Source organism: Monodon monoceros, unplaced genomic scaffold (assembly GCF_005190385.1).
Source record: "Monodon monoceros isolate NGI ecotype Baffin Bay Population unplaced genomic scaffold, NGI_Narwhal_1 Super_Scaffold_18, whole genome shotgun sequence".
Classification (NCBI taxonomy): domain Eukaryota; kingdom Metazoa; phylum Chordata; class Mammalia; order Artiodactyla; family Monodontidae; genus Monodon; species Monodon monoceros.
Genome location: NW_021703774.1, coordinates 63,591,949 through 63,664,037, shown reverse-complemented (window position 1 = coordinate 63,664,037; position 72,089 = coordinate 63,591,949). Strand labels below are relative to the sequence as shown.

The following is a 72,089-nucleotide window of genomic DNA, read 5'->3' as shown; positions in this document are numbered from 1 at the left end:
TGAGCTATTTCCTCGAAAAGAATTATAGAATCAGCAAAGATAGTGATAGTCTCCTGTTAATGGGAAAACTAAACTCATGGCTGTGCTATGTAGGGAATTTGGAAACCAAACAAAATCGGGATTGTCACTTAGGACCATAAGCGAAATTTTTGTTAGCTTATCCAACATACATATGTAGCCCAGAAGAGGGGTCAAAATACTTGCATTCTTTCCCCATCAAAACACCACCAATTCAATAGAGACAGACTCAGCTAATGTTGGCTAACATTTATAAAATAACTACTTATCATGCACTATTCTAAGGAATTTACATGGGTAATTCATTTAATTCTTAAAATAACTCTTTGAATTCAAGGCTATTATCTTCCTTATTTAATAAGGTGACAGATTTAAACTTAGGCATCTAATTCCAGAGAATCTGACATTAACCACCATACCGTACTGCTTCCCAGATCAGGATATGCAAGTTGCTCTACCCTTCTGTTTCCTCCCACTTTTTCTCTTCCTAGTCTGCCCATCCCCACTCCAATCTCACGTACTAGAATCCATTTTGGAGGTGCACCATCAAGACATCAAGGTTTTAAGCAAATATCCTAGCTTCATCCTTGATGGATGACATCAGATTGATACTGTGGATCTTCAGAGGAGGCTTTTTGATCGTTAAATTCTTCAGAGCATGGTATTTACAAGACAAAATTTCTTTCTCTTTATATATTGACTCTCACTTGTTATGCTAGCCAAGTCTCCACCTTTGTTTTTTGTTTTTTTTTTTTTTTTTAAATCACATCTCCCTTTTCACAGAAATGGGCAGGGCAGAGAAAAATGAATAAGGGAGATAGAGAATTCCATCCTACTACAAGTGTAAATCAGAACAAGGAGCAAAATGAAATATATTCCCAAAAGTATATTCAATCATGTGATTGAAATATATTCAATCATAACTGAATTTAAGATGAACACATTATTCTGAAGACACTTGTAACAACAGAGCTAATGTTTTGTTTTATCTTATTTTATTTTTTGAGCTGGTAATTGTTGATTGCCAAGTCATTTAGGAACATCAGCAAGGTTGGTTTTGCTTGGAAACTATTGATTTGTTTTTTTGAAAAAAAAAATACTGCCACTACTGTTTACTATGGATGGGTTTGTAGACTGAAGTTTTTCTTTCACTTCATTTCTGATTGATTTGACAAATATTTGTTGAGCACTAAAAATACACAAGGCCCAATGCAAGGAATGAAGGGGAAACAGGACATAGAGATATGAAATATGTTTTACACATGTATATCATTTCATTTGGAGTGGCAGGACACATACAAGCATATATGTATATAACAATTAGTTAAATTCCAAATTACTCTAATGACTGCTATTATGTAGTTTAAGTAGATCATTACTTACCTGTGGCTGCTGGCAGGAAACACAATCCATACTTCCCTTTAAAACAATTCTCAAATTTTTGTGATAGAAGCACACAATTGAGAGGATGGCCAGTTGTGTGTTTCCCTTGTCCCTACTCTGAAATCCAAACACTATGTTTCACAAGAATTATTAAGCCAATGGCATGTTCTCCTTTTTCTTGGGGTAGGTACTGGAGGGATGCAAAAAGGAGCTATACAGTATAAACTCTTGAAACCATACGATCTAAGTGGACAGTGCAGCTGTACAGCATTGGAAGAACAAATTATCCTCTTCCATCAGAGAAGTGAGTTCTCTTTGAGCAACACCTCAGTGTTTCAAATGCCAGTCTTTCTTCCTTTGTAGCTTTTAAATACTGGGAGGAAATGGCTGTAGAGAAGCTAAGTAGAGAATAGCAACCAACATTTCTCCCTTCTTTTTGCATGTCTTTCCAAAACTTGGAGGGCTTCTGAAATAATAATACCAGCAGAGGTTTATTATTATAATAAACAATTAAGGACCACATGTGAAAATGCCTTGAAAAGCTAGAAGCATATTATATGTACAAGGTACTATTCTTTGTTGACGGAGAATCTAAAATAAACACTGGGATGTTTTCTCATGGAAGGAAACTATCTACAGATCACTGAGATGTGAAAATTTTTGAGAAATAATGATTTGGATTCTGTTTCCTAGAGGCCAGTGTTACAGCTTCTGAGTAAACATCATTGCTGTATGATTTTGATCTAGTAGGGTTATTCTTTCCTAACTGAAAGACAGGAAAAGAGTCTTCTACCAATGGTGTTTCCATTGTTTTAAATTACAATTTTGCTCTGTCATTGTTTTGGGAATACAGGCTTATCTCATTTTATTGTGCTTCCTTTATTGTGCTTCACAGATACTGTTTTTTTTTTTTTACAAATTGAAGGTTTGTGGCAACCCTACACTGTCAAAAGATGGTTAGCATTTTTTAGCAATACAGTATTTTTTAGTAAAGGTATGTACATTGTTTTTTTAGACATAATGCTATTGCACACTTAATAGACTACAGTATAGTGTAAACATAACTTTATATGCACTGAGAAACTAAAAAATTCGTGTGACTCTTTTTATTGCAATAGTCACTTTATCCTGGTGGTCTGGAACCCAAACTGCAATATCTTGAAGTTATGCCTATATTTGGAGAGGTGGCAGAAACTAACCTTTCTAAAATGACTCATACATGTTTTGTTTTAAAAAAAAAAGAACAACACATTACTCCAGAGTATCAAGTCCCACTTTCAACTTTATAGCATGTAATGCTGGTTTCAACCACCATTTATATTTACCATGTTTAACTTTCATGTTTCCCAAGGTAAGCAGTAAAATTGTCCCTTTCCTAGAGAGGCAGAAAGACAAGTAGAAAGGAGGTTTTCACTCAGCTATCTCACTACCAAAGTGAGTGACTGACTTTAGTGAGCCCCAGGGAGATTAAGACTTGGAGAATAGATGGGATGGAGGCCAATGGTCTTGCAGTCAGCCTCACCCACATAAGAGAGTGTTCTCTTGTACAGGGAGACAAATGAGAGCTAAGTTCTAAAGCAGCCTGATCTCAGTGTTCCCAGACATTGAATATGATTGGTCCTAATTCTATGCTCTGTGATTAAGCTTTCTTCAGTTTCTGCATCTAAATTTAAATTCAGAATGTCAAGCACTAACCAGGTTTTCAAGTCCTAACCCAAATAATTTGATGAAAATGTGGTGTGATGTGCCTGACCATCTTGTTCTTCCTTCGTGTCACAGTCTTATTTTCATGTCGGCTATTTTAAGACTGAAGGTGCTCTAGCAGTTAACTAAGGACGGCCGTGATAGGCCTCAACAGGATTCATGAGTCTCACGGGAGATTCAGCTTGGAGAAGGGGAAGGTCACCTTTATGTAATTGGAAATAAATTTGAGTCTCACAAACACGAACCCAGAACGTTATTAGAAACAAGGCAGAGGCACTGCCAAAAATGTCACCCAAGCAAATCACCCAGGGGCTGGTCTTCTGGGACTGATAACCACCTCTGTGTGTTTAAAGTCTGTAGGAATCCTACTGTGTCACAGCTGTGCACTTACTGAGTTTATTGACCCCGAATACAAAGTGTGAGAATGAACCTAAGACACAGCTCACGTTGTGCTGTGCATAGGAATAAGCTTGAGAGCAAACTGTAGGCCTGATGGGGAAAGACAAGGGAACAGGTAGTTTTTCTTCAGCTGCAAATCTATTTTGGATACTGAGCAATGGGGACCGGAATGAGGTCGAGGAGAAAAGATATGAATAAAGGTAGCTACTGAGGAGAATTCATTTTTGGAAGAAAAATGCCCAAATGGGGAGGCATTATCTGTAAACACACAATTCAGCAATGGTGGCTATTTCAGACCATGACAGGGCACTTTGGGTAACCATTCCTCTAGGTGCTATTCTCAGAGAACAAATTTATCATCAGTCTTTGTGGCCCATTTTACACAAACAACTGAGAATTCTAGGGGAAAAAAACAGAAACCAGAATAATAATCTAGAATGAATCTTTACAAGGGATAAACTGTCCTATTATTCCTCAAGTCTCCCCTTACCTCTGGCTCTCATAGGCGACACACACTGTTACTCCAACAAGCACAGAGCATCCCTGAGACTCCCTGGTTCACCAGTTGAGGTATAACTTTCACATTGTTTGGTTAGGCCATAGATAAGTAAGTAGAAATGTCTGCTTTCACTTAATAATTACCCAGAGACACTCAAGCTCTTCCCAGGATACCCATTCTACCCACGCAATATTTAAGTTAGGAAGGAAACCTAGTTTTTTTTTGTTTTTGTTTTTTTACATCGAGGAACCAATTTAAAGCAAATATTTGGCCCCGATATTCCAAATATTCGCTACTTGGTTCTTCCTGTTTTTTTCAGTTCAGATGGGTATGCTGTTCTTTATTTTAAAATATTTAATTCTTTATAAAGAGAAAAAATAAATATTTTGAAAGGAAGTTTTCTATTTACTGATAGCATCTTCACCTGTTACAAGAAAATAAACTCTGGAAGCTAGAGAGGAATAAGTATTTAGTAAGCAAAATAATAAAGCAGTAATTAGTATCTGGTGAGCTCCTACTGTGTTCCAGGTACATGTTGGTACCTACTCACAACATCTAAGCATTAACAAGAGCATTGTTAATCCTGTTTTACAGTTAGGGAAACCACACTTCAGAGACAGAAACTAGCTTAAGGTCAGAGGGGAAATGCAGATTTGAACTCGAAATGTTTTCACAACAAAGCTTGTGGTTTTCCCACTTTACCACATGTCCTCTCCACTTAGTGATATTTTAAGATATGTTTTTTCTTTTGTGGACAAAGACGACACTAATGGGCTATGTTTTCTTGGAGATGATTGGTTTGGGATGATTCGCCATACTCTCCTTGTCTCTTTGGTGTGCAGTGTCACCCTGGATCACAAACCTTTAAGCATCAAGTCAAACTCCTTGGCCTATTCAGACTTCTAGCCTCCATCCCTCATATCTCTGTCTAGGCTCTCTTTGGCCCAAACTCACCTTTCAGAACTTCAGATCTTCTCTGCTATTATTTCTCTTCATTAATCAGGCTGCAGTCAAACTGAGTGACTAGCGGACCTCTCTCACTCTCTGCTGTCCCTCCAAGACTTTACTGAAGCCATGAACTCTACCAGGAATGCCTTCTCTCTCTCCCCTACCACATTCATGTGCCTTCATCCTGCCATCTTTCTCAGCTCAGCTCAGAGGCTTCCCTTTCTTCTCAAGCCTGGAAGTAATCTCTCCCTCTTGCCAACTTTTATAGCCTTCTCACTGTATGTTTCTGATAAATTTAACACTTTTTGCTTTGTAATATGGTTTTTCCATTTGAATCTCTTTTGACTCAAGGGCAGGAGTCACTGTTTCATCTTCCCTGGAGCCTAGGTTTTAATAAGAAGAATGCAAGATTTAGAAAAAAAAATTTTTAAGATACCTAGTTAAATTTGTTTCAATTAAAGATTAATTTTAAGCCTAATATTTGAATATTTAAATATTACTTGGAGCATACTTATAAAAAGTCATTTTTCCTTATTTGAAATTCAGATTTAACTAGATATCCTATAATTTATCTGGCAACCTTACTAATAGATGCTCTTACCAAATAATTTTTAACTGAATGAATTTCACCTTAGTGCTCCAAATCTGACTATGATATCATTAGCACTGATTGAACTAGCCTCAAATACTCGTAAATTACAGATAGCCTTGGAAAGGATCATAGTGGTAATTTAGTCCAACCTTCTAGTATTAGGATAATTTTTAAAAATGGGATCTCTCGGGCTTCCCTGGTGGCACAATGGTTGAGAGTCCGCCTGCCGATGCAGGGGACGCGGGTTCGTGCCCATGTCGCAGAGCGGCTGGGCCTGTGAGCCATGGTCTCTGAGCCTACACATCCGGAGCCTGTGCTCTGCAGCGGGAGAGGCCACAACAGTGAGAGGCCCATGTACCACAAAAAAAAAAAAAAAAAAAAAAAGGGATCTCTCTGCGACTTGCTCCAAATCACACAATCAGCCAATGTCTTAGCATACACCTCCTTGAAACTGGAACTTTTAAAAACATAAAGTAGATCATCAAAGCTTTAGAGGGCTATAAGGATGAAGAGAACTTCAACTCTACTTCTGTATGTGTTCACTTCCTCATTCTGAGGTGAGCATTTGCACCTAGGTCAGCTCTTGTTTTATTGCTCTATGTGTCTATACGTCTGCACACACTTTTTCAAATTGGGAAGCCTTAAGAGTCAGTGACTGTCCTATCTGGTCACTGATTGATTCTGAAATACATCAATAGAACAAGGACAGACCCAAGTAAATTGATCCAGGCTACAGCTTTGGTTCCCCCTACTTCTGGCAGAGCTTCTCTTCCTGGTATCCCTGCTACTCCCCTGGGGAGGTTCAGGGAGCCCTGCTTTCCAGGCCTCCCTCCTGTAGGGCCTTCTCTCTCTGGCACTCCTTCCTCCCATCAGAACTTTCCTGCCCTGCTCTCATCGAACTGCCAGGTGGAAAAACAACCTTATAAACTAATCTGAGCAAGGTATTAAAGGTTGACATGGATTTCAGTCTTAGTATGCACCTACTCCAAGAACCAGCTTCATGTCTTGCTTTCTGTGAAGCGTCTATTGATTTCCCCAGGAGGTCAACTGCTTCCTTCTGAGAGTTACTCTACACTTCTCTCCACCCTCTAGTAGGTCTAGTAGTTCTATGGTTGAGGTATAATTAGCTGTTTATAAACACACACACAATGACCTAAAGGACAGGACAATACTTTCTTTGTATTTATAATGCCAACACCTAATATGGTTTCTAATAATAGGTCGCCAATATGTATTTGTTAAATAAATATTTTTTGTTAAGTTTATTCAAACAGGGATTCCTAGATATACAACAATCAAATAGTGACTCTTTGATGATTAGAGGGTCAACCACTGAGAATAGCCAGAAAGGAAGGCTTTTTTAAAAAAGCCCTGTGGTCTAACAGCAGTCTTCAATTATGCCTAGCATGTCAGCCCTGAAGATCCTTCTGGGACTAGGACTATGTCTGATTCAAGAATGTTTACAATGTAAATATTATAAACCTTAAACTGTTTTGTTTCTTCTAATTATTACCTCCAACTAGGCTATCTTAAATCTTTCATTTCTTTAATAGTGTCTTGAGACAGATTCCATCGCTTTTTGGTCACTTTTAATTACTAAACACAGACTTATCAGTTTAAAATGGGAGGGGAGCAAGTGAAGCATGGCATCACTTCCACTGCTCCCCTCCCCTCTTGGGTCTATTTTTTCTGAAGTTGGGGGCAGGGACAGGAGAATCAGAGGTCATTTTACAAAACCATCCATATAATAGATCAAGGTGTAAGGCACTTCTAGACTCTCCCAGGCTTGGAATGGCTCTATACTGTGTCGGTGGCTTCAACTGATATGATGGTCTCTGTAAGGATGGAGTGCTTACTTCTTGAAGAGGTGTTCAGTTGTCCTAATCCTAGTCTCCCTCCAACCCTGCTGAAATATTTTTTTCTGGATGGGGGCTCCCTCCCTTGGTCCTGTGGCTGTCTGAGCTGCTTTAGAGATCTTGTCCCCCACCCAACCACAATATCCTTTCCCATGCAATCTCATAATCCATGGGTTCTCTTACAAAGTATTCTTTACTTTGGTGCCTTTAAGCCCTACCGGGACAGGCTACACTAATATGCTTTGTGTTTTCAGAATATCTAAATAAGTAATAGGCACTTTCTTCCATGTTTACAAACAATATCTTCCTCTGAATTCCTTGTCAAGCTTTCCTAAGAATTCTCTCACCACACTCCACTGTGTTCCAGTGGGAACTCTCAAGCAGGGCTGTAGTTTCTACAGATGAACACGGAACAAGAGAACAAGCTCTCCCTTTTGTTGGCATATCTACCTCTACTTGTGATTCTCTTGTACCATGCCTCCCTTACTTTATCCCCTTAGCCAGATTTTCTTAAGTAGGGTCACTGGTCTGCAGTTGATCAGCTGTGGGTGACGCTACAAAACTGTGGTACAGGGTGCCCCCCCCCCGATGCTGATATATAACTACCTTCAGAATAATATGGATGTAACGTGGTCATTGAAAGCTGACTACACACATTAAAACAAACTTTTTCACTATTAGCAAACTACCACGTTATCAGCAGTCTGGAGTTTGGGCTTATTTGTAAAGTTGTTTCTAAACTGATACATGCTCACTCTGTTATGTTCCTTTCAACTTTATCTTTGTGTATTCACTAAGTGCACAGTTTTAGAATTCATAGACCCTGCCAGTCCTCAGTAAATTAGGATAGCCCCCTACGATCTGTTGAATGAAACCTACTTTCCTCTATGATGACTCAAAGTGTCACCAATTCAATTACCTTTGTTTGTTCTCTTTGAAGATATTCAGACAGTGCTTTTTAAGAGTTCTGTTTCTAAGAAAAATAAAATGAACCACATGTACTGAGCATGTTGCACTCAAAGGACATTAGTAAATATAAAAAATAAGTAATTAGTATTCAATTTAAAAAGGAGATATAAAAAGGGATTGTATTCTGCTCTGAGGGGAGCTGGCACATTTGTCCTCGTTTGAACCCTCAGGCCATTCATAGATCCTGTTCAGAAAGGCTTTTGTTTCACGGTGGTGTGAATCATGTTTTTATGGATTGAATTATGTCCTGCCAAAGACCTATGTTGAAATCTTAAGCCCCCAAATCTCTGAATGTGACCTTATTTGGAAACAGGGTCTCTATAGAAGTAATCAAGTTAAAATGAGGTCATTAGGGTAATGCTTAATCCAATATGACTGGTGTCCTTATGAGAAATTTGGACACAGATACACAAATAGGGAGAATGTCATGTGAAGATGAAGGCAGAGATTGGGTGGTACATCTGCAAACCAAGGAACACCAAAAATTGCTATCAAACCACCAGAAGCTAGGGGAGAGGCATGGAACAGAGTTTTCCTCAGAGCCCTCAGAAGGAACCAACTCTGTTGACACCTTAATCTGAAACTGAGTCCCCCCAAAACTGAGTTACTCTGCCGAGTTTATGATTAACCTCTCTATCTGAAATTGTATTGCCTTTCTGATCCCAATCCTGTTCCCCTCAAGATTGAGGTGTATCAAATAAAAGGGGGGATTGAAACCACATACAAGCCCCTATGTCCCTGTCCTTTGAAGTAAAAGGCTTTGCTTTAGTCTCCCAGGTCTCCCCAGAGTCTCAACAGCCTGTCTCAAGAGTTAATGATTAGGAAATGTGAAGATGTAAAAATAAAGAATAGTTGTTGCGTTGGAAACTAGTAACAATTTAGACTATAAACCAGCCACATAGCAGAGTCACTGAACTCCCAGTTCCCTGAAAGATATAGATAAAGGCCTGACACACATTCTTAAGTTGTTTTTACAGGGAGCAGACCTCCACCAGATGAAAACTGCTGACCACAAGCATGTACACTCCAAATTGGTTGAAACCAGAAGACTGGTGATGCTCGAAACTTCACCTGGATTTCTTCACCAACCAATCTGAGAATTGTGCACAAGCTGATCATGTACCCTGCAGCTCCCTCCCTCACACTGCCTTCAAAACCTTTTGTCTCCAGCCTGCAACTTAAAGATGGTCTTAGGACCTTAGTCCACCATCTTCCCAGGTTGCTAGCCTCCTGAGTAAAGCAAGTTTTCCTTTCCACTTTTCAAACACTGGCCTTTCAAGTGGTGAGTAGCTGAACTTAGGGTCAGTACCAGCCTTGTTCAGTTACAAATCTTGTACTTCTAGTCTCCAGAACTATGACAAAATGAGTTTCTGGTTGCCAAAGACACCAAGTTTGAGGTACTTGTTACAGTAGCCCTAGCAAATGAACACATAATGCCTTTTTTCTAATCTCTTAATTTCTGAATTCATATACAAAAGAACTCATCCCACATTTGCAAGCAACTCCTATAAGGGGTAAGGCTAAAACAGAGGAAAGAGCTACTGGGATTTTGATATCACCAGGCTACTCAAAGTGTGGTTTTCCCACCCTTATCTCTCTAGCCCCTGCTATCTCTCCTTACCTCATCCCCTTTCAGAGCCAAAGAGATATCATCATTCAGTAAAAACTAACTCTAGTATATCCTTTACTTATTATTTTTCCTGAAATAAAATAGTTTTCTCCAATATAAATCTAGAATTCTACATTGGAAAAGTGATAAATAGTTGGAGAACTTAATGAAGTCTTCTCAATTTTTATTTATGACATGAAAATGAGAAAATTTTTGTCTTTTTTTTTTTTAAGCAGGAAGAACCTATCAAATTATCTAGAAAAAGTTCCTATTTTATTGAGTAGGAAACTGAAATAATAGATGCAATATATTGGTCTTTGCCCTTGCTTCCTGGAACAGAGCTCTTAACACCCTTGTAAGTTAAGGGTTTCCTAAGTGATGAGAGCACTAGGAGCATCTTTTGTTCTAGTAATTGGTCTTTGACCCTGTTCCCTGACACAGAGCCCCTAAGTCCCTTGGAATTTCCTGGGTGATAATAAGGTTTTCCTGGGTGATAATAAGGTTTTCCCAGCACCACTTATTGAAGAGACTGTCTTTTCTCCATTGTATATCCTTACCTCCTTTGTCATAGATTAGTTGACCATAGGTGTGTGGGTTTACCTCTGGGCTTTCTATCTTGTTCCATTGATCTATGTTTCTGTTTTTGTGCCAGTACCATATTGTCTTGGTTACTGTAGCTTTGTAGTATAGTCTGAAGTCAGGGAGTCTGATTCCTCTAGCTCTGTTTTTTCCCTCAAGACTGCTTTGGGTATTCAGGGTCTTTTGTGTCTCCAAACAAATTTTAAGATTTTTTGTTCTAGTTCCATAAAAAATGCCACTGGGAATTTGATAGGGATTGCATTGAATCTGTAGATTGCTTTGGGTAGTATAGTCATTTTCACAATATTTATTTTTCCAATCCAAGAACATGGTATATCTCTCCATCTGTTGGTATCATCTTTAATTTCTTTCATCAGTGTCTTATAGTTTTCTGCATACAGATCTTTTGTCTCCCTAGGTAGGTTTATTCCTAGGTATTTTATTATTTTTGTTGCAGTGGTAAATGGGAGTGTTTCCTTAATTTCACTTTCAGATTTTTCATCATTAGTGTATAGGAATGTAAGAGATTTCTGTGCATTAATTTTGTATCCTGCAACTTTACCAAATTCATTGAATAGCTCTAGTAGTTTTCTGGTGGCATCTTTAGGATTCTCTATGTATAGTATCATGCCATTTGCAAACAGTGACAGTTTTACTTCTTTTTCAATTTGGATTACTTTTCTTTCTTTTTCTTCTCTGATTGCTGCAGCTAAAACTTCCAAAACTATGTTGAGTAATAGTGGTGAGAGTGGGCAACATTGTCTTGTTCCTGATGTTAGTGGAAATGGTTTCAGTTTTTCATTACTGAGAACAATGTTGACTGTGGGTTTGTCATATATGGCCTTTATTAGGTTGACGTAAGTTCCCTCTATGCCTACTTTCTGGAGGATTTTTATCGTAAATGGGTGTTGGCTTTTGTTTGTTGGAAGAATTTTAATCACAGTCTCAATTTCAGTGCTTGTGATTGGTCTGTTTACATTTTCTATTTCTTCCTGGTTCAGTCTCAGAAGGTTGTGCTTTTCTAGGAATTTGTCCATTTCTTCCAGGTTGTCCATTTAATCAGCATATAGTTGCTTGTAGTAATCTCTCACGGTCCTTTGTATTTCTGCAGTGTCAGTTGTTACTTCTTTTTCGTTTCTAATTCTGTGGGTCTGAGTCTTCTCCGTTTTTTTCTTGATGAGTCTGGCTAATGGTTTGTCAATTTTGTTGATCTCCTCAAAGAATCAGCTTTTAGTTTTATTGATCTTTGCTATTGTTTTCTTCATTTCTTTTTCATTTATTTCTAGTCTGATTTTTATGATTTCTTTCCTCTGCTGACTTTGGGGATTTTTTGTTCTTCTTTCTCTAACTGCTTTAGGTGTAAGGTTAGGTTGTTTATTTGAGATGTTTCTTATTTCTTGAGGTAGGACTGTATTGCTATAAACTTCCCTCTTAGAACTGCTTTTGCTGCATCCCATAGGTTTTGGGTCATCATGTTTTCACTGTCATTTGTTTCTAGGTATTTTTTGATTTGTTCAGTGATCTCTTGGTTATTAAGTACTGTATTGTTTAGCGTCCATGTGTTAGTATTTTTTTACAGATTTTTTCCTGTAATTGATATCTAGTCTCAGAGCGTTGTTGTCAGAAAAGATAACTGATACAATTTCAATTTTCTTAAATTTACCAAGGCTTGATTTGTGGCCCAAGATATGATCTATCCTCGAGAATGTTCCATGAGCACTTGAGAAGAAAGTGTATTCTGTTGTTTTTGGATGCAATGTCCTATAAATATCAATTAAGTCCATCTTGTTTAATGTATAATTTAAAGCTTGTGTTTCCTTATTTATTTTCATTTTGGATGATCTGTCCATTGGTGAAAGTGGGGTATTAAAGTCCCCTACTATGATTGTGTTACTGTCGATTTCCCCTTTTATGGCTATTAGCATTTGCCTTATGTATTGAGTTGCTCCTATGTTGGATGCATAAATATTTACAATTGTTATATCTTCTTCTTGGATTGATCCCTTGATCATTATGTAGTGTCCTTCTCTGTCTCCTGTAATAGTCTTTACTTTAAAGTCTATTTTGTCTGATATGATAATGCTACTCCAGCTTTCTTTTGATTTCCATGGAATATCTTTTTCCCTCCCCTCGCTTTCAGTCTGTATGTGTCCCTAGGTCTGAAGTGGGTCTCTTGTAGACAGCATATATACAGGTCTTATTTTTGTGTCCATTCAGCCAGCCTATGTCTTTTGGTTGGAGCATTTAATCCATTTACATTTAAGGTAATTATTGATATGTATGTTCCTATTACCATTTTCTTAATTGTTTTGGTTTGTTATTGTAGGTCTTTTCCTTCTCTTGTGTTTCCTGCCTAGAGACGTTCCTTTAGCAATTGTTATAAACCTGGTTTTGTGGTGCTGAATTCTCTTAGCTTTTGCTTTTCTGTAAAGGTTTTAATTTCTCTGTCGAATCTGAATGAGATCCTTTCTGGGTAGAGTAATCTTGGTTATAGGTCTTTCCGTTTCATCACTTTAGATATGTCCTGCCACTCCCTTCTGGCTTGCAGAGTTTGTGCTGAAAGATCAGCTGTTAACATTATGGGGATTCCCTTGTATGTTATTTGTTGCTTTTCCCTTGCTGCTCTTAATATTTTTTTGTTGTATTTAATTTTTGATAGTTTGATTAATATGTGTCTTGGCATGTTTTTCCTTGGATTTATCCTGTATGGGACTCTCTGCCCTTCCTGGACTTATTTTCTTTCCCATATTAGGGAAGTTTTCAACTATAATCTCTTCAAATATTTTCTCAGTCTCTTTCTTCTTCTGGGACCCCTATAATTCGAATGTTGGTGCATGCAATTTTGTCCCAGAGGTCTCTGAAACTGTCCTCAATTCTTTTTATTCTTTTTTCTTTATTCTGCTCTGTGGTAGTTATTTCCATTATTTTATCTTCCAGGTCACTTATCCGTTCTTCTGCCTCAGTTATTCTGCTATTGATTCCTTCTAGAGAATTTTTAATTTCATTTATTGTGTTGTTCATTGTTTGTTTGCTCATTAATTCTTCTACGTCCTTGTTAAATGTTTCTTGTATTTTCTCCATTCTATTTCCAAGATTTTATCTTTACTATCATTACTCTGAATTCTTTTTCAGGTAGACTGCCTATTTCCTCTTCATTTGTTTGGTCTGGTGGGTTTTTACCTTGCTCCATCATCTGCTGTGTATTTGTCTGTCTTCTCATTTTGCTTAACTTACTGTATTTGGGGTCTCCTATTCGCAGGCTGAAGGTTCGTAGTTCCCATTGTTTTTGGTGTCTGCCCCCAGTGGTTCAGGTTGGTGCATTGGGTTGTGTAGGCTTCCTGGTGGAGGGGACTGGTGCCTGTGTTCTGGTGGCTGAGGCTGGATCTTGTCTTTCTGGTGGGTAGGACCGCATCCAGTGGTTTGTTTGGGGGTGTCTGTGACCTTATTAAGATTTTAGGTCTCTGCTAATGGGTGGGGTTGTGTTCCTGTCTTGCTAGTTGTTTGGCATGGGATGTCCAGCACTGGAGCTTGCTGGTCATTGAATGGAACTGGGTCTTAGCATTGAGATGGAGCTCTCTGGGTTAGCTCTTGCTGATGGATATTACATGGGGCTGGGAGATCTCTGGTTGTCCAATGTCCTGAACTCGGCTCTCCCACCTCAGAGGCTCAGGCCTGACACCCGGCCGGAGCACCAAGACCCTCTCAGCCACACATCTTACATGTAAATGGGTTATATTCTCGAATCCAAAGGCACAGGGTGGCTGGCCGTCTGCGCTCCGCTCAGTCCTCCAGCCGGGCCTTGTCCTCTGGGGCCCGTTGATATGGATAGCCTGCTTTGGATCCAGGTCCAGCTGCATTCCCTAGCATCTAGAAGAAGCAGCTGATGCCCCCCATCCTCCCCTATCCCTGCTGCAAGTCATTACAGTCCTGGAGTGCCCAGAGGGTATGTTTTAAAAAGTAGTAGAAGACAGAAACAGACTCACAGGCAAAGAGAACAGACCTGTGGTTGCCAAGGGGGAGGTGGGATGGAGGAGGGATGGACTGGGAGTTTGGGGTTAGTAGATGCAAACTATTACATATAGAATGGATGGACAACAAGGTCCTACTGTACAGCATAGGTAACTATATTTGAAGTCTTGGGATAAACCATAATGGACAATAATATAAAAAAGAAAGTGTGTGTGTGTATATATATATATATATATATATATATATGTAACTGAGTCACTTTCCTGTACAGCAGAAATTAACACAACATTGTAAATCAACTATACTTCAACAACAAAAAAAATGTAGTGGAAGATTAAGTTGGATAAGAAAAGTGGATTGGATGATGTGAGAAATAGACTAGTACCAGAATAAGGAGTCTAAATTTGAGCAGATAAAAGGGCATTGCGGTTTCTCACTGTGATATTGTGATATAATAGGACATATATATTTGGTCTTAGTCCCTGGCTCCTGGCTAGAGCTACTAAAAAACCTACTAAAAAACTGATAAAGGTGCTAGGAGCATCCTCTGTTCTAATAATTGGTCTTTGACCCTAGTTCCTAACACAGAGCTCCTAAATACCTTGGGTAATAGGAGCATCTTTTGTTCTGAGGCAATTTTTGGTGAGTTCCTGGATAACTTCAGGATGAGGGCTGATCACCAGAAAGACCAAGCCATGATTAGAAGCTTGGAACTCGCAGCCCTGATCCCCATTCTCTGGAGAGAGGAGAGGGGAGAGGGGAGAGGGGCTGGAGACTGAGTTAATAATCAATCATGTCTATGGGATGTAACCTCCATAAAAATCCCTGAAGTATAGGGTTGTGAACACATCAATGTGCCAGGAGTATGGGGCACCCCACCTCCATGGATACACAAGCTCCTGTGCTCAGGACCCTTCCACACCTCACCCTATGTATCTCACATCTGGCTGTTCCTCTTTATCCTTTATTATATAACTAACCGGTAGACACAAGTGTTTTCCTGAGTTCTGTGAGCCATTCTAGCAAATTACTGAACCTGAGGAGGGGGCCGTGGGAATTCCAATTTTTAGTCCATCAGTCAGAAGTACAGGTGACAACCTGGGACTTGCAATTGGCTTCTGAAGTGGTAGCAGTCTTGTGGGACTGAGCCCTTAACTGGTGGGCTCTGACAATAACTCCAGCTATCAACAGATAGTGTCAGAACTGATGCTGGTATCAGAGAATTGGCCGTATGGGAAAAACCCCACACATTTGGTGACCATAAGTGAAACAGTGTTGAGAGTGGAAACAGAGTTTTTCCTTTTCACTCACCTAGAGAAGAATACAAAGTTAAAACGTTATTTTGCACTTGTAGGCAATCTGTCCTAATTTTGGGTTCTGAAAGTAGAGTGTCTGACACATACAAATATTCAATGAATTCCTGTTGATGGTATCATGGCCGTTATCTCTACAATTTAGACAAAATCTTTGCAATCTTGTCAATTCTGATTAACCTAGGGGTTAGAATCTTAGTTTAAATTTCTATTCCCTACTAAACTACCACCCTACGTGGTTTGCCACTCTGCTTTCTGTCTCCAAGTCTAAAATGAAAACATAACACAGTGAAATAAAATGTCCTCACCCTTCCCCCCAAACAACCACACCCCCTGTGGTTAGGGAAGAAATAAAGTGATTTTGAGATAATTCATTGTCACTCAAGTTGGGAATGATCTGCTAGCATAATATAGTCTGGTTTATTCCTAAGAAATAAGTCAAAATTATGTTAATACTGTGATTATGAATTTCTCATGTAGAGCAAATAGTTGTTTTCCTAAGGAAATTAATCGTTGGGGTGGAGTAAATGCATTAAATGTGTTGTTTTAGTTAATATTAACTCCACGAAAAAGCTTTTGGTGGAGCCCGCATCAATGAGCAGAACCAGAAGCAAATGACAACCAACAAATGGCTATAGCTGTGAAATTTCCTGTTAAGACAAAGGCAGAAACAGAAAGCCTGGAACTTTATTCTTTTTCTTTGGAATGATCATAGGTCCCAGGGAAATAAGGGCTGGGAGAGACCCTGGAAGCTGCCAAATTGTGGGAAAAGAGGGTCAGAAATGTGAGAATACCTACATAGGACATCTCTGAAGGCCTGGAATGTCCTTGTGAGGCAGGCTGCCAGTCTACCCAAAAGCCTACAAGGGGACATAATCCCTAGAACACAAGGGAAAAGTAGATCAAAGAATCCAATCAACTAAATCCCACCCCAAAGAACTGCTCAAGGCTTCATAGGTATTTTGTGAGTATTGTAGGGGGGTGGTAAAGGGTGGAAGGTATCTAGGGATACAATCTTTCCTAGAAGGACCCAGGGATACAACCTGAGGAACATAAAAAGAAGGGGTCTACTGCTCACAAAAATGAACACTGTCCCTACCAGTTACAGGGTTCAAGATTAGGTAGCACAGTATAGCAGATAAAGACAGAGCTTTCTCCAATTAGATTACGTGGGTTCAAATTTTGGCTCCATTTTTCTAGATATATGACTATAAGCAAATTGTTTTCTTTAGTGAGTTAAGTTTTGGTTTTTCATCTGAAAAATGGGAATGGAAACTGCTTCATGCAGTTGTGAGAATTAATGAAATAATACATGGAGAGGACCTAGCACCTAGAATATCTTCTATGAATGTGAATTATTATTTAAGTACTGTAGGCAAAAGGTATATAAATGGAAATCATCGTAATGGGTTATCTTAGGAGCAATATTCAGGTATCAATTTTGAATTTATATGGTCAACCTGTTTATCAGGTTGCCTGCTTAATAAATAGTCAGTGAAAACTGAAGGGTAATTTTTTCAAATACTAATGATGAAATTAGATACTCTTACTTGGTACTTAACGTAGAAATGTTTTGATAAAACACTCAGATACAGTCTCCTTTTTGAGAGAAAACAGGATTAGGGGCTATGAAAAGATGTTGAGAACTCGAAGTTATTTCCTTCTAAGGGTTCATTAAATAAAGTCCATACTAGAAGATTTACTCTAGATAATAGAAATCACTAGTAAAAAAGAATCTATAGGAATGACAACATGACACTAACACTCTGATAAAAAAAAAAAACTAGTTATCTCCAGAGTTTTCTGATTTGTGATACTCTGTCATTATTGGTTCTGTTTTTAACTTCCTTTTCCAAAATTTGTTATAAATGATTAATTTTAACATAAGCGTTCATTAACACTTTCCCCCATGAGAATCTTTTAAACTGCTTTGAAATAACTGGAAACACCACAGAATATTATGATACCAAAATTGGTCATACCCAGGGAATAAAAATTGCATTTAAAAAAGTCACGTCGGACAAATATTTTTATCAATATCCAACTTTTTGGGCTATTAATTCCTAAGGCTCTCCATACTGTGTTAAAATAATATAGGTTGATGTGAAAGCTGGGGATAGGATACTAGGAGGTTAGAGTATAACGTACCAAATTTTTGCTTCCTTAAATCTGCTTTAGAGTTCATCGCAAATTAACAAAAGATATATATTTTATGGTTTCAAACTGAAAATTGCATCTGAATCCAAAACAAAGATACTGTTTACAGTACCTCAAACATATAGCTCAGTTTCCAAATCTACTAACAAAGATGAACACAGCTGAGGAATGAAGTAGATTAACAGGTCTGGAATGATTAAAAGGTAATGAAAAGCAGACAGCTACTGTGAATTCAATGCTGCTTGTCTTCTTAAGCCTGAACTCTAAACATGTATCTTAAAGCCAATAAATTCAGAATCTAATTTTTTCCACCTAGAACATTGTGTTCAATGTTTATCACTCTAATTCTATTTACTTATGTAAAGGAAAATGAAACAGAACTTCCAAATTGTGTAAGGTTAACATTAATACAATAGCGCCACCCAGTGAATATGCTGTGCAAACAAAAATGTTACTAGAATTTACCACTTTAAATATTAGTGCATCTTCAGTATACCTATAACCCCAACCTTTTAAATAAAATTATACACTAAAATGTCAATTCACAAATATATAAAAGCATTTTTACCTATTCATTCATAATTAACTACAGTTAAGATGTGTAAAGGATATTCCAACACTTGTAAATAAAGGTTTTGCATATTAGATACTACTTGTAATGTTGGCAAGCAATAAATGTTAGCTGCCAGGTCAAAGAGGCATGCTGTTTCTTCTCACATGAATTGTTAGGCAGATGTAAAACTATGACACTCAGTTGCTTTAGTAGGTTTTACCTATCCCTCACGATACATCGTTTCAAAGATTTTTTGATGCCCTTAATATAAAGTATGTGTTCATAATTTCACTTTAGCCTGCTACTCATGGTTAGTCATTATTTTTAAGACATGAATAAATATTAATTATTTGCGTAAGTGAATTGAACAATGGCATCAATGATGGTCATCAAATTTGTAAACCAATTGATAATGTGATGTCGTCAAAAAATGCTAGTATGACCTTAGATATCATTACTATTCTACTCTATACCAATCAGATCATAGTTGGAGTAGTTTTCAGTATAAAGTTCATACAAATAGAACACTTCTTTCTCATCTTTTTATTTTTCATAGGAAATATAAGCACATGGGGGAAAAGTATAAAGAACCAAAGTATATTCAATAAAAAGAAAATCTTTTCACTCTGAGCCCCAGTCTCCCTCCTCAGAGGCTACTACTATTACTAATTTCTCCTGTTAGATGGACCATGTTTAAAAAGGAGTAGTTCAATTCAATAAAAAACATTGACTGGGTACCCAGTTTGTGCTAGACACAAGTGTTAGGTGCTAGGGAATCAAGTCATTTAGCATCAGCCCTGTGCAATAGTGGAGACAGACACAAAACTGATCATTTCAATAAAGTATAAACTTTTATTTTTTTCAGTGTACAAAGAATACACGTGAGATCTCTCCCAATCGCATTGTATCTATCATTTTCATGTGTATCTCCCACAGGCATCTTGAGCTATACATGTCCAAAACTCAATCATCAGTCACCTCCCAAAATGAGTTCACCTCTGTATTTCCTAAATCAGAGAAGAGCATCCCACTTATCTAGGGGCTCAAGCCAGAAAACTCTCACTCAGCAGATATTTGTCAAGCATCTACAATGTCTAACGATGTCTAGGCCATGAACATATGATAGCAAATAGGGTCCTCACTAAAACTTGTTTATGGAACTCTATCCTTGATTTCTCTCACCTCTGCCCTCCCAATTCAGTCACCAAGTCCTGCCACTTCTACTTCCTGAATTCCATCCATGCTGGCAATACCCTAGTATAGGCTGCCGTCTTCTTTCCCCTGGATTACTACAATGAGGTCGTAACTGGTTTTCCTTCCTTCAGTCTTGCCACTCTTCAATTTTATTTTCTCATAGCAGCCAGTCATCACCTAAATACAAACCTAATCTTGTTGAAGCCCTTCAAACTTCCTATTACTTTTAAGAAGTCCAAATGCCTTAACATGACTAGTAATACTCTTCATGATCTGGTGCCTCTTTACCTCCCCAGCCCTGTGTCTAGAATCCCTGTTCCTAGGCTGTGCTCTCCTCTTATGTCTGGGCCTTCCCAGTTGTTACCTCTTTCTTGCCCTCCACCCTTTAACCTGGCCAATTCCTAGCTATTCTCCTGCATGGAGCCACTCAGACTAAACCACAATTTTTCTTTTAATTACTTTTCTCCCTTCCCTATGAGAATATAAGATCTATTAGGTCAATTATTAGATTGATTATTATCACATTTGCTTGTTCATTATTATACTTCCAGTACCTAGCTTAGTGTCTGGCATAAAATAAGAGGATCAATAAATATTTTTGAATGAATAAATCTATACCTAGAAAGTCAGAAGGAAAGTCAACTAGTTCAGACTGTGGGTTAGGGAAAGGCTTCTTAGAAGACATCTGAAAAGTAAGTAAAGAAAGTAGGGATCAGGCAAAGAAAATCAAGACAGTCCAGACGGAGTCAACAAGAATAAGAAAAGGTCTCAAAGTATAAAACAGCCTCATGAATGGGAAATGGGTGTGATGGGAGATAACAGTGGAAACATAAACAGTGGCAAGATCATGGAGGTCCCAGGGTGCAGGCTATGGAGTTGGACTTTGTCTTGGAGGTGATGGTGGGAGGGGTTGTAGAAGTTTAACCAGACCAGTGAAATAGTCAGATTTACATTTAAGACTGATCATTACAACAGCTACTTAGAAGACAAAGTGGGGGATGCAGGTAAGGGTTGTAAGGCTGGAGACCACAGTGAGATAGATTGGGCAGTTGAAAAAAAGAAAGGGATAAATTAGGATTTGAATGGCTCACGAGCCCTCCCAAATGCATCTATCTAGTAGGCAAGAAAATAAAAATCTGAATCTCAAGGAGGAAGTCAGAGATAGCAGTAGTTTTTGGATCCTTGAGCAAATAGATTAAAACAATGAGAATGGATGGTACTCTGAAGGAGAAGATTTATGCAAAAAAAAAAAAAAAAAGAAAACTCAAGGTTGAAACTTACACTGTATAAAGGGCAGGCAGAGAAAGAGCCCCCTAAGAAGCACGAGATAGGCAGAAGATACAGGAGAGAAGCAAAGGGACTTAGGTTTCAAGGAGGGTCTGATTAATGGTGTCAAATGTAGCAGAGAGGTCTAGAAAGAGGCACTGATCAATAGCACAGGAGAAGTAGGCACTATTCATCTTCCGAGATCAATAAGAGAGAGGCAGATAAATGTGGTGGTAAGGGAAATGGGTGGGCAGGAAGTTAAGGAATATGTTGCATGATGGCTTGAATTTTCTCAATTAACCGGGAACGAGGTTGCTGGAAATGTCTGTGGCCCCTGGGAAATCTCTATATTCAAATAAGTGGGTTCTTGATGGCAAGGAGGGTGTAGGACCCAGTCTGAGTATTTTATCTATTCCTGCCACACTAGACTAAGTGAATCAACTGTTCATCCTCACTGACCCACTTAAAACAAAGCAGAAACAACAATCTGGAATTCTTGTCACTTAAAAAAGAGATTTAAAAAATTTTAACCCAAAGCACTAGCTACCACAGGACCGCCACCTGAATTAAAGATAAAGTCCTAGTTGCAGGTTGCCATGGTCTCACTGAGCATCCCATCTTGTCAGTCAAAGGTCTGCTCAGTCCTTACAGGTCTGTCATCCAGGATCTAAAGTGCAATCTAGAAAAGGAACATGGAATTAAAATTAGAAAAGAAACTGGCATAAAGGTCGCAGATGCATGTGAATGTGTTAAGTGCTTGAAAAATATCTTTTACACTACTCTAGTCACCTTCGAATAAAAAGAGAAGTTGAAACTGAGGACGAAGGTAGTTATGAGAAATCACTGCAAGTTATAAGACAGGGAACTGAAAAATGATAAAGGAGTGTCAAGAATTGGGGGTGAGCTGAAGCTGCAGACCAAGAACCTGTTGTACATCACTTTGTGTGATTTTCTCCAGGGTGCCCAGCTGGGGATTTATGGGACAGATTCAGGGCGGGGATTTATGGGACAGATTCAGGGTTAGGATTTTGACAGGCACTGGGGTCAGAGGCAAGGGATGCAGGGAGTTTGGATGTTGATAAGCCATGCAGTCTAGGCTGGGAAGGGAGGTAATGGCAGGAGAGCTGACAGGGAAAATGAAATATAAGAGCAGATATAGAGCATGTGAGGGTATATAGGTCCGGGGGAAAAAAGATGCTACAGCCATAAAGAGTACTGGAATCTAATTTTCTGCTGTAGTTAATGTCTTTATGGATAATGACAAAACTCTAGAAAGTTTAGGCTGGGATTTCTGGATTTCTGCCCTCTAATTCACAATGACCAGTAACAGACAACTGAATTTTGAAAAATCAAATCTACCCTTATAATCGAGACAATCTGAATAAATACCCATTCGTTTTTTCTTAATTTTACTTCTAATATAACTATCAATTTGCCATATCTACAGTAAAATTATCCACCAAAGAAACAATTATTTTATTGTAAATACAGTCATCCTGCTCTTCCTTCACCTCATTTTTCTCTCTCCATATGGTTCATTCTATTCTTGGTTTACATATAGGTCACACTTTCCTTTTCTGGACTCTTAACAATGGTTCAGGCATTTGTCGAGCACTTACCATTTGCAAGATATTTTACTAGGACAATGTATAAATAATAATAGTCAAAATAACAGGTAATACTTATCGAGTGCTTACAATTCTGCCAGACACTTTACATGAATGAATCCATTTAATCTTCATGACACCCTATAAATAAGATATTATCGCTACCTTAAAGATGCAGAAACCAGTTTAGTTAGGTTAAACAACTTGCCTGAGTCCATACAGATAGTAAGCAGTGTGATGAGAGATTTTTTTATATTTTTTTGGCTGCATTGGGTCTTCGTTGCTGCGAGCGGGCTTTCTCTAGTTGCAGTGAACAGGGGCTACTCTTCGCTGCGGTGCGTGGGCTTCTCATTGTGGTGGCTTCTCTTGCTGGGGAGCACAGGCTCTAGGTGCGCGGACTTCAGCAGTTGTGGCACGCGGGCTCGGTAGTCATGGCTCGCGGGCTCTAGAGCGCAGGCTCAGTAGCTGTGGCGCACGGGCTTAGTTGCTCTGCGGTATGTGGGATATTCCTGGACCAGGGCTCGAACCAGTGTCCCCTGGGTTGGGAGGCGGATTCTTAACCACTGCGTCACCAGGGATGCCCCGTGATGAGGGATTTAAACCCAGCTCTTTCTGACTCAAGAGCTGAGCTCTCAGTCATTATGCTAGCTATGGTCCTTTACCCTGCCTCTAAGAAGATACTGCCTAGTGGAGTATGTGCATGCACAAGTAATCGGTTTGATTTGTTAAGTGCCAATGAGAAAGGTCTTTTTTTTCTCCTCTCCTCGCTCCAAGTATTTTTTAAAAAATCTATTTTCTAACTCACTTTTGAGTTTTACTAGATTCTGACTTTTGAGAATTACATCAGTAATTGGACATAGAAAAGGGAAAAGGAAGCCCTAAACTAATGAATATGAAATGTATTTTTATTTCAAATCGGTATAAATTTCTATATCAACAGGTATAGCCTCCACCACCCCCCTACAACAAAGCACCAGAATTTGTGTACTTTCAATAGTCTTTCCAGTATATTTTTCACTTGATTCAGTGCAGACTTCCCATCCAATACACCACCCTCACTAGATAATACTTTACACTGCAGTCAGAAGCAAGTCCTACTACGGCTTCTACGGCTCCAAGCCATAATAAAACTAAATGGTTTCCCCCCGCTGACAATTAGGCCAGTCGTATCTTCTGCTGCAAGGCCCAGACTTTTGATCATGTATGAAGTGCCACGCATCATTTGAAGAATCCAACTCACTCGCGGATGTGCAAATTTGGGGAAGAGTTCAATGTTGTTAGCACCGGGAGTGCCTTGCTCCTGTAGAGGGATGAATGAAGGGAGGGAGAACAAAGGACACGGGTTCTACACTAGATAGTGCCACTTACTATACAAGTGGAAACAAATCACTTCTGAGCCCCAGGTTTCTTGCCTGTAAATGTGAAAGGATTTGACCAGATGAACTGTTAAGGCTGCTCCCACCTCTTGAAGTTGGGCTCACCAACGCAGAATCAGATGATCTGTGTCCAAATCCTGGTTATGCTACTTGTGAACTACTGCACACTGCTTTGGGCCAGTTGCACAATATCCCTAATTTAATCCCTCATTTGATGATAGTATCTATTAGCCCCCTTTCCCTTTTTAATGAAGCCTAAATGAGATAATGCCTATAAGCATCCAACACAGAACCTGGCGTCTCAATCAACGCTCAAAAAATATCGGTGTTATTACTCTGAGACTCTATGACTTACCCGGCCCCACTGCCCCACGTCCTCCTTCCATTGTCATCTTGAGTTTAGCTCGTCTCCAGAAACCCTCTATTCACTTCCGCTCTTCACCTCGGACGCCAAAACCGTTGAAAGGTCTCACGGAACTTCGTATTAGCCTCGGACTCCTCCCCCAAACCGCGGCGCTCCCATTTCCTGCTGAATTTAGATCCGACTAGACTCCAACTCCGCGAAAAATAGTTCCGCTCGGAGCCCGGCGTCCTCTCTCGCAACTCCAGCACCAGCCGTCTCGTGTGTATTGAGCCCAACCGGCACCCGGCGCGGCGGAGCGCAGGAAGTGGGCGGGGCGGAACGGGGCGGGAGTTCCAGTAGGAGGTGGCAGGTTTGAAAAGTGACAACGGTCGGTGTTTGCTGATTTTTGAGTTCGTCTGTAGCTGCTCCGCGGACTCGCAGCCTTCCTGTGGGCGGCTGGTGCGGTAGGTGAGCGCAGACACTCGCGGACAGAGGACGCGAGACTGAGTGTGCCCTCTCGCTCCGGAGCAGGGACGCGGAGCCTGGCAGTATTTTCGTTACGCGCAGAGCTGGGGAGGAGGCTGGAGAAGCCAGCCCCTGGGAGGTGGGGGAAAGCTCATAGATCGTGTTTATTGGATTTTAGTCCCCCAAACAACCTGAGCCCAGTTCCTACGAAACGAATGGGTGTTTGCTGGTACAACATAGACTACGGGAAAAGAAACTTGAGGTGCAGCTGATCAGTTAAATCTTGTATGTGTATGTTTTTAACCCAGTTATTTAGAAGATCATGGGGTTGCAGATGCTGATCCACTGTCTTTGTAGATAAGTCTCCGTTGCTCAAACATCGCTTAACCAAAGTCAAACCCAAAAATCAAAAGGCAAAAATATCATACTTAATCCAAAAGTCAGAGGAAGAGAGGGGTGTATGCATGGCGCTTTGCATGCGTGGCACGATCATTTTCCCTGATGAGTTCAGGAAACTGTTTACTTAATTTTTTGATGTTGGGAGTCTTTGAGTCTTTTATCTTTGTTTTTGTTTAGCCTCTGCTTCCTGGGATTTTGATTTCCACGATCTAGTTTATTTTAGAAAAATGAAGTGTCTGAAATTTAATCAGTATTCTTTCAATACCTACTGTGTACAGGATCACGGTGTTGCAAATAAATGAGGAACGGAGGGGTAATTAGTAGTAAATGCCTGCTACTTGGTAGGCGATCTGAGGGTCACTTTACATATACTAGGTCATTTATATACTTTATCCCACCAGAGCTCAAACTGTATTGAAAGGCCTCTCTCTCCCTCTCTTCCCTCTGTCCTTTTCTCTCCCTCTCCTCTGTCCGGCACTCCCTCCCTCTCTACACACACACGTGAATGAATTGGAACTGAAGTTGCACTATCAAAGAAAGATAGAATTTGGATATGGGAGGTGGTTCCAAAAGGAAACATTGGAAGTTTGGGAAACGTCTTGAAGGAGACTAACTTGTAACAGAAAATTCATTAGGTTATTTGATGTGGTAGGTAGGATGAGTAATTAAAGTATTTTTGTAAAGATGTTACATGATGCATTTGGTGTTCTATACAGATTCATCTGATAGCACAGTGCAAGACTTTAGAAGAGAGGGATGTGCGATAATAATTAATGAAGATATTTTAGACCTCTTTCTCTATTGTGATCATCTCTGATCCAGATATAGTTTGTTTTGGAAAGTTGACTTTTTCTGCAGACTTTGGGCAATTGATGATTTTTAAATCTATGACTTAGGTGAAAACATAGAATGCATATTTATGTTGAAAAGGACATATATGAGGTGTCAGAATCTGGATCCAAAAAGATTCTGGCTGTAGAAGGAAAGCTTGGAATTATGAAATTCAATAATAGGAAATAGGAATAATAGGAAATTCAATGTTAGGAAATGCAAATTACAAAATTCAATAATAGGAAATAGGAATAATGGGAAATTCAATAATAGGAAATGCAAATCCTTGCTTAAGGTTCAAATAATCAATTATGTAAAAAGAACATGGAGAAGTCCTGGCTTGTTGGCTATGAAGTGATGTAAGAATTCATGGAGAAGCGGGCTATGTTGAAGAAGTTCTGGGAGTTTCAGTCAATCACACACACATATATATATTTGTCAGTAAGTGTTATAGTAGTACAAGATCAGCAGTGACCATCACCAACTGTGTTGATATTCTGCCCTAAGCAGACCATATCTGGAGTATTGTGTTCAATTTAAGCATTACACTTTAAGAAGACATTGACAAAACAGTTTTAGAGGAAAGTGAGTAGAATGGTAAACTTTCTAAAACAAAGTCATAAAAGGAGTGGCTATTCTTAAATTATACTTACCTTAGACAAGACAGGGCTAAGCAGAGATATGATAGCTTTTTTCATGTTTTTGAAAGTGGAGTCATAAAAACAAGGATTATTATATTCTTTGTAGTTGCAATGACTAGAAGTAGGACCAGAAGGTAAGAGTTACAACAAACATATTTCTACACAGTATGAGAGAGAGTTATCTGATTATTAGAGACATACTAAGGTAGACAGAAAGTTTCCTTGAGACAGTGAATTCTGTGATGTTTGCAAGTGTTTAAGCAGAACTGAGAAGTTATTTGTTAATCATCTTTTAGAATGGCTTCCTGCATTTGTCAGTGGTTAAAGTTGACAAGGCTGCCTTTTAACCCTGACATTCGGAAAAACATTAGGAGCCTAAAGAAATAGATTTCCAGAATTGTGGGTCATTTCAGTTTGTTTGCAAAAGTGAGTGTATTCACTGTATCTCTGGGATCACACTGCTTCCCTAGAGAGTAGGAGATCCATAAGTAATGAACCAAGTATTGTTAACTGAGTGGCGGAGAAAGTGGCTTCTGTTGCTGCTGCTTCTACTACTACTGTTACTATTGCTTTTCTGTTAGGCATAGCTAGAGATATGGAGAAAATGAAAGTGTCTTAGCTTATTGTTGGCTCACAGTGCAGTGCCAGAGTTCTATAAACATTATCACAATACACTGTGGCAAGTATTATAACAGAGTTCAGTGCTAGCTGTAGGGTAGGATTTCTTAACCTCAGCATTATTGACATTTTGAACTGAGTACTTCTTCGCTGTTGATTGGCCCCCTTATGCATTGCAGGATGTTTAGCAACATTCTGGGCCTGCTACCCACCAGATTCCAGTAGCATCCTCACTGTAGTCCTGACAACCAAAAGTGTCTCCAAAGTTGTGAGAACTACTGCTCTAGGAGAACACAGGTGGGAATATTTTACTATCTAAGGACATTAGGGGAAATGTTTTTTTGTTTTATTTTATTTTTCAAGTTCTCACTCTAGTGATTGGAATTCCTGCCAATTACAGTTGTTTTTTTTTTCTCTCTCTTCCTACTTACATCTCAAACCTTATTAATCATCTCACTGTGTGTACATTGAATAGAATGTTAAATCAGAGTACAGTTTTATTATTTATGCTGTTTTGCTGTTGTTTGTGTATAGATTCTGCTGATAGTGTTGCCTGTATATCTTGCTTTGAGGATTAATTCTCCGGATAGATCTTATTAAACTCTGTGCCCCCCAGATTTAAAGAAGTTTCTCATCTGTCTGTTCAACCTGTCTTCTTTCCCATATGAAAGAAAACAGCATTAGGAAAACTAGAAAATGACTGTGTTGCTTTAGAATAAAAGTTATTTTAGGAGATATATATATATATATATATATATATATATTTGTCTTTAATGTTATCTTACTAGGATGTTTGATGATTTGGTGGTAGTTAACACTACTATCAACCTTGGGTTGTTAATTTTGTCCTTATATTTATCATCTTCTAGATAATGAAAACTGCTAGTTGTGCCATGTTTCTGATCTTTGTTTTCAATTCCTTCAGACTAACAGGAGACTCCCAAGATGGAAACTTTGTCTTTCCCCAGATATAATGTAGCTGAAATTGTGGTTCATATTCGAAACAAAATCTTAACAGGAGCTGATGGTAAAAACCTCTCCAAGAATGATCTTTCTCCAAATCCCAAGGTAAAATGTGGTTGTGTTTGCATGTGGTTAATGTTATTTGAAAAGAAATTAAACTACTAGGTCTATAGAATGTGGAGAAAGACATGTATATTACTATTTGATATAGGCTAGTCATCTTAATCCAGAGAAACTCTCTCACCTAGTGTAGTTTTAAAATAACATTAAGTTTATATGTGGGGCAACTTCTACATTCCCATTAGGAATTCAAATCTTTAATATGGTCGTTTTCTCCCCCCGCCCTGAAAAAAAAAGCTTCTAAACCATAGGCATATTAAAGTATATTAAACTTTTCATTATCGGAGTAGTGGTCTGAGGGTATCATTTATTGGTAAAGCTTGAAGGAACTTAACTCCACAAGTGGTTTCCAATCAGAAAAAGTGCTTAGAAACAGTCTTCTTTGGAAGCTTACAGATTAATTTTCTTGCATTATGTCCCAAGGGGGAATTGACTTGTTTTGACAGACACTGTTCTTTATATCTTTAGTTATTAAATGCAAAAAAGAACTATTCACATGTCACAGAAAATCCCAAAGTCTCCTTCCAGTTTCCTGTGTTCATCTTGAAGTGATAACATAATAAAACCTGGTTTAATGATGTAGAACTTAAACTTTTTGATATTGATGCCTCTTTAATTCTTTAAAATAGAACAAATAATCTCAGAATAAATGAACTTGTATATGGATGAGAACAGGTTGTATAGGCCAGCATTTGGGAACCACTGATTTAGAAGATAAAAGTTAAAAATCCCATACTATCCTATTAAATTTATACCTCCTGGATCATAGTAGTCACTTTAACAGCTAAGGCACCTTAGCCTTAACATCTGAGGCATCAAACAAGGTTTCCCATGTTCTTTTTAAAAAAATACACCCTCATTATTTTTGTCATATGTCTGACAACCTGTTTTGAAAGACTAACCCATCTTCCATTCCCTAATGTGGATAGATTGCCTGGACTGGATTTGAATATACTTGCTAACATTCTGTATATAAGCTTAAACAACTGATCTTATTGACACTTATCACATGTGAGCAAACTGGTAAGTATATAAGGTGTTTTAAAATTTGGAAAAATTAAGAAATATTTCAAGGGGAATGGAGTAATGTTATCACTCTTTTCTTCTTTGTATCCATTTACGATAATATTGGACAGTAATGGTGATAGTGGTGCAACAGAGTATTAAAAGTTATTTTTCTATTGTAGCCTGAAGTCTTGCATATGATCTACATGAGAGCTTTACAGATAGTATATGGAATTCGACTGGAGCATTTTTACATGGTGGGTTTAAGATGAGGCAAAATTATGTTTTTTGCTGCATTTCTCGTGCTCACATTGAGTACTGGTTTTCCGGGCAGGAAGTTATTGACTTTATTTTTAACAAAATCAAGGCTTATTTAAAATTAATGTCACTTACACGGGAATCTTAGGCATAATAATGGCCTATACTGATAGCTTTAGTAAGATGAAAACTATTACTAAAGACCTAAATGACACAAGTTATTGATGCTATGCAGTTATTGACAGATTTACAGTTTGTCTTCAGAGACTATAGTAAGCAACAACGAAGTCTTTACAGATGCTGTTCTCTTCTCAGTAAGGACTCCCAAATTAGAGTAGGAGATACACACTAAGATTGAAAACAATTGAAATAAGGCAATTGAGCTTTTAGCAAATTAGGTATTTCTAGTAGGAAGATTATTTTTCTTAATCTTTTTTTGCTGTTGTTGTTAAATCATCAGGGCATCATCTGAAGATGTACAAAAATGTAATATCTGTAGAGTCTCACCAATATTATATATTATTTAAAAATCAGAGGGTTTGTCACTTATTTGCTATGAAACCTTGCTAAAGCTTAGTTTCTTTGTCTATAAAATAGGGATAGTACTCTGTCCTACTGTGGTTATAAAAATTAAGAAAGAATATATTGAAAATGCTTAGCATAGTACCTGATATTTAGTAAATGCTAACCATTAGCCCTTTATTTATTTATTTTTAACATCTTTATTGGAGTATAACCCCTTTATTTTTTAATTCATTTAAAAAGTCTTTATTGAGCACTGACTGTGAACCTAGCATTATTAACATTAATGACAACTCTAGTTTTGTGCCAGGATCTGTATTGTTTGCTTGTTTGTTTTAAATTAATGATAATAAGTTAATATATTTTGATTGTAATCTATGACTAAGATTTCTTGAGGTTGAAGATTTTTCTCATTTTGTCTAATCAATGTGTAACTTAGATTTTCTGGTTTATTACATTTAGATGCCAGTGAACTCTGAAGTCATGTATCCACATATAATGGAAGGCTTCTTACCAGTCAGCAATCTGTTTATTAATTTGTGAGTAAAGAGTCATTATTTTCTTAGTCCACATTCGTATTTACATTACATTCAGCTTTCTTAAAGACATGATTTTCTTTGGGAGGGAATTTCTACTATTTTTCTTTCCACTCCATCCCATAAATATCCAAGATTGTACACTTTCAGCAAACACAGCTAACTGCCTCCACCTGTGGTACCTTCAGTTCATTCAACTGATGTATTAAGATATTGTGAGTCTAAAATTGTTGGAGGGTTTTGCATTCTTAGAGAGTCCTAGTACCTCAAAGAGTGTGGGTTGTTTATTAGAATCTATAACGATACCTTGGTATTACGTGAATATTTGTGTAATATACAGAAAAAGTAGATTTCAGTGCTGTAGGATTATATATTGTAGTAGACTTCTGACTTGGTCCTTTGACACTGAGAAATATATCCAGAAATCTTTTTGAAAATAAGATGTTTATGCCCTTTGGCTTAGTATGTAATTCACAGTACACTTTTCAATATGTTTGCTCCACTTTATCTTCAAGGGACTCATTTCTGCCCATCTGTCGGGTGAATGACTTCGAGATTGCTGATATTCTATATCCAAGTAAGTGAGAATTTAAAACAATTTTTAACGTTTGGCTTCAATCTAACATTTTACCTTTCCGTCAATAAATGTGAAAAAAAAAGAGAAAAGACTTCAAGGAACTTGGATTTAGAAAGTATATCTGATTCTCAAGGATGAATTTCTTCATATCCTATTATTGGAAATTTTTCCTTTGTAAAGCCACAGAAAAGCTGTTTTTCTGGTTAGTTTTTCTTAACTCCTTACATTTGAAAAATGTCCTGTAAATTTTAGAATATGAATACAAATAATATGCAAGCTATGATGTTGCATAGTGGGTTAATTATACCAGTTTTATCAAATGTAGTAATTACTTTTTACCATGAAGAAAGTACCTTTTAGCACTGATAATAGTCATGATATTATATTAAACTGTAAAATTCTCCTAACTTTGTGTCTGTTTATTCATTTGACCCTTTTGTATTTATATATCAGGTTATCTTATGTTGGAAGATATTTGGTGTGCTATTTAAAAATTTGCTTTTTATCCTCTTTTGGATCTCTTCCTTTTTTTGTTGTTGTTTATTGACATATAATTTACATAAAAGTTCACCAATTTTAAATGCATAATTGAATAAATCTTAACAAATATATACAGTTATATAACCAGTGCCACAATCATGACCCCCCCAGAGTTCCCTGACATCTTTGAAAAGATGTCTTTTCAAAGCAAAATATATTTCAATTTTGAATATTCTAATTGATCATTGTTTTCCTTTTGTCATTCATAAAACTATTTTTTGTGTTCTACCAAGAAATCTTGGCCTCAAGGATTTATTTGGCTAAATTTTATCCTATATTTTGCTGTAAGTGTATTGTAGTTTCAGCTATTATTGTTTAATGCCTGAATTTTTGTATATCATCTGAGGCAAAGGTCAAGGTTCGTTTTTTTTCCTTTATGCATATGGTTATAAAATTATTCTAGCACCACTCATTGAAAAGATTATCCACTCCCCATTGAATTACCCTGGCACTTTGGTCAAAAGTAATTGATTAACCACTGTACATCTATTAGAATGGCAAAAATCGAAAACACTGACAATACCAAATGCTCATGAGGATATGGAGCAACAGGAACTCTCATTCACTGCTTGTGGGAATGCAAAGTGGTATAGTGACCTTGGAAGACACTTTTCAGTTTCTTACAAGACTAAATGTATTGTTACTGTATGATCCAGTAGTCATGCTCCTTGGTATTTACCCAAATACCAAGTGTTGAAAGCTCATGTCCACACAAAAACCTGCAAACAGATACTTGTTGCAGCTTTATTCATAATTGCCAAAATTTAGAAGCATCCAAGATGTCCTTCAGTAGGTGAATGGATGAACTAGTACATCAAGACAGGGGAATATATTCAGTGCTATAAATAAATGAGCTATCAGGCAATGAAAAGACATGCAGGAACCTTAAATGCATATTACTAAGTGTAAGAAATCAATCTGCAAAGGCTATTTACAGTACCATTCCAATTATGACAGTCTGGAAAAGGCAAAACTTATGAAGATACTAGAAAGATCATTGTTTGCCAGGGACTGGGGGGAGGGAAGAATGGATAGCCAGGGCACAGAGGATTTTTAGGACAGTGAAACTATTGTGTATGATACTGTTGTGTGTCATTATACATTTGTCAAAACCCATAGAATGTGCAACTCCAAGAGTGAACCCTAATGTGAACTATGGTCTTTGGCTGATAATGATGTGTCAGTGTAGGATCATCTTTTGTAACAGATATACCACTCAGGTGGGGGATGTTGATAGTGGAGTAAGCTGTGCGTGTACAGGGACATAGCGTATATGGAAACTACTTTCTGCTCAATTTTTCTGTGAACTAAAGTGCTCTAAGAATTCTGTTTTAAAAAGTCAATGATTTTATATATATATATATATATATATATATATATGTATATATATATATATAAGTATATTTCTGGCTTCACTCTTTGCTGCATTGATCTATATGTCTGTCTTTACACCAAGCATACTACCTTGATTACTTTAGCTCTATAGTAAGTCTTGAAATCAGGCAGTGGAAGTCCTGCAACTTTGTTCACTTTTTCAAAATTGTTTGTTATTCTGGTCTTTTGTATTTCCATATAAATTTTAGACTCAGCCTGTCACTTTCAACCCCCCTCCACTCCCCATAGCCTACTGTAATTTTGACTGAGATTACTTTGAATGTATAGTTCATTTGGGGGATAATTGACAACTTGATAATATTGGGTCTTCTAATCCATGTGTATATCCCTCCATTTATTTAGGTTGTCTTTGATTTTTCACAACAATGTTTTATAATTTTCAGAGTACAGGCCATATACATTTTGATAAATTTATCCCTAAGTACTTCAATTTTAAGGGATATTGTAAACTTCTTGTAGTTTAAATTTCTGATTGATTGGTCATTGCTAGTGTAGAGAAACAATCGATTTTTATATATTGACCTTATTTCTAGTAGATTCTTTAAAATAGATTCCTTAGGGTTTTCTACACGGACAATCATACTGTTTGAGAACAAAGGCAGTTTTACTTCTTTTCCAGTCTAGATGTATTTTACTTATTTTTCTTGCCTTCTGCAGTGGCTAGGACTTCTAGCGTAATGTTGAATTAAAATGGTGAGAGCAGGCATCATTGTCTTGTTCCTGATCTTAAGGGGAAAGCATTTAGGCTTTCACCAGTAAGTATAATGTTAGTTTTAGGATTTTCTTAGATTGCCTTTATCAGGGTAAGCAACTTCTATTCCTAGTTTGTTTCGTGAATGGGTGTTGACTTGTTTTAAATTGCTTTTCTGCATCTAGTGAGAAAGTCAAGTGGTTTCTCTTTTTCAGTCTAGTGGATTACATTGTTTGATTTTTGAATGTTAAACCAACTTTGTATTCAGGATGAACCCCATTTGATTATGATACATTATGTTTTTTAATATATTGCTGGATTTGATTTGCTAATATTTTGTTGTGTTTTTGTGATAATGTTCATAAGGGCTACTGGTCTGTAATTCTTTTGTAATTTTACTGCACTGACAGACTTTGGATATCAGGGTATTGCTGGCCTCTTAGGATGAGTTTAGAAAGATTCCCTCTTTCATTTCCAGGAATAATTTTGTAAAATTTGTGTTATTTCTTCCTTAAATGTTTGGTAGAATTCACCAGTAAATCCATCTGGGACTGGAGTTTTCTCTGTGAGAAGGTTTTAAATTAATTAATAATCCAATTTTTTTTTTTTAATAAATAAAGGGCTATGTTGTTTGTTTATTCCCAAAGCTACTGAATGAGCTTTTGTAGGCTACCTTTTTCAGCAAGTTTATCCATTTCATTTAAATGGGCAAATTTATTAACGTAAAGTTGCTCCTAATTTTCCCGTATCATTTTAATAGTCTTTGGGGTTAGTAGTGATGTCCCATCTCTCATTTTGACATGAGTAATCTGTTTTTTCACTCTTTTGTTTTCCCCTGATCAGTCTGGCTAGAGGTTTATCAATTTTGTTGAGCTTTTAAAAGAACTAGATTTTTGTCTCACTGATTTTTATTATTTTATTTCTGTTTTCTGTTTTCTTGGTTTTTGTGCTATTGTTATTCCTTCTTTTTTCATGCTTGCTTTGGGTTTGCTCTTCTTTTTTTTTTTCTCCTAGTTTTTTAAAGGTTAGAAGCTGAGACCATCAGTTTGAGATCTTTCTTCTTTCCTAAATAGGTATTTAGTGCTAATAAATTTCACTTTAGCCCTGCTTTAGCTGTGCCCCACAGACTGATTATAGACGGTTTCGTGTGTGTGTGCGAACGCGCGTGTGTACACACACACGTGCATTTTGGATTATAAATTTAAGCTCATCTTCAGCAGGATAGTCCTGTGCTTCTTTGGCTTCTGGGGTTGAGGCCATATCCCTCCTGAGATATCTTTTGCTTTTGGAAGTTATTCCAGGATTATCATTGGCTAAAGACCACTTTTTATCTTAATTCCTGATTTCGATAGTTCTTGGGTCAAATATATAGTTTAATTTAAACCAAAAACCCATATGGCAATGGGCCCAAGGTTTAGAATTCTCAGAGGAGACTATTTCCTTACTAGAGACAAGGCTGAGCCACTAGTAACTTTGTCATTTCCCTGCACTGTTATGAGAAATTTTACTTTCCTTAATCTACCTTTTCTCTAAGGATGTAGCCTTTCTAGAGTCCCACGTCAAGTAGGGATCTCAGTTCCATTTCCCTGTGTCATGTGAGTCCAAGGCATCATCAACTGTTTCTATATGAAAGTTAATAATCTAAACCACTTGCTTACTCAACCTGGAGTTATTCTCTCTTGGTTCTCCTCCTTTCTGGCTGTTTTTTTTTTAAAAATAAATTTATTTATTTATTTAATTTTTGGCTGCATTGGGTCTTTGTTGCTGTGTGTGGGCTTTCTCAAGTTGCGGCGAGCAGGGGCTACTCTTCGTTGTGGTGCGTGGGATTCTCATTGTGGTGGCTTCTCTTGTTGTGGAGCACAGGCTCTAGGTGCGCGGGCTTCAGTAGTTGCAGCACGCAGGCTCAGTAGTTGTGGCTCGTGGGCTCTAGAGCGCAGGCTCAGTAGTTGTGGCGCACTGGCTTAGTTGCTCCACGGCATGTGGGATCTTCCCGAACTAGGCCTCAAACCCATGTCCCCGGCATTGGCAGGCGGATTCTTAACCACTGTGCCACCAGGGAAGTCCCCGTCTGGCTGTTTTTAATAAGACTTTCTCTTTATCACACGTTTTCAGCAATTTGATTATAATGTGCCTTTGGGGATTTTATTTTATTTTATTTTTTTACCCCCACTTAGATTTGCTCACTTCCTTGGATATGTTTATAGTTTCTATCAAATTTGGAAAATATTTAGCTATTTTATACAAGTTTTTTCTGCCGTTTGTTTTTGTAGGACTCCAATTACACATTTGTTATGCTGCTTGATATTGTCCCTCAGTTCATAAGTTCTCTATTTTTTTTTTCTCTCTGGCCTTCATTTTAGGTAGCTTTTATTGCTATGTCTTCAGTTTCACTAATCCTTTCATCTGTATGTCTAATCTGCTCTTAATCCTATCTAGTGCATTTTTCATTTCAGGTATTTTATTTTTCAATTGTAAAATTTGATTCAGGTTTTCCCTTTCTCTCCTTATAATGCTAATGCTTTTCTCTACCTTCCTGAACAAATGGAATATATTTATAGAATATATTCATAGGCTGAATGAATTCAAAGGCTGAATCAAGAAGATAGAGTTTTTATAAATTCTAGTTGCCTTGGCCTCTTCAGACTCTAAAAATTATAGTTGCTTTGGTCTCTCCAAACTCTGAACTCTATCTTCATGACTCAGCAAAACCCATGAGTTCTGTTTATATTCTACCTCCCTGGTTTACAGCCTGAAAATTCCCTTAAGTGGTGGACTAGTGCATTCATTAATAGGGTTCACCTCATTTACTTCTCTTGTGGATTGCTGTCCTGTATTGCTTGTTGTTCAGTGTCTAAAATTTGTTGTTTTATATATTTTGTCCGGTTTTCTGGTTGTTTAAGATGGGATAGTAAATCTGGTTGGTCTCTGTTGTTCTTTCATGGTCAAAGTGCTTTTTTTTGGTTAAGATAATTCTGATCATCAAGTTAGAGCAGTTCTTCACTTTGGTTAATTAGCAAACACATATTTTTGTTCTGTAACTATGAGCGGAATATATGGTGGAAAAAGGATAAATTTTCACTTTTATATTATATTGTTTCAAAGATTTATTTAAGGAGTCTTTCTTTGTATTTTAGAGGCAAAACGGACAAGTCGGTTTTTAAGTGGCATTATCAATTTTATTCACTTCAGAGAAGCATGCCGTGAGACATACATGGAGTTTCTTTGGCAATATGTAAGATTTAAGTGTATTTTTTTGGTCACATACCAGATCAATAACATCATTTGTGCGCCACTAATCTATTTTGAAATGGTTGTCACAGATACCTAATTGTTTTATGGCCATTATAATTAAATTTACATATCAATATTATATTCATATGAAATTGCAAATTTTAGTAAGCTGATCTCAGAATGAGATTTTCTTCTATATTTGGTATCATTAGGGAGAAGCTGGGGTTTTTGTTTTAATTTTGTAGCTGAGACTCCTTTTCCTTTATTAGGAAATGTAAGGGAAGAGAATAGTGATAACCCATTCCTTTTCTTTGAAGTTTAATAGATAATGTAGTGTTCTTTAAATAATTGAGATATTTGACATTTATATTTGCTTTCTAAATAATAGACTAATTAGGTGTTTTGTTCTATTTATCATGCTTACTTGGCATTGCATTATAAGATTCAGTTCAAGTAAATCACTTTAACAGATAGAAACTCATTTCATCAACAATTTAGGGAATTTGGAAAGATTATGGGTCATCTGTGTGATTTGTTCCCATCTGTCCGCAGTTTGAGGGCACCATACTTTTAGAAAAGCACCAGAGTAACACCAGAGAATTAGGCCTTTAGTGACTGAGCTACATGGATAAATATTTCCTTGTACAAATCACGTTCAGCTTATACCACCTAAACATCACATACTCTCCAAAGTGTACAGGTGTATGTGCCAACACATACAAACACACAATTTTGTTTGGCTAATTTCACTTCATTTTTTTAAGACATGGCTCAGACATCTATCATTTCTATGAACCCTCTGCGATACACCTTCCCAGCCATTGCCCAGGTTGGATAGGATGTCATTATAATCAGTTCTATGACAAGTTGTTTTGTAGTTTTATATTTGTTTTTCTGACTCGTCAAGGAGACTGAACTACTTAAGTCGAGGAGCTATAAGTTAGTCTTCTTGGGAATTATTCCTGGTACCTAGCACAGGGCCTGACTGTAGTAAGAACTCAACATTTGTGTGTTGAATAAGTAAAGGAATTCCTAAGTCACTTGTCGTAAATGCCTAATTCTTTCTTAAATTTCTTATTTCTCATGGTGAAAGTTGTAGAGTGAGGAAGCATTTTGTAGCCAGTACCAGTAGATATTTTTTTAAACATGTCTCTGATTATGTTGAAAAACACTAATATGAAATTGTTAAAATTGCTTTAATAGAAATCTTCTGTGGACAAAATGCAGCAGTTAAATACTGCACACCAGGAGGCAATAATGAAATTGGAGAGACTTGAGTAAGTAGGAGATTTACAAATAAAATAAATGCAATTTCAAAATGCAAAATGAATGTAAGTAGTATTTTACAGTCTACAGTCTACTTCATCTCTTTTATCTTCCTTATTAAATAGCAGAGTGTTTAAGTTTACCTTTTTTGAGAAAGAAAAACTAACTTTTCTTCTTTTAGTGCATAATTTACTCTTTTACTTTTTTGTTGTTGTTAATGCATCAGCCAGACATGTTTAAAGCCATTAACTTACTCTCCTAAATTATATCTAGTGGTATTTATCTTAGTAGGTGAGCAGTAACTGACAGGATTCTCTTTTTTCCTTCAGATCAGTTAATTCTGTTAAAATTTTTATTCCTTCCACAGAGGTTTGCTGTTTTGTTTTGTTTTTTGACTCAAAGGTCAAATAGGAGAAGGAATCATTCAAGGGTTATGATTTCTTGGCTTTATATGTATTGATTTTGAACAAAAGGATTTTTTTATCCCTTCTAATATGTTGATGTCTTTGGAGTTTTCTGTTTCAGGTGAGAGCTCTTTTTTAGCCTGCCCTGGCATAAATTGCCTTTAGAGACAGCAGCAAGCTGAAAAGACTGGGAGTAGCAGGCAGATATTAAAATTTAACATGGTAAATTCACCATAAACCAAGTCAAAAGAGAAATGACAAACTGGAAGAGAATACTTGCAACATATGCAGCAAAGCCTTACTATCTCTAATAACAAAGGCCACATAATATTCTTAACATACCAAGAACTCCTACAAACTGATAGGAAAAAGGATAATGGAAAAATGGGCAAAGGCTATAAACAGGGAATTTACAGAGGATTAAGTACAAATAGCTAATTAAAAATATGTAAAGATCGTTAAACTCAATAGCAGTCAAGGAAATGAAAATTAAAGTACCAATTCTACACAATGTTTTAAAAACTAAAGTTGAGAACATTCATATGGAAGAGACTGAAACATGCGTAAGCGCTATTAGGAAGGATTAGTAGAGCAAAAGAAATGGGTGATACAGGAGAGAGATGTGAGAAAATGAGAGCCAGAGCAGAGGTGGAGGAATCAGCACTAAAATTAGGAGTGGAGTTAGAAAGGGTAGGTGTGTACACAGATGAGTCCACACAGAGATTTGGTGGCAGGAAGTTGAAGGAGCTCATCTGATCTTTATTTTCTGTTTGTAGTAGAGGCCAGCCAGGTCATGGATTTTAAATTACTGTCATTTGGAAGAATGAGAACTCATAAACGTGAGAGCAGATAGTTTTTTTCATTTAAGTTGTTGGAGGGAAGAGACTGTTTTTGGCCTTTCAAGATTAAGAACTTGATGTATGTTATTTTAATTTATTTTGCTGTGTTCAGTTCTGTTCCAGTTGAAGAGCAAGCAGAGTTCAAGCAGCTTTCAGATGATATCCAGGAGCTGCAGCAGTCGCTGAATCAAGAGTTTCGTCAAAAAACGGTATCTGTTGTTGGACACCTTAAACTTTTTAAAAGTTGTTTTGTAGATGTGGAGGAGCTAAGATCACATTGCTTTCAATTACTAAAGAAATGGGGTATATCGCTGTGTCCATCTGCGCACCTTATAACAGATATATACTTCTGTTGTCCAGGTCAAACCATGATTATTTATTGATGTTGTCAAAGGTATATGCTATCTTGTTGACTAGAATTTTTTAAGATTTTTCTGTGTCTAAACCTGATGTTTCCAAACTGTGTGCTGAGGCGCCCTGGATACTGCAGCAAACCCTCAAGGGTGCTTCAGGTTATTTTAAATTTTAAAGGGAAACAACATTCAGCATCTGTCATGCACTGCTTGAACTTTTCTAGCTCAAGGTAGTTCACAGTTTCAACATGAACTCGCGTTACCTTCCTTTCGTATCTTTGTGAACATGGGTTTTTGGCTTTTGCCATGATAAAAAGCAAGTGCTATGCGAAAATCATCGTGCAACAAGAAATAAGAATTGTCTGTGTCCAGTGATTATAAGATGTGTGAATTTGTGTAGTGCCCAATTTTTGCAGTACACACATCCAATTTGGAAGTAGTTGTGGCTGTTTAAGAATAAAATAAAAATAGTATTTTTCTGTCAATTTGTATGTATTACTTTTTCAAAGGGCTACTAAGTTATTAGGACATAAATACTTATTCAGTTGTTTGGATTTAACTACTTAATAAAGGAACTGATAGGTGTTTCTTTTGCCCTTAGGGTCATAATGAACAGAAAGTTTGAGATTATCTGGTCTAATCCATTTAATTCCTGTCCTTTCTTACTTTTATTAAAAAGCATTGACTAAATTGAAATCTGTTTTGAATCATTATAAAGCAGTTGTTTGCTTCTTTCCCTAGATAGTGCTGCAAGAGGGAAATTCACAAAAGAAGTCAGATATTTCAGAAAAAACCAAGCGTTTGGTAAGCATCTTTTCATTTAACTAGCATTTAAGGTTTGAATCTTTTGTTTGGAGGAGTATTTTAACTGTGTGTTATTATTGTTAAATGTTTCTCTCTTTTTCCCTTAAAGTGAAACTAATTTAACTTTTTACAATTTAAATATAATAGATGACTATTGTTTTAAAAAATGTGGAAACACAAAAATGTATGACAGAAGTGAAAATCACCTGAAAGCTCACCACGCAATCAGATACATGTCATAGATTACATTTCTCTGTGCAAATATACACATATATGTGTAATTCTACATAAATGATATTACACTCTACATGTCTCAAACCTGCTTTTTTTTCATTTTACAATATAGTGTAAATAGCTATCACGTCAATATATAGCCTCATTATTTTAATAACTGCATATGGTTGTGCATTCTATGTATGTACCTTAATGTAGATTGTTTTAGTGTCCTATTGATAGACATTCACATTGCTTCTAATTTTTTTGCTATTGAACAATAGCACATGTGTGTTACACACCTACACATGTACCTGTATATTTGTGCACCAGGCTGCTTTTTATCATACAGTAGATTCCTAAATGTAGGATTTCTGAGTTAAAGGAAATCACACTTAAATTTGGCCCACATTGCCAAACTGTCTTCTAAAAAGATATCAATTTGCACTTCTACCAGTAGAATATGAGAGTATTCTTTTCCCTACATTGTAGTCAGAAGTGGATGTTTTTCTTTTTCTTTTTGTCTTTGCCATTCTTATAGGGGAAAAAAAACACCTCATTTTAATTTTGATTTTTTTTTTTTTTTTTTTTTAGTGACTTAGACCACCTTATTCAGTGATTTGTTGTTATTTCTTACTTTGTGAACTACCTGTATATGTTCCTTGTTTATTTCATTTTTTTTTAAGTCCATGAATTAGAGGTATTAACTCTATTTGTCTTTCAAATTCATCATTTTTTCCTATTGGCAGGTTTATGTATTTATGTAGTAAAATTGATAGATACAGTGTTCTACATTTGGGTTTAACTCTATACATAGAAAGGCCTATCTCATTCCTCATTTTTTTAATCCCATATTTTCTCTTGTACTTTTATTATTTCCCTATTATTTTTTTTGTTTGTTTTCTTTAATGAATTTATTTATTTATTTATTTTTGGCTGCGTTGGGTCTTCGTTGCTGCATGTGGGCTTTTCTCTAGTTGCGGCGAGCGGTAGGCTACTCTTCGTTGTGGTGCGCAGGCTTCTCATTGCAGTGGCTTCTCTTGTTTTGGAGCATGGGCTCTAGGCGTGCAGGCTTCAGTAGTTGTGGCTTGCGGGCTCTAGAGCACAGGCTCCGTAGTTGTGGTGCACGGGCCCAGTTGCTCCGTGGCATGTGAGATCTTCCCGGACCAGGGCTCGAACCCATGTCCCCTGTGTTGGTAGGCGGATTCTTAACCACTGCGCCACCAGGGAAGTCCCCCTGTTACTTTAATGTTTATACTTTATAGCTATCTGAAATTTACTTTGGTATAATATATTCCTTATTTTTCTGTCACTTCTTATTGGCAGATGTTTTCATCAGAGTAATATTGACTATGGTTCAATTTTATTATTCACTTCTCTCTGTCGCATTTAAATCTATATTAAAACAAAATCACTTTGTAGTTAAAATAGCAAATTTAGGCTTTTTGTAAAGGGAAGAAAGTTGATGAAAGTCAATGCTAATGTAAGGAAAATGATCTCTAATTCTGTAGGGCATTAAAAGAGTAGATAATGTGGTGGTGTGCTAAATTCTAAGAAAAAAGTAAATAATATTGTTTCAAACATTCAGTTTTGGCCTCTGAGTTAGTTGATGAAAAGGTAAGAACTTTTTAAAATTTTTTAGTTAGAAATAATTTAGGCAAATTATACAAGCTGTATAGTAATACATTCCTATTGTAAAATACTCCGATAACACACATATGCATATATAAAGAGAGAGAGAGAGGGAGAGAGAGAGAGAGAGAGACATGAAAGGCCCTCTTCTCTCTGCCAACTGTACCTAGAGGTTACACTTTTCCAGTCCTTTTTCTGTGCCGTTACATGCACAGATATAGGTGTATATAGTCATTTGTTGCTGTTTTGTTGTTCTGTTTTCATAGGAATGGATTTGTGTTATATAAGAGAATTCTCAGATACCCTTCATCTTAATTCCCCCGATGGTTTTAAATTCAGGAGAAGGAAATTTGTTTTAGTTTAGTAACTGTATACTGAGTACCTTCTCAGTGCTATTACTTTCATTGGGTTCTGGGAAAGCAAAGATAACTGTTCACAATCCCAGGTTGCTCAGTTAATTCAGAAACACATATTAAATACATAGTTATAGTATCACATGTACAATAACTGTTTATAGAAGGAATACAGAGGAAGTAGGAACAGGATTTTCAAGGATTAATAGAAACTCACTTGCAGTACAGGAATGGGATGATGGTACTCAGGAGGACCATACTATCAGAGAGAGATCACTTATAATTGTCCAGACATAAGACTGACTATATTACCAGATTGTAGAGTGTAGTAGGAAGCTGGTGGAAGATGACACTGGAAAGGAGAGTAAGAGCTACATAATGAAAGATCTTGAATGGTGTGTTAAGGAGCCTGATCTTTGGCCTGCAGACAAAAGTGAGCAATCAAGCAGGGGAGTGATGTGGTCAAAATTTAATTTAACCCCAATACAACAAACACAGACCCATTTCTTTGTTCTTTTCCATTACCGTAGTGGCTAATCACCAGTTTTATTATTATATCTAACATATAAAAATGTTTTCTCAACAGAATGAACTAAAATTGTCAGTGGTTTCTTTGAAAGAAGTACAAGAGAGTTTGAAAACAAAAATTGTGGATTCTCCAGAGAAGCTTAAGAATTATAAAGAAAAAATGAAAGATACAGTCCAGAAGCTTAAGAATTCCAGAGTGAGTTTCCTTTTTATTTTAATGCTTTTCTTTTTTTCTTTTTAGCAACTCTTGTTTAATTTTGTGTTAATTTTCTAATTTCCAGATTATCTATACATCTCTTCTTCTTGTGCTTTTTGCCCTTGTCTTTAATTTTTAGCTCTTCTCTAAAATGGATGTAGGAAGAGAAGTATAATTTCAAGACATTTGTTTAATTATGCAACAAATTTTTGAGGCTTTTGCCCTGGGTGATCAAAACAGAAATGACCTGTCCTCATGAGACTTAGTTACTTTATCTTAAGTGAGAAAGGTGTTAAACAATTTTAAAATCAGTTCTATAGTTATAAATTATAATATGTATTATGAAAAAGTATAGGGTGTGCATGTGTAGAGGCAGGAAGTATATGGGAACTCTCTGTACCTTCTGCTTAATTTTGCTATGTACCTAAAACTGCTCTGAAAAATAAAGTCTATTTTTTAAAAAGCACCAAAGAGAGAAACAAACAAATAAAAAATAGGATAGGGTGCTTCAAAATAACATAATGAGAGTAGCCTAGTTTAGTATTGTGGAAATCAAGAGGTGGAGGTGGGAAGGAATGGAAATTTATGTTGACATCTGAAGGATGAACAGAGGTTATATTAATAAATTGATATTGAAAGAGCATTCAAGGCAGAGGGAACAGCATATGCAAATTCTATGAGGTAGTAGTAGAGAGTAAGTTATATTCAAGGAAGAAAGCATGATGTATAAGAAGGAGAATGGCATGAGATGATGATGGAAAAATGGGCAATGGGCAGATTATTCAGGGTGCTGGATTTTACCTTAAAAGCAAGGGCATACCACTAGCTAGTTTAAAAGGGTAGTGTTGGAACATGGTATGATTTAAGTTTAAAAAGATTATGGGTTACTCTGGGAGATGGATTGAGGTATGTGGGACAAAAGTAGAAGTGGGTAGACAATTTAGCATCCTTTATGAGGAAAGGTTTTTAAACTGTTAATTAAAAAGAACATTTCTGGTTTATCTCTGAATTTGTTATTCAGGTCATTCCTGATAATTAAGAATTATCACACGGGAATAGACAAAGATTACTAGAACAGAAATGAGAGCTCAGAAATAGATCTGAGTATTTATGAGATCTGTTTATTTAATAAGCAATTCTGATTCAATTGGCAGTTCATCTAGATGAAAAGAAAGTTGGGTCTATACCTTGCACCATTTACAAAGATAATTTTTAATTGGATTGAAAATTTAACAAGTTTAGAAATTTTAGGAGAACACTTGTATTATCTTGGACTGGGATAGAGTTTTTAAATTAAGATTGGAAACTCAAAAGCTATAGAGAAAAGTAGATGTGTGGAACATATATATAGTGCATATGACAGGTAAAGGGATTATATCCATGATATGCAAAGACACAAAAGAGTATTTACAAATTAGTAGGAAAAAGACAACTTAATGGAAAAATGAGCTGAAATATGATTAAGCATTTTACTGAAGACAAAATCCAACTGGTTAATAAGGTGGGAGGAGAGAGAGACTAGTGGGGAAAGGAAAGAAGCCTTTGTATTGTTGCAGTGCTTGTGGTAAACATATGCTCATTTCCTAATTTTAGAAGAAGAATTAATCTTTTTGAAAGAATTAGCTGTAGTAATAGTTATTATACAAATGAATAGGAAGATTATAATTGCCCAGGAATAATCAGGAGTAGTTTGAGTATTAGCAGAAATGAACTCTTTAAAAATTGTTATGAATAAGCTTTGGAAGGTACTTCAATGAGTGATTTAGTAAAATTATGGTAGTTTTTCTTTGTTCAAGGATATTTGGCAATTAGGAAGCATAATTATATGTGCTTAGACACATGTCAGTAATAGTGCTTTGCTACTGACCTAGAAACTTAATTGTTCTCTGCTCTTTAGCTTTCAGTATCAAGTACAGAAATTATTTAAGAGCAAACAAATTGACATTACTGCAGTTTCATAAAGGAGAGTGCCAACCTGGTTTCTGTGTTTTTTTTCTTTCAAAGCAAGAAGTGATGGAAAAGTATGAAATCTATCGAGACTCTGTTGACTGCCTGCCTTCATGTCAGCTGGAGGTGCAGCTATATCAAAAGAAAATACAGGACCTTGCAGATAATAGGGAAAAATTAACCACTATCTTAAAGGAGGTTTGTATTGTATGGCGTTTTTATGTCTTTATTATGTAATAGTTTACTGTAGTCCCTTGATTTGCTTTTACTTTCTGTTGCTGTTTTCCTACAGAAAAGCTGGGTCATTCTACATTATAATAGATGTGGCAATGTGTGCTCAAGGATAAAACAGTGTTCTTTTTAAACATAGCAATAGTAGACCCATTTTAACCTTCAGATGAAATGAATAATAAATTAATTAACATAGCATATTACCATGTATATTTTGGAAAAAAGTAATGGAATTTTAAACTTGTTCTGACAGTTGGAAATGATCTTCTAATCAGTAAGCATAAAGTCCCAACTTACTGTCTAACACTGTAGCTAGGATCTATAAAGAGATTTAAAGTTTACGACACAGACCCTACCCTGAGTGAAGATGGACAGCTAAGGCCAACGTTTTTAAGTTTCTTAGGCTAGAAACTTGAAAATCCTTTTCACTTCATTGTCCTAATCCAGACTGCCCCCAGGATCACTGACATAGCGTTTAATGAAAGATTTCTTTCTTGAGGGAAGAAGGGGTTGAAAGGTGAGTAGCCTGAGATATTCTTTCCCAGCTACACACTTCCCTTATCTCCCATCAAGAGTCAGCACAAAAAAGGATTGAGATCCACTGCTTTTGTTTCTAGGGTCTACTGTTTCCTCTTTATTCCTACTACCTTAGTTCAGACCCTCACCCCCTCAACTTAGCCAGTTGGCTGATCTTATTAACGTGTTCCTCTATTCCAATCCTTGCTGATAAAATGACATGAGAAATAACACCTCTTTAGGTGTCAGGTTCTTTCTCAGTATCCCTAGTGCCTTCCTGTTGTCTGTTTCGTTCAGTCTGCATTCTTGCGCTGGGCTTTCAGTGTTTAAACAGTTTTATCACATTTTAAAATTGTATTTTATTACAGCGCATCCTAGAAAATAGTCCTTCATTTTATTTGTAAATCCTAATTGGTTGTATTGACTTTAAATACATCTCATAAAATACAGAGCCTGAACTTGGAGGACAAAATTGAAAGTGATGAGTCAGAACTGAAGAAATTGAAAACTGAAGAAAATTCCTTTAAAAGACTGATGATTGTGAAGAAGGAAAAACTTGCCACAGCACAGTTCAGAATAAATAAGAAGCATGAGGATGTCAAGCAGTACAAACGCACCGTGATTGAGTATGAACTTATTTTAAATTTAATGTATTAGAAAGTAATTAGAAAAACCTAATTCACTTTTTCCCTAAGATTCCAAGTCTCCTATAATTTCAAAAAGGTATTCCACTGTTAGGTGGCTAAAACAGATGAGTTAATTATGAATCTCATAATGTTGCTATATCTAGATTTAGAGATGTTTTAGGTACTAGTTTTTTTTTTCTTTTCCTTATATCACAATTCCAAATCCTTTGCACAATTCTTCAGAAGGGTGCTGGTGCTACTGCTTATTTCAGTGCACTTTAGAGACAGTGGTCTAGAGTTGTATTAGAGTGAATCAACTGGTTCATTTTACTGTCCAGCTGGTCTGTAACATAGCATATTTTGAGAAAAAGTCTTATTTTTTTATTCATATACGAAGTAGTACTTTGCTAAGCATTTTGTCATGGCTGTCGTCATCGTTGTTGTTGGCCAGTATGTTTGGGTGTTTCATTGGTAGAGTCTTCTTCCCATCAGTTCCAAAAATGTGTTTTTAGAATAAATGCCCCAGATATGTCTATGAGATAACACTATTTCAGCCTCTAAAAGGCGTATTAGGATGGTCTGAAGATTTCCTTTGCTCTCCTCATGCAGATGAACCAAAAGGGCAGAACCTGAGGGTTTTAATTTGTTGCCACACGCCTTGCAGGAAAGTTGTGCTGATTCACACTGCTAACAACAGTACATGAGTGAGCACAACTGGGGAGATGTGACTTAAGATCTCCATGTTAAATAACAGCTTTGTGTGGAAGAGCTTACTCTATGCCATGAGCTGAATATAGCGCCACGCTGCGATTCGCGTATTTGCTTTCATATCTTGAGAAGAGTTTTAGGTGTGTCAGTCAAATACAAGCAGTCTCTTTGGAATCAAAATTAGAGTTAAATGCTTGACTGTTTAGATGCTTAAGAGGAATTATAATTTAGCTGTCTCTATTTTCCTTTAGAGATTGCAATAAAGTTCAAGAAAAAAGAGGTGCTGTCTATGAGCGAGTAACCACAATTAATCAAGAAATCCAAAAAATTAAATTTGGAATTCAACAACTAAAAGATGCTGCTGAAAGGGAGAAACTGAAGTCTCAGGTGAGTATATGTTCATAAGAAATTAATTTCAGATAATCTCACAAGTTTAAAATGTAAATTATGTCATCCTCATTTTGAAGATTTTGTCAGTTCTCCAGAGTAGAAATTGACCCCTCAGGTCTGTTGCTTTTATTTCCATTTATAGCACCTTTTCCATTACCCTGGGATAGTTTGCATGTATGTCTCCTCATACCTTTTTTTTCCTTGCCTTTTTTCCCTGTTAGCACCTAGAATTGTGCTTTGCAATGCGAGTAGGTGCTCCATAAAGGTTCTGAATTTTTTTGATACATGAATTTAGATGGTGATTTAAAGTAATGTCTTCTAAAAAATTTTTGCATTTTTTCCTGATAAAAGGATCTCAAAAGTATTTCTTATCATCAGTGTTAAATGTATTTGAGTTGTTACCGGTATTTTGAGATTTTTTTTTTTTAATGATAACTTTATCATAATTACCTAAAGTTACTCTGCTTGTTTTAAGTATATTTATTTTATTGTTTCATACACAGTCTCAAGTTTAATGAGGATAGGCATCTTGTCTTCTACATTTTTATCTTCCAAAATGTCAGTATAGTGCCAAACATAATATGCTTATTATGTTTATTTCTCTTTTTTTTGTTGACTGCCAAAGACCCAAAAAAGTAGTCTATTCCTGCTACCTTTATCACATCTCATTCTATCCTTAGCCTTTAAAGTTTGTTCAGTGTCCTCAAGATTGTCCCAAACTGCTCTACCAGAAGTCACTAAGAACAGCCCTTTATCATGTAAAATCCCTTGGCCTCTTTTTTTCTCATTCTTCATCTTGCCTATATTGATATCTTATCCTAAACCTCTGAAACCTGAAAGATATTTAAACATGCTATCATTACCTTTCACCATTCACATTTAATTTGCAAGGATTCTTAATACTAAAAGAACCACAGTAGGCAATCCCCTCTCTTGTTCTCAGGAACTTTTATCCTCTGAAATATTAGATTGTTAGCACGTGCACATGTAAGTGTATATATACATAGTGAGGATTGTCTCAAGGCTACTTTAAAAGGAAGGGAAGAAAGAAAAAGAAAATTGCTGGGTTTCCCCTCCCATGGTCTGCCCAGTACACTGTCCTGATTTTTACTATTCTTCCTTTTCTTTCTACATTCCAACCACTTTTTTTTTTTTTTTTTTTTTTTCTGTCCCTTAACTGGATATCTACCAAGCCTTTGGCCCTCTGTTTATCTCTAGAATGGGGGTTAGAAAGCCCTTAGGAGATATTTAATCCTACTTCTTAACCAAATCAAATGGGCAGATATTTATTTGTCATCACATGGTCAGATACAGTTAATGAACCAGTTACTAATGTAAGTACCTTTTGTCTATAGGTCATAAAAAGTGCCCGTGCCTGCCTTAAATTCCTTTTAGGTTTGTGCATATATGTCTTGCCAATAACATTTTAAGTTTCTCAACAATAGCAATCTTACTTTTTACCTTAGTATGTCTTGTCAAACCATGCCTAGAATGCTGCCTTATATGTAGTATGCTTTCCATAAATATTTGTAAAATTGGAAAGCCATCTAGCATGCTGTTTCTTAAAATTAGCCATGTAGTAGAACTCAATGAGGAATTTAAAGATGAGCAACCCCCCACGAAAATATATTGAGTTAGAATTACCAGCAGTGGGGCCCATGAGCCTAAATTTTTTAGCATGTCTCTTGAGAACCACTGATGTGTTCTGCTTCATTGTTTTCAATATTACAGAGCTCATCACTACCCAAGCTGTTCTACTAGGACAGCTATAGTTATTAAAATGTTACTTCTTATTTTGAGTTTAAAAATGTTCATTTCTGTACTCTAGTGAACCAAGATCACCTCTCTGGAACAAATCTGTATCCTCTTCTACTGAATAAAACTGTACTTAAGACATTTGAGGGTAAAGATCATGGGTTCTTTCAGCCTTCTCATCCAGGTTAACTAGCCCTAGTTTTCCAGCCATTCTTTATATAGTTTAATTTTCAGATTCATTATTCTGTTTACTGTCCTCTCTACTCTGTTTCCTGCTTTTTTTATTCTGTTTAAAATGTAGAACCCAGTACTAAACATAGTCTTCCAAGTAATGGTGTGACCAGCCCCAGAGCACAAGGCTACTGTCAATGAAGCGTAATATTGGGTTGGATTTTTAACAGCAGCATCTTGCCCTTGGCTCATATTGTGCTTGTGATCAATTAAAGGACCTCTGTCTTTTTCATATGAGGTTCTGCCAACTTAAAATTTTTTCACCACACTTTAATGCAACTAGTTTTTTGAAATTTTAATTCTGGATTTTACTGTTATTTATTTTAGGTTTCATGTTATTTATTTCCACCTTGATTTCCAAAATTTCAAGGTCAGTTTAAATCTATGTATCATTCACGTTAACTATTTCTCGTGGCTTAGCATCACCTACAAATTTGACCAGCATGCCTTTTGCTCCAGGGGAGATAAATGTTGAGTAGGACTGGGCCCTTTGCTGTGTCGTATTTCTTCCTTCAGAACAGCATAGAACTGTTGATCAAAACTTTGGATACAGTTGTTCAACTTGCTGAGTTGTTCTAACCATACCTTTACCCAGACAACACTGTGGTATCCGTTTGTTCCAAAATAGCTTGGGAGAGTCTGTAAGTCCCCTGGTGAAATCAAGATATATTTTGTCAAAGAACCCTCCTTAACTTACTTCATAATCATCTTTCATGAAAAGGAAAGAAGGATATGTTAAGATTGCCAAACTGTGTAATTCTGTTGGACCCTAATGATCATCATATCCTTTTTTTCACTAATTATTCTTTTCCATAGATATTTCATCTCTTCTCGTTTCAGTCATCATCTTTATTTAGATAGCTTTCAAAAATCTGTTTCCTGTTCTGTCTTCCTCAACTCTACTCCTTATTTTAGCTGCCTGATGGATATTTTCAATGGATTAGCTTATCACAACAAAAATAAACAATTATTAAATTACATTCAACATCTTTAGTGTCTTTCCTCTTCCTCACTTTCTCCTTCCCCCTCTGTCTCTCTCTCTTTCCCCTTCCCTTTCCCTCTCTCTTTCACTTATTTTCTTCATATTCTTCAGCGGCATCATCATTTTCAAAATATCAAAGAATTGCAATTTCGGATTTTCTTTAGATAATCCTGATATCCAATCACCAAGATAATGTCATTGATACTGTTCATAACAACCCCTTTCTAATCATACTTCTATCACATAACTTTCTAATACTCATGAATTCCAGCAAAAACTGGCTAAATTTCTTCCTTGACTTAAGATCCTCCTACATCAAATCTGCCCTGAATCCTAAGTATTGCCAAATTTAACCTGCTAAAATATCACTCTTATTACTACACTTTCTCGTTTAAAACAGGAACTCCCTGTTCTCCTGTAGTTATTCATGCATTTAGTCAGTCATTCAACAAATGGTCTATGCACCTACTAGGTGCCAGCCTTTATATTTGATTCAGGGAGTAAGTATGAACAAGGAAGGCATGATTCCTACCTTCTGGGATTTTTAACGTTTTGTATCTAAGCTAATCATTTTCATTGTTTAAGGTTTAACGAAAAGTGTATTCTCAATATAACTTTCTCTGGCTCCTTTTAGATATCTTTGATTTCTCTCCTTCTCAAATACTGTAGCATTTTTAGTCTTATTCTGATCTGTGCTGTCCAATGGGGTAGCTACCAGCAACATGTGGCTATTTACATTTACTTTTAAATTAATTAAAATGAAATAAAATTTAAAATTTAGTTCCTTGTTTATACCAGCTATATATTAAGTGCTCAGTATCCAGTCTGGTCTGGATTGTATGGTTTTTTAGGGTAGAAAGCATAATTGCATGTTCCATCGTACTGTTGTACTCTTTACGGTGCTGCTTGTAGAAGGTACTCAGTAATATATTGGTTGATAAATTAATACAGACTTGGTGGGTAAATGGCTACACTGGCCATAAAATTCCATGGATGTTATGTCATCTTGAATTTCTCTGATTTGAAAAGTGAGATAACTACCTAGACCAATGCTATCCAAAGAACTTACTGCTGGGAATGTTCCGTACTGCTCAGTACGGTAGCCATTAGGTACACGTAGCTGCTGAGCACTTGAAGTGTGGCCAGTGCAACTGAGGAACATGTAGCTGTTTAAATGTAAATTTAAATAATCACGTGTCCCTAGTGGTTGTCCTGTTAGGCACTGTAGAACTAGAGTCTGAGTTTAAAAATATTTAACTTCAGCCAAGCTATCACAGTAAGACTTACTTATTATGTGAATGAATATGATAAGTTCCACTTGGATACAGAATTTAATTGGAAATTGAAATTTGTAGCTTTCGTGAGGGCTGTGATCTATTGCTATTAATATCCTGTGAGGGCTGGCTTAGAACTTCAAATGTTTGTTTGCTTCTGTGGATGTGCCAGTGGAATTGGGCTTTAATGTTTCATTCATTTATTGTGGCTCTACCTGTAGGATTTGGTTCCTCCTTGAGAATATAGGTGTTCTCAGGAGAAAATTGTTCCTCTGAGTGTGTTGAAATGGCTGGTTCAGATATTTACAGATTGTATATCTTTATTTAACCACACTTCATTTTAATAGTTTCTCATGAGTAATGTCTTTGTACCAAATTTATTCAGCTTTCTTTTTGGAATGAATAAATACATATCTCTGTAGAGCCAGGAAATTAAATTGATCTGTAGCTGCTGAAATGTGCTGATTTTTTTTAAAAAATGGTGTTTACATAAGATAGCAACTAATTCACCTTATTTTTCCTAAAAGATTTAAGAAATAAAGGTATCAAAAATGTTTGATTTATTTTCCTAATGATTAATATTCCATCATAGTTGTAGTAATTTGATGCCTGATTTAGATCTTGGGAATCTAAATACCCTCTTCTATTTTTGTATTAGGATTTAATGATCTATGTTTAGATTTTGGGAAAATGTTTAGCCTTAAGCTAAACATTTATATTCGCTTAATCTAGAGCAGTAGTTCTCAAACTTGCACAGGTGGCAGTCTCTGGAAATAGTGTTGTTCTTTTTTGGAACATTTTGAATCCATACTATATTAAATTATAATCTATATAATTTGCTCAAAATCAGACAGTATCTACACTAGAATTTAAACTAAGATAAATAGTAGCCAAACTGTGGGTTTAAGAAAAGTTTAATGGGAGCAGCACTTAAAATTGAGAACATTTTTATACCCATTATACCCATTTATTGCTTTTTCCTTCCATTGGAAAAAGCCTGCTGTTCTATTTCAGTGGTGAAACACCTTTTATAATCTTTCAGAATACTACTTTTTCTTGTATCAAGGTTTGAGAATTGTTTTGTTTAAGAAAAATCAATAATAAACGGATCAAAATTGTATTTGATGAGTATGAGATAGAATAAAATGTATGCAAAGTGGTTCATTTATTATTTCATTCAGTCTGTAGAAATTGTTTTGTAATTTTTTTCTTAATTCTTAACACATCCATATAGGTTTATATGAAAACTCACTATTGCTTATAGTAGGACTGCCTGATCAGTTTGTTAAAACAATTCTAAAAGGTATTCCTATATTTCTTAGTCCTGTAGATTACCTATTAAATCTGTTTACATATCATTTAAATAATGATCAGGGTCAAGTGCAGAGTATAGTAATCTAGGTATTTGCCAAGTAAACATGAAAAGCTCCAAAGTAAAAATTTTTCTTTGATGATTAAAAATATGTTCTTAATGCCTTGGAATTCAAGCCATTGTTAATGTCTCTGCTTTGTTCTTTCTAAGTAGCTGAGTTTCTCATGCATCTGCACAGCTTAATAAGAGTAGGCATACGAGTGTGTACATGTGCATAAGGTACTTTAGGCTTTAAAATATTATTAATAAATATGAACGAGACTGTTGGAATTCTTGTAACTCATTTTTAGTTTAGGTCATTGCATGGAATAATTCTTATTATATTTCATTTTCTACTTAGGAAATATTTCTCAGCTTGAAAGCTGCTTTGGAGAAATACCATGAAGGCATTGAAAAGGCAACAGAGGACTGTCACACTAAAATAGATGAGAAAACAGCTGAACTGAAGAAAAAGATGTTCAGAGTATCAACCTGATTAACAAAATTACACGTCTTTTTGTAAATAGCTTGCCAATTTTTAATTTTATATTCGGAAAGGGAATAGTTAAGTTGAAGTTAATGGAAGCATCAAAAATACCAAATAATGTTGGCTCAGTTATTTTTTATATACTTTCATAGGTTATTATCTTGTAAGATAATGCATTTAATGTAGACTTTTGTGGACTTAAAATTAAAATGGCTTGTGCAGCCATTCATGTCTCTACGCTGCTCCTTGTTGTAAGTGGTGGTTGGAGTAAAACAGAAATAATTGCATTTGAGATATATAATGTTTCTCTGTTATTATCATGGCTGTTGCTGCTTTGTTTGTCGACATACAGAGGTACAGTATTATTGAGCCCTGACTTTGCACTAAGCATTGTGGGATCTCATTTGATCTTCACTCAAGCAAATCTAGGTAGACATTTTTGTAACTACTTTATAGATGAAGTAACTATGAAGGTCCTGAGCCAGAATTTGAACCGTGCTCTGTATGAGACTGAGGTCTGGAATGTTTCTACTGTACCACACTTTCTAATGTAATTATTTAAAACAGAAAGTATGAGTGTGGTAGTCCCATTCTTCACTGATGCCATGGCATTTTTATGAGGAAAATAAGTTAAAATGTGCAAACCGCTTAGAACAGTGCCATGGTAGACATGTATATGTCTGGTAGACATATGTATATGTTAAGTATTGGTATTTGGAGTTCCAGGTACTTTTCTCTTTGTCAGAAATACTAAAATACTACGGTAAGTAGAGAGTAGGCTTTCAGTGACAGGAAAAGCCCTGGAATAGGAGGAGTGGAAAGAGCTAGGTGTCCAGGGAGGAAGAGTTGGGACAAAAAAAATGAGCTATTGCTCTATCCCTTTCTTGCTTTTCTAAAATAGAATTTTAATCCATAGAAAGGTCTGTTTATGAGGCTAGGTAATGGGTGTAAACAGGACCATGTCTCTCATTTTATATTTAAAAAAGTTTAACTCCCCTGGACCCACCTCCACCTTCAGCTCTTGCTCTTTTCTTTTTCCGCAACCAAATTTCTAGAAAACCTAATCTATACGTGTGCTTCTACTTCATTCCCTGCCCATCATGGCATCGTTACTTCTCTCCATACTAATTCACTGAATTTTCTAAGATCACATTAATAGTTATCAAGATTCCCTGGATGTGTTTTAATCTTTATCGTCCTTACATTCTACCTGTCCAGTACTTTTTTCCCTTTGTCTCAGTAACACTGCTCTCTTGGTTCTCTTAATTCTGTCTGTTCCTTTTAAATGTTTTTCCATGAGGGCCTCATTCTCTGTTCTTCTCTGAAGTGTTTGTGTTCTCTAGACTTCTGCCCTTGACCCTCCTTCTCTTCTCAACCTCTGTACCCCTCCTTGAAAACTTTTATCAACACGCACCACTTCAATCACGAATTAAACATCCATGCAACTTTTACTGCATTATATACATTTAGTTACACTTGTCATATTTTTCCAGAATTTCAGACTTGGGTATCCAATAGCCAGTACAGTTTACCCTTGACAACCCTGCTTTGAACTGCAAGGGTCCACTTTTACATGAATTTGTTTCAATAGAACTACATGATCCACGGTTGGTTGAATCTGTGGATGCAGAACCACAGATACAGAGGACCAGAGCATAAGTTGACAAAATCTGAGGTGGGTCCTGGGACCAATCTCCAGCAGACACTGAGGGATGACTGTAAATGGTTTTAACCTTTTGGCATTCCGGTGAAGCCTAATGGGCCTTCTCAGGGTCATGTTTTTCATGCATGCAATAAAACACAGGACTGCAAGCGATTAGATTCAAGTATGATTATCGAAATACTTAAAAACATGTTATGGAAAAGGAACTCACCCACTTTCCTTCTTATGCCACTACCCCTCACTCCTTTATATCCATTTAGTTAGCAAGAGCTCCACTGATGTACCCAAGTCTCCTTCTCTCACATCTTTGCCCATGTTGCAGTTTACATCCCACCTCTACAAAGATATTAGGTTATTCTAAACAAGTAAATTAGATTATGTCAGTCATTTTTACAAAGATTTTTAGATTTTCAAATTGTGCTGCTTGGGTGCCGTAGTGAACTCACAGAGAAACCGTGCAATATTTAAATTTGCAAAGAAAACAGTGATAGTTGCTATCTGTTGGACACCAATGCAAACTACTAGCTCAAGGCAGTTCACAGTTTCAATGTTAGATCACACTACCTTCCTTTCAATGATATATCTTTATGAAGCTGGGTTTTTGGCATTTGCTGTGATACAAATCACATATCACATGACAATCATTATGGAATAAGAAATGAGGGTGGCAATATCCATCTGATTTCAGGGTTTGAGAATTTGTACAGTGCCGGATAGGCATGTACATTCAATTAATAATCGGCTATCTAAGAGCAGAAAAAAAATATTCTTTCAGTTTGTGTGTTTTTCTTTCTTAAATACATGTTGCTAGGGTATAAATGCCTATTAAGTTGTTTGAAGTTAGGTTCAACTTGATACTTGAAACTGCTTGATAATGGAACTGTTAAGTTTCTTGTTTTTTGATATTTTTGGCCAAGGGGCACAGTAAAAGGATTTCTGATACACTAAGGGCTTTATGAACTGAGGAATTCTTGGGACCTGTCACTTACAGGAGAAATTTGCATGAGTTTCAAGACCCTTCATACTCTAGACTCTCATGTCTTTTCTCTTGCCAATTCTCATTTGAACTTTATCCTCAAGTAATACTGAACTGTTTTAGCTTCCTTAGCACCTCACACTTTTGTGTGTGTTTTCACATTTCTTCTCACGGTTTTTCTTTTGTATGTCCAACTGGGAAATATGCATTTTTCAAGTCTCCACCCGAACTACAGCTGTAATACCTTTTTAAATGTCAGGTTTTCCTTTTCTTCTGTTATTATTTTCACTATAACTTGTATCATTGTACTGTAATTTTTTACACGTCCTCCACTGTGCTAGGCTTCATGTTTCTTGAGGCCAGTGACTGTGTCTCTTTTTTTAGTACTAATAGTATAGCATAGTGCCAGGCACCTGGTTAGCCACTTTGTTTACTTAAGGAATAGCCATTTTTCTCTACTGTGACCAAATAATATAGCCATTGAGGCCAAGTTATCTTAATCCAAGAAGAAATACTTATCTTTCATGCATTTTTTTTCACATCAAACATCAACAGACCTTCTAGTAGTTCAGTATCTTCACTCATCTTTTTTTGTCCCCAAACAGATAAAAGCCTTAAGAAGCCCTCAGTATAATCCACATTAAAACCTATATTTGGCTGTTTTGATTGGAGAACAAATGACAAAATTTAGAACTTTTTTTCTAACACCTTCTTGGAAATGACTACTTGGGCTATGTAACCTTTAAAAGTTTATTAATATAGGGAAATGAATGCTCCAAAAGAAGGCAGTGTCATCGTGTATATGCAACATACGCTGAGGCCTGGTCTTGAAGGAAATTCTTGTCTATATAGACTTTAGTTATCTTTTATGAGTCCAGCTACTTATTAGCTATATGTAGAGCAAATACTTAATTTCAAGTTCAACTGACATATTTCAAGGAGCTAATCCATTTTATGACAAAGCAAGGGAAATTGAAATATGCACCTTCATAAGGCTGAAGTTAATACATCTGATTTTAGTTTAACGGGATGTTTCCTATTTTTAGTAAGACCAGAAAAGTTTTATATGAAATTCCATTTCAGGTTCAGGGCCTGCCACGTATTTCAATTAAGTTGGCTCTCTTGATTGAAATATGTTTCTCATCTTCCTATCTATATTGCCACCAGGGGGCATAACACAATTTGTATAACCAATGCTAGAATAACTCGATTTTAATATTTGAAGCATCAAAGCTGAAAAATTTTAAAGTGATAGTAACTTAGAAAATTGTCAAAAGGAACTTAAAGACAACCTATTGGATTGTTGAAATCTATCGAATTGAAATAGGTTCTAAACAGTATCTTAACATTATTTTAAAAGTTTGCTAAAAGGATGATCCTTAGGCCAAAGCTCCAACCCTGACCCTATTTTATTATCTTTTTTAGATTATCTTGTCTAAGTTGTCTTCCTAGTACTTGTTCAGGATTTCTAGCTCAGATTCCATGCAACTCTTAAAACTGAACTTTCCTGAGACAAGAATTTGAGATACTTAGGGAATGAACCCTAGACCACCACCTGGCATTGATGTCTCAGTGTGACATGCTTTTTTTCTGATAAGATGATAAAGTCAGTCTCTACTACCACCATCCTCCTCTAATCCATTCATACTGCCACTACATAGATCTCCCTAAAATACAAATTTAATCATCTCTTTGCCACTGCTTTACAAATCTTTGATGCTAACCCATTTCAGGGTAAGATCCATAATACTTTGAAGGCCAATACTTTGATGGAGGCAGTGTGGTGTGGTATAGTAGTTCCCAAACTGTAGTGTGTGTAATATTCGCCTGGGATACTTGTTAAACATGCCTTGATTTGGTGGGTCTCTGGGAATCTACACTTGAAACAAGTGCGCTAAGTTCTTGTAACAATGATCTTTGGAGGTCACTTTAAGAAGCTCTGCTGTTTGATTAAAAGCATACACTTCAGAGTCAGTATGTATATTTCTTATAAAATGAGGATAATAAATACATCTATAGCTCATAAAGATTGAGTGAGTTTTATAAAACAGCACACCGCCTGCTACACAGCGAATACTCACATGGTAGCTTGTGCTGTTATAAACATAACTGGTAGTAGATTGCTCCAGGGGCCAATCTGATATGTTTTCTATTTTCTGCACAACCTCTATTGGCAGTCCTTTACACCTACTTGGTGATGAATGAATAAATGTTTGCTGAATTAAAAACTCTAGTCTGCTTGACCAAAATGAATGCAGGATCCTAAAGCAAATAGTTTACAGGGAAAGAAATCAGCTTTGTATTTTCAGTGCAAAAAACACAGATCATGACGGTTTTATCTTACCAGGGGAAGATAGCAGGTACACTCACAGAAAACGTGCAAGCTTCCCTTGGCTCCACAGGGTGTCACTGCTGACTCCTCTTTCCAGGTTGAGCATAAGTGTGAGGACTGTGTGGCGTTTGGAGGAGGGTTCTCAAAGCTCAGGTTTCATCAGAATCACATGGAGGGCTAAGACGGATTGCTGCCCCAGTTTCTCATTCAAAAGGTCTGGGGTGGGATTCTAGAATGTTCATTTCAATCAAGTGCCCAGGTGAAGCTGACACTCCTGGTTTGCGGATCCCACTTAGAGAACCACTGCAGTAAAGAAATCCACCCACAGCTGGGGATAGGTTTTTTTCATAGGTCTTCCACAGCAGTAGGGGCACATTGCTGTGCTTACAAGTCACCTAGAGATCTTGTTAAAATACAGATTCTCATGCAGCTGGTTTGGATGGGACCTGAGAGCCTGCATTTCTGAAAAGCTCCTGGGTGATACCGATGCTGCTGAACCACAGACCACACTTTGAATACCGAAGTCAATAGCCCTCCTGTCTCTCCTCATTGATTCCACATTCATATCACCAAGTTCTTTGCCCTTCAGAAGAGATGGTATATGTAAAATCCTTGGCACAGCACCCAGTGCATAGCCCAGCACTTTACATTGCGTTAGCAATTATTAGGATGAGGTATTTAGTGCAGTGGTGAAGAATGTGCGTTTTGGAGAGACTTTCAAATTCCATGTTTGCAACTTACCAGCTGTGTAAACTGGGTCATGTTACAGAATGGCATTGAGCCTTGAGTTCCTCATCTGTAAATTAGGGATTATAGTAGTCTTTATTCCACAAAGTTCTTGTAAGAATTAAATCAGAGAATAATTGTGAGCTACTTAGCACTCTTTGTAAATGGCTGTTATTACGAGTGAAATCCAAGAAATAGATGTGACAAAAACGGCTGCAGCAGATGCTAGGTGAGATTTTACAATTTGAAACAAATCTAATCAGAAAAAAAACACAAGATATTCATGATTATGACCTACCCACTAGTAATGTTTATTTATTGCTCTTGGGTATGTCACCAGGCATACCTCAGAAAGGATTCAGAAAACACTGAGATGCTTAAAACCATCTTTTAGACTAGACTTGAAGAAGAAAATGTTATAGAAATATTAATACCTTTTTTAAAGTTCTCAGAAATCAATTGCATTTTATCTCAGAGGCAAATTTGTCCTCATGTAATGAAGGCAACTTTACAACTTTATATCAGTGCTCTTTCAAGCCAGAGACTAATTTTTTTTTTTTTTTTTCGGTACGCGGGCCTCTCACTGTTGTGGCCTCTCCCGTTGCAGAGCACAGGCTCCGGACGCGCAGGCTCAGCGGCCATGGCTCACAGGCCCAGCCGTTCCGCGCCATGTGGGATCCTCCCGGACCGGGGCAGGAACCCGTGTCCCTTGCATCGGCAGGCGGACTCTCAACCACTGCGCCACCAGGGAAGCCCTGTAATTTATCTTTTAATCTACAGAATTTAGCATACAATGGAAGCAAAATAATATTTGGTGAAGAAACCCCACTGTATTCAAAGGTGCTAAGGTTGTCCCTTGTTAAGTTCTCCTACTAATTTTCCATTTTTCTTAGAAGGGTTCCTTTATTTCTCTCACTGTCCCAGTTTTAGCTCTGAATGCCCCACATTTCAGGAAACCGGCTTCTGAGAGAACCCAGATGGTTGGTCTCCCTAGACATATATATTACATGAAGCCCTATTTGCTCCCTTACTCGTATCCATGGTTGGACTTCCTTTACTTTCACAGAATTTAGGTCTCATCTTCAATCAATATCTCAATGGTCATTTACTAAGAGTCCAGTTTATACCAGATGCCATTTGAGTATGTACACTGGAAGAAGTCAAGTGAAAAAGATAATTCCTGCTCTCAAGAAGTGTCTGTGGACATTGTCAACTCTTAAGGACTTTCTCTTAAGGACTTTCTCTCCATCCAAATGTTATTAGTCTTTTTCTGCCCAAATCCTTAATTATCCATTGTTGTGTAACAAATTAGATTATCAGGTCCCAGACACTTCTGGAGAAATGTCTCCCATCCTCTACCAGTACAGAGAAGGCTGACATTTTTTTTTTCTTCTTTTGCTTACCTTTTATGTTCAGGGTGAAGGAAACTACCAAACTTTCTGTAAGCGAAGATTATTCTTCCAGCTGCTCAGAAAGGCAAGTGGGGAACAAAAGCCAGAGCTCCACATGCCTTACCCACCCAGAGGTATGCCTCTGCAGGGCATCTGCCCAGAGGTATGCTTTCTTCCCTCACTCCCCAGCCATCTGCAGAAGCCAGGGAATAAGCCCTTCTCCTTTCTACACACTTAGCCCCAAAGTCACACTTAGCCCTCCCCTTTTGTAGGTATATGAAAAAGAAAAACAAAGCAAACCATGGGGTTTGGGCTTGAGTTCCCCCAGTTGTGACTTTTAACTATGTAACAATGTATGGAGGAAATAGTTGATGTTCTAAGGCCCTCTGTGACTGTACATTCTCTATACTTGCACTTAGAAATATTAAAGATTTATTTAGTTATTTAAAAAATTTGCTTCCAAATAGGATCTGATCTTCTTTGAACTTTTAATAAAAGCAAACTCATATTAGCCATATTTCTAGAATTTAGGAACCCATAACCTGAACTCTACAAACCAGGTGAAATTCCAGAAATTTTAGATCTGAAAACTTTGGGAAGCTCTGTTTGGCTCTTTAGCTGGGGTGCCTATATAAGAAACACAAATATGGTTTTGGGATGCCCAGTTTGATGCCTTTATAAGATACAAATATGGATCTTTTCCCACCTTTGTTTCTATTGTGGCAGTCTGGGATTACCATGTCCCATATATGTCTTGGTTGTCTGCACTGTTTCCTTGAGGACTCCAGACCAGCCTGCCCTACACTAGTCCCAATGATTTGATAGCTACATACCAGGCCCCAAAGAGTGACTCCTCCCAAAGGCGATTGCAGAGTAAACTGGTTCCTCCAATGTAGTCCTGCTTTCATCCACCCCAGAAGACATGTCCCCTCAAAGTCTTTAGAATAGGTCATCGCCATGCGAGGTTAGGTGGCACTGCTATAGTGGAAGAAGACGAGGAATCATAGCCACATTTGTAAGTATCCACTGAGAAGTTTTCCCTAACTCTTCCGGATAAAATTAGTTTTAACTTTCTATTTTCCCTAAGGTCACCATCTTTTTTTTTTTTTTCCTGGTTAAAAGTGAATTTCTACTAAGAAATTATAATCATCTGACCTGGGGCCCTAGCCCAGAAACCCTGACACAACATCAATGAAGGCTACGTTTTAATTCATACTTCACCAAATCACAGTCACCAGCACTATTCTCAATGTAATGAAAAATCTCTAATGTGCTTAATTTGTCATCAGCAGGTGGAATCTATTCTGGATATTCAGAATGTCAGGCAGACCCTTTAGTTTGTTTTTTAAAAATTTGGTTGTAACATTTAATAATCAAAATCTTTACATGACGACTGAGCATAAAGATGTTTTTGTTTTCCTTTAAGAAAGGTATTATATCCAGAAACATACAAGGCTACTACATTGTGAATAATAATGAACATCCATGGACCATCGCCCAACTTAAAAATGAAGATATTAGCAATATAATCGAAGCCCTTTCCATAGCCCACCATGATGACAAGCCCCAGTCACTGCTCTCAGGTAACTATTATCCTGAAATTGATACTTATTATTTCCATGAATTTCTTTATACTTTTACTGCCTAGATGAAGCATCCCTAACAATATGTAGGCATATTGTTGAATGGCATACTCTATATTCTCCTGTAACTCACTCTTCACTTAATGGGAACAACTTGAGAGTGATGACATTTTTGTTCAATGCTGTCCATATCCATAGCACCTAGAACAGTGCCTGACACATAGGAAGCCTGCAAATATTCTTTGAATGAATAAGCATTCTATTTTTGAGCTATGTTCTTATTTATATATGTAGCTATTTTTGTTTCATTTTCCACTTCTGTATAGTATTTCATTGCATGGCTATATCACATACTCCTATTGAGGGACAGGAGTTTGATTACTTCCTACTTTTTTTTTTTTTTTTTTTTTGGCTATTGTAAACATGCTAAGCACTAAGAAAGTTTGTTTACATATTTCTTTATGCACTCATGGTGAAATTTCTCTGGGATAAATACCAAAGAGTAGAATTCCAGGGTCTCCAAAGTGGTTTGCCATTTTTCATGAGTACTCGCAGCATTTGTGTGTGCCAGAGATTTCATATCTTCATCACCACTTGGTATAATCAGACTTCCTAATGTTTGCCAATGAGATGAATGTGAAATGGCATTTCATTTTAGCATTCATTTTCCATTTTCCTGTTTACTAGTGAGGATAAACGTCCTTTCATATATTTATTGACCATTCAAGTTTCCTCTTTGGTGAACTACCTGTTCATGTATTTTGGTCATTTTTCTATTTGGTTACTTAGTTTTTTCCTTATTGCTTTCAAGGATACATATTCTTACATTCTGGATACTACATTTTGTCTGTTGTATGCTTTGCAAATGTCTTCCATTTGTGGCTGGTCTTTCATGTTCTTCTCCCCACAGCACTTTTTTTTTTTTTTTTTTTGCGGTATGCGGGCCTCGCACTGTTGTGGCCTCTCCCGTTGCGGAGCACAAGCTCCGGACGCGCAGGCTCAGCGGCCATGGCTCACAGGCCCAGCCGCTCCGCGGCATGTGGGATCTTCCCGGACCGGGGCACGAACCCGTGTCCCCTGCATCGGCAGGCGGACTCCCAACCACTGCGCCACCAGGGAAGCCCCACAGCACTTTTTAAAAACTTTCACTGTTTTACTTGTTCCACTGAATTGTACTTTTTTAATTCACTACATCTATTAAATCCATTAAAAGTTTACTCCACTAGACTGTGAGATCCTTGAAAGCCAACTATTTATCATTTATGATTGAGGACCTTGCACCATGCCTTGTACTTACTGGGACACAATCAATGCTTTTTGATTTTGAGTTTTGATTTTTGAAATGAATAAGGCTCTTTTTCCTCAGACAAGGTGAAAAGTAGCTGGTAGGGGTAGTGCTGGGTTCGGTAAACCAGAGCCCATGGGCCAAACCAGCCTGCTCCCTGCTTTTGTAAAGAAAGGTTTATTAGAACACAGCCAAGCTCATTGCTCACATATCGTCTATGGCTGCGATCATGCCAAGATGGCAGAGGGCAGTAGTTGTGACAGACACCATATGACCCACAGTTCCAAAAATATTTACTATTTGGCCCTTCACAGAGGAAGGTTGTGAGCCTGGTCTAGTAGATAAAGGTGGATGCACTGGGAAGCATGCTTACATCACATATTTATGGCTTCAAAAGAAAAAGTACACCTCATCTCTTTTCTGTCGCTTTCTTTACATTGCCAGACTATGTATGTTGCAACTTCTTACCTCATCCTACCTTAAACGAATTGAATAACAAATTATATAGAATAGTTTAAAATAATCTGAATTAATGTAGGTCCCAAATAATGCCATCAGCCCCCAAATAATGTCATCATTCTATCTTTAATTCATCATTACAGAAATGGATCTGATTTCATAAGAATATTTACCAAAAATTGCCTCCTGGATCGTCAACTACTCAAGGACAGAGGGAATGTCTTTGGATTCCTTTGTAATCCACCCTCCCCCTGTCCTGCTCTCCTGGCACCTCATTCAGTGTTCTGGTCACCGAGGTCAGTCCATAAATGTTGACTTGTGATGTTACAGTGGGTTATTTACCTTGTTGTGCTTTGTAAGAAATAATTGTGGCAGACAGACAAGGTGTAGGTTGGGTGTCGGGCAGGCAAAGTGACAGAGGGAAGCAATGGAGACAGTCCTAAAAGCATTTGCTAATTTACAACTCCTGGAGCTGCTGACGCCACTTTCAAATTTTGCAGCCTTTGACATTTTTGCAATTTTTCCATGTCTTTGCTGCTGTTCTAGTACCACAGATAAGAAACCCTCAAACCTTGCTCTGTTCTTGAATAATGAGATTGGGAAGAAAAGATCTTTTTCATCTTTTTAACATTAAAAAAAAAAAAAAAAACTAGTCAAAGCCCAGCCGTTCAACAAATATTACTCATGTCACGGCAAGAAGAAAAGGGGACTTTTGAATAAAGAAAAAAATGGAAAAGACGAACACAAGAGGCATTGTTTGCGTATCAGAAAAATTAATCTACATAGGAAAGTGTAAGAGCCTGCAATTCAGAAAGCAAAGAATTAGGACAGCCCAGCTGAGAATAATTTTCTAGCCAGTTAATTTAATTGCATAAATCATTCCTTTGTTAGCAATAAAGAGATATAATTAAAATGAGATTGCCTCTAGTTTCTATTCTCTAGAAACTAAAGGAATTGATTTTGGGCAAAGCATTCTTCCAAATACCAGATCGGCAAATTACATTTACCTTTTTAGAGAAGCTAAATTATTTTGCCGTAATATCATGGTGGGTTTAATTAATTATAGATCTGCCATATGATCTTAAAGAAATAATTTATTTAATGTCCTTATAACAGAAGTTTGCAATCATGTGTGTATCCCTTTGGTAGATGGTGTGCAGATTTTTACAAACAGGTCAGAAGTTTAACAGGCAGCTGTCAGGAGGAATTTGAGGCAGTATAACGATTGTTTGGGGTTTTGGTTTGCCGTCCTTGTTTAAAATAAAAAACGCCACTGCTTAGTATTGCATAATTTAACTGAACTCATTTAGATTGGCTTTATTCTAAAATTGCTACTGGTAATTATTTGCTGTCTCTGAACCTTTGGGATTTAAAGAGCCTATAATTGTCTATTAAATAGGGGGAAATCAGATCAAAGAGGATTGCAAAAAGTCTCCTACTATAAAGCCCAGGTCTGCTGATCAGTCAATTGAATGTCAGAGAGGCAAGCTGTGACAGAGAAGAGGCTCATTTTTATGGTAATGAATTTGAATTTTTAAAAATGTACTAAACTACAGTTGCTTGCTCCAGATTTTTGAAATTCATTGGCATTACTTAGCAACAGGGATTTACACAGAGGTGGGAGGGGATCCCACCAGCCTTCAGAGGGCCTGGGCTCAGGGAAAACTATGCCCCTGCACTATGGCTGCTGTCAAGTGTTCATACCACATCCTACCCCCGCAGAGACCGGTGACCCTCTTTCCTGTTTCAAACTTTAATTTCATAGTAATGTTTACCTGAGAGCAGTGGGGGAGCTTGTCATCTTGGAGAGTTACAGAAAGTGTTTCAATTGTATTGCTAATGTTTTCTTTTAAGTTAGGTGTGGAACATGGGTGGTCATTATTAGTCACTCCATGGGATGGTACAGATGGATCTGAACTCCTGCTGCTTTAAAAGTTGCAGAAGATTCCTGTCTCTGCTGGGCAATCTCTGTTTATGGACATCTTCCAGGTAGGTACTGCTAGAGCAGGTCCAGAACTTAGGTCCCAAATGCTTTGTAGACTTTTTACCTAATGCCACAACTTTCAGTCTCACATTTCTTCTCTTGGCTCATTGCCTGACACCATGAAGATTGGCTGGTCCCTCATCGACCCTTTCAATGTGCTCAAAGCCGGCAATATCTCCTTGTCTTTGTGACGAAGACCATTGACTTGAGCAGGCTATTGGTGCAACTAATAACTAAAATGTAATGTTGAGGTTAATCAACAAATGTCCTGATTTATTTGGAAAGTCTGGACTGGAAAATTCATCTGGAGGCATATTTAGTGTTGAAATGATGGCATCAGCCAGAATGGATATGGAATTTAAATATTACAGTGTTAGCATTAGAAACAGCTCTTTACCCTCCAGTAGTTTCAAACTTATCACCCGATTCTGGATAATCTCTGTTAATTAATTTCAATTTTAGTCCCTCCTCCTACATATTGTTTGTCTTAATCCACATCGGTCACATGAGGATTCTGACCTGCTCCACCAATAATGTGATTTTGGTTTTACTTTCTATTCAGTAAGTTCATTCATGGGTGGTTCAGATAATGTTGCTAATTAATTGGGTATATCAAGGGACATGCCAAGATGCAAAGCCTAGTCCCATGTACTTCAAATGTAATGCCTGTCCTGAAGATACATCTAAAAGACATATTAGTGTCACCAGGTGTAACAAGAATACTTAGGATATCTTGGGCCATCCCCCTGAGTGCTTGGTCTGCTTCTGAGACATCATGACATTCATCCTCAAAACGTTCAGAGTGTCACATGCCGTTAACTAGATTACTGACTGGGGACCTTAGGGTCAGAGCAGCTTAATATCACACACTTAGCCCAGGTACAAGGAGCAAATTATCAGCAGTTCCTAGTAGCAGTCTCTGGCTTTCCTACATTAAAACTTAGACCCCGTTCAGTCAGCTGTCCTGCACCAGGTAATGGTGAGCTGATATTTAACCAAATTATTTTGCATCAGTACCGTATATGGCTCTCATTACTGTAGTGTTTGAGAATAGGTTCAAAATACCCACCAGTACACGAGTGTTTTTTGAACTGTTAGGAGTTTTAAGGGCTTTATTTTTGCGAGTACTGATAAGGGTTAGTAAAATTACTTGATATAACCTGTCCTAGGGTTAGGCATTTGGGCTGCAACCTAGGACGAAACTCACCACCTCCTCTCCATGGTGTTCCAGACCATTACTACCGCTTCTCTCTTCTGTGTCCCACAATTCCTTTACCTACCTCTTCATGTCTCACAGTAGCTTATTATTATTGCCCTGTATGAATAACTTCACCACCATCTATGAGCTCTTGCGCTTATTCACTGTTTAATCTCCAACATCCAGCACAGTGCCTGGCATAGAGACGCTCGATTACTGTTCACTGTCATTATGAACCAATAGGGAATGGAGGGGTTCCACATCCTTGGCCTCCGTGGCATCCTATTCACGTCCTTGTCTTCCTATACACAGTTCTCATCAAGAGGTATGTTGAATGCATTATACCATGCCTAGCACAGGACCTTTCTCATGCTGGGTATTTAATAAATTTTGCAGAATGAAAGTCATCCTGCACCATGACAGGCCTTTTAACATCCACCAGGAGATATGTTTAGAGGATGTCTAGAGTACATAACATTGGACATGAAAAACCGCCATGCTCCTGTGTGGCCGCAGCCTGGCACTCCTCAGGGCAGCGTCTGAGGCCCTCATTTCATGCCCTGCACTTTCCCTAGGCTTTGTCTGCTCTTCTAATAACTCCCAATTCCACATGTCCAACCCAGACCTTTCTTCCGAGCCCCAGGCCCATGTATGCAACTTCCTGCTGGGCACTTGGATGTCCTAGGGGCCTCAATCCAACACACCTGAAATATAACTCATCATTTTCATCTCCCCTTCTTAGCAAGCAGTACCACCAGCCACCCAGTTGCACAAGACAAGGGAGAAAAAAGCCTTCCCTCATTCCTTTCTCTCCCTCATGCCCCACAACAAACCAATCAACAAACCAACCAACTGTCTTTTCCAACCTGATATTTTTTTCCCATCCCTTGGGCCCATCTGCCACATTCTGTCTTGCTCTTCTCCATTTCACATCCTACGGCAAAGCCAAAATAATCTTTGTCTTTAAAAAAATTACTCAGCTCCTTAAAATGCTCCGATGTTTTCCCATTGCCTTTGGGATAAAGCCTAAACTCCCAAACATGGCTTTCAAAGCCCTTGGTGATCTTCTTTGTCTCATGATCTTGCCTTCCCCAAGCTTTAAACGGTCGCTTCCTCTCAATGTGCAGATCTCAACACAAATGTCATCTCCTCAAAGATATACTCCCTGACCACCCTGGCTAAAGCAGCCCTGCCCCTAACCCACTCAAACTCTGTCTCCATTATTGTGTTATTTTTTCCTTTGATGAACTTATCGGTACATGAGTTTATATTATTAATGTTTCCCTGTTTGTTGTTTGTCTTCTACTAGGATTTAAGCTCCTCTTCAATGCCTGTCATACTCAAAGCTGCACCTCTAGATTCTAGAACAGTGCCGGCACATAGTAGACACTTTGTAAATATTTGTAGATTCTCTGAAGCCGGCTTTATGTTTTGGTTATTTCCACGACACATCATGCTCTGTCTCTCTCATTAGGGGCCTTTATACATGCTATTTCACCCCCCTATCCCATGCCTAACACCCATTTTTCTTTTAAGCTTGCTAGCTGCATTATTTACAATATACAAGATATGGAAGTAAGTTAAGAGAAGGTGTGGTATGTATATACAATGGAATATCACTCAGCCATAAAAAGAATGAAATCTTGCCATTTGCAACAACACGGATGGACCTAGAGGGCATTATGGTAAGTGAAATAAGTCAGGGAGAGAAAGACAAATACTGTATGACATCACTTATATGTGGAATCTAAAAGACAAAACAAATGAACAAACATAACAAAACAGAAACAGAGTTATAGATACAAACAGGAAGTTGCGGGGGGTGGAGGGAAAGGGGGATATTAAGAGGTACAAACTTTTAGCTGCAAAATAAATGAGTCACGGGTATGAAATGTACAATGTGGGGGATATAGTTAATCACTAAGTAATATCTTTGTATGGTGACATATCATAAGTAGACTTATGGTGGTGATCATTTTGAAATGTACAGAAATACTGAATCACTATGTCATGTAACAGGAACTAACAGTGTTGTAGGTCAATTATATGTCAAAAACAAACAAACAAACAACTCATAGAAGAAGAGATCAGATTTGTGATTACCAGAGGTGGGGGCTAGGTGGAGGGGGAATTAGATAAAGGCAGTCAAAAGTTACAAACTTCCAGTTATATAAATAAGTACTAGGGATGTAATGTACAATATAAACATAGTTAACGCTGCTGTATGTTATGTATGAAAGTTATTCAAAGAGTAAATCCTAAGAGTTCTCATCACAAGGAAAATTTTTTTTTCTGTTTATTTTTGTATCTATATGAGATGATGATGTTCACTAAACGTGTTGTAATCATTTCATGATGTGTGTAAGTCAAATCACTATAGTGTACACCTTAAGCTTATACAGTGCTGTATGTCAATTATATCTCAATAAAAGTGGAAGAAAAAATAAAGTAAAAACATTATTTCCTCTAGGAAGACTTTCCAAACCTAGGTAAGGCACCCTGTGGCATCCTCACACATACTATACTTTTCCTATTGAAGACATTCAATGCTATTGAAATAATCGAAGAATTAACTGCCTTCCACACTAGACTACAAGGGGCATATTTATGTTGTTCACAGTCATATTCCTAGAGCCTCGTATAGTACCTGGCACATAACAGGCTCTCAGTAATAACGGGAGTGGAAGAATGCATGAATGAAATCTATGTTTCTACTCCATGTTTTCAGATCAGATCCCAAAGAGAAAGCACTGCTTCCTCCCAGGAGGGTGGATAAATATTCTCCTGTCATCCCAGCATGCAGACAATCCACTGGGCAGAACGCTGATTGCACAGGCAACTCAGATTAGAAAGCTGCAGCACCAAGCAGACAGATAGAGAAGCTATTCCTAGGGTGGTGAGTAATTAGCATACACTTGGCAGAGTGTATTGGAAGGAGCAAACATCCTTAGCAGTACTCTTGGAAAACGCTCAGAACTTAAAGCTGAGAACAAACAATGACCAATTGCAGACAGACACTGAGAAAAATCTTCACATAGTAATAAGAGCCTTATTGTTTGGAGGCATCATTCCAGAAAGACTTGTAGGACAAGAACAGAGTGTAATAGATGGCAGAATCTCCAAAATTAGAGCTAGGCAGAAGAGGAGGAATCTGGCTGTCACTAGAACAGAGCTATTTTTCTTCTCTTGGCCACACCAAGCTAAATAATTTTTTTCTAATTCCTTAATGAGGAACAAATTGAAGAGGAGTGTTCCAATCCTATCTTATGTTTGCTCTGGTTGATGTACAGAGAGTTCTTCCTAAATTGGTCATATTCCTTAAAGTGAATATTTTCATTTGCAGTTCATACTTTTTTTTTTAATAACATCTTCATAGTTTTTAAAAACTCCAATACCATTGTACATTTAGACCAGGTAGCTGCTACTGTGACTCTACCAGTCAAAATGCTGGCTCTCAAGTGAGCAAATTAGGTAATTTGTAGTTTTGCTTAAACAAGCTTATTTCTCTCTGAGTAAGCTACATAAAATTCAGTGGAATCATTTGGTAGATAATGAAATCCATCAAATGACTTGCCCAACCAAAGCATTCTAAGGTGTACTGATGAAAGAAAATGCAGCTGGGGCTCGACAACAGGAATTCTGCCCTAACTGCATCATTCAGACACAACCTCTCACCTCCGTGTTCTCCTATGCCTATTAATAGTCCTGTAGTTTCTCTAAAGAAGAGCCTTTGCCATCCCAGCAAAACCTTAAAATTAGGGTTGACAGTTAAAATATAGGGTGCCCAGTTAAATCTGAATTTCAGGTAAACAAGGAGTAATTTTTTAATGTAAGTATGTTCCATATTTATATTTATTGTTTATCTGAAATTCAAATTTAACTGGGCATTCTCTTGTTTTTATTTGCTAAATCTAGGAATCCCAAATAAAATTCATTCATCATTAAAAGGAAAATACCGTTCCTCTCAGTTCTTTCTACCCATAATCACATGAAACTGCAGAAAGTTAGAGAAGGAAGTGAACGAAGGCTCTTTGAGCTCTTACTAAGTACCTATTGCTGTCACATGAAGCATAAATGTTACATTACATGGACTTCTTAGGAAGGGAGAAGAGTTAAGAATCTACTGAGGGAGGTGGCGTTTGTGAAGCTGGTGACTGGATTTCCACACGTGGTTTTTCGTTGTTCGTATGTATCTCTGTTGGCAAAGCAGGTTGGTGTGTTTTGTAGCATTTATGTCCTTTGATAAAAGCCAGGTACTGATGGAGCTGTGGACTCAATTT

General features: G+C 37.2%; 1 protein-coding gene across 2 annotated transcripts; it reads left to right on the top strand.

Moving 5' to 3' along the window:
• Positions 1–24,705: 24,705 nt before the first annotated feature.
• NUF2 (NUF2 component of NDC80 kinetochore complex) lies at positions 24,706–54,526 on the top strand. Of its 2 annotated transcripts, XM_029229119.1 has the most exons (15): positions 24,706–24,798; positions 27,468–27,585; positions 28,214–28,356; positions 29,559–29,633; positions 30,619–30,695; positions 31,208–31,269; positions 37,030–37,127; positions 38,330–38,403; positions 39,748–39,844; positions 40,730–40,792; positions 43,577–43,714; positions 45,719–45,859; positions 46,859–47,034; positions 47,994–48,129; positions 54,087–54,526. In XM_029229119.1, exons 3-15 carry the CDS (start codon positions 28,234–28,236, stop codon positions 54,219–54,221), a joined length of 1,395 nt encoding a protein of 464 aa, XP_029084952.1. In that variant the 5' UTR covers positions 24,706–24,798; positions 27,468–27,585; positions 28,214–28,233; the 3' UTR covers positions 54,222–54,526. The 2 variants fall into 2 exon arrangements, with proteins under 2 accessions (XP_029084952.1, XP_029084953.1); XM_029229120.1 differs by lacking the exon at positions 27,468–27,585 and having other exon boundaries at positions 24,730–24,798.
• The last annotated feature ends 17,563 nt before the right edge of the window (positions 54,527–72,089 follow it).

What these genes read in the sequence shown, in the direction of transcription:
- NUF2 (XM_029229119.1), top strand. Translation starts at nt 28,234, where the DNA reads ATGGAAACTTTGTCTTTCCCCAGATATAATGTAGCTGAAATTGTGGTT. An exon ending in GACTGGAGCATTTTTACATG is followed by an intron (nt 29,634 to 30,618) that starts GTGGGTTTAAGA and finishes TATTACATTTAG; the next exon opens with ATGCCAGTGAACTCTGAAGT. An exon ending in GGGAGAAACTGAAGTCTCAG is followed by an intron (nt 48,130 to 54,086) that starts GTGAGTATATGT and finishes TTTTCTACTTAG; the next exon opens with GAAATATTTCTCAGCTTGAA.